This window comes from Anomalospiza imberbis, chromosome 1, assembly GCF_031753505.1.
Source record: "Anomalospiza imberbis isolate Cuckoo-Finch-1a 21T00152 chromosome 1, ASM3175350v1, whole genome shotgun sequence".
Classification (NCBI taxonomy): domain Eukaryota; kingdom Metazoa; phylum Chordata; class Aves; order Passeriformes; family Viduidae; genus Anomalospiza; species Anomalospiza imberbis.
Window position 1 is genome coordinate 68,331,378 of NC_089681.1, and position 72,089 is coordinate 68,403,466.

General features: G+C 35.9%; 1 protein-coding gene across 4 annotated transcripts; it reads right to left on the reverse strand.

Moving 5' to 3' along the window:
* Positions 1-31,984: 31,984 nt before the first annotated feature.
* On the reverse strand, positions 31,985-58,338 carry VSTM2A (V-set and transmembrane domain containing 2A). 4 transcript variants are annotated; one of them, XM_068195809.1, is made up of 5 exons: positions 57,835-58,337; positions 55,355-55,521; positions 54,333-54,383; positions 50,683-51,019; positions 31,985-34,798 (listed from the first exon to the last, which is right to left on the reverse strand). In XM_068195809.1, exons 1-5 carry the CDS (start codon positions 57,911-57,913, stop codon positions 34,710-34,712), a joined length of 723 nt encoding a protein of 240 aa, XP_068051910.1. In that variant the 5' UTR covers positions 57,914-58,337; the 3' UTR covers positions 31,985-34,709. The 4 variants fall into 4 exon arrangements, with proteins under 4 accessions (XP_068051910.1, XP_068051920.1, XP_068051928.1 ...); XM_068195819.1 differs by having other exon boundaries at positions 31,985-34,920; positions 57,835-58,336; XM_068195827.1 differs by lacking the exon at positions 31,985-34,798 and adding an exon at positions 34,921-35,058 and having other exon boundaries at positions 57,835-58,338.
* Between the last annotated feature and the right edge of the window lie 13,751 nt (positions 58,339-72,089).

Here is a 72,089-nt window from a genome sequence, read left to right on the forward strand (position 1 = left end):
ACATATGGCCTATTCTTAGCAATACTGTGTTTAGTGGGCTATGGGATTATGCTGCCCTCTATGTAGTGCACCTGGATGGGAAGAATGAAATTTCTGAATTCCAGTAAAGGATTCAGAGGCTGCTCTTTTTATATTCCGAAAAGACAGAACTCTTTTATACATTTTTTAAATCTGTGGGTTATTTTTGTTTGTCTGTCTTTCTGAGGTTTTCCTGAATTCCTCATGTTGAGATGATATAAATTTAGCACCAAGAAGGTTTCGTTTCTTTAGCAGTGGCATTCATACTCCTTACTTGCCTTCTGATTAAGATGCCTCTTGAATTTGTTAAACTGCTATTTTTTTATATATGTTGCATGTAAAAAAAGTCTTCTGTGTAATATTTGATACACCATAAAAGCCACAAAAGTGGTGGCTTTTATATTTTCTTATTTAAAACATCTTAGAAAATAAATAAAGCAAAAAACATGAAGTTTTTCTTTTAAAGGATGGAATTGACCAATCTGTATTTACAAGCCTGTGTGTTTACAGTGTATGCACCAAATAATATTTCCAGTTCTCTTCAAGTAACATATATATAAGAAAAAAATGTGTTTATTTCACAATGATTCATACAGAACTCAAATTATTTGAAGTTGAAAAGATGCATTATAATTTTCTAACTCTCTCAATAATCAGTATTGAAATGCACACTCTATAATCAGTATTGAAAATTCACTATTTTACTTGAAATTCCACATATAAGATTAAGGGGTCTGGGTCATCTATCTCTTTAACAAGAGGGTTTAGCCAGAATAATTGCTGTAAGGAGAGATTTTTCTCAGCCCCAAATAGAAGAGCTGAACATTTAGATGGAAATAGCCTATTATTATACTTTCAGGTTTATCTCAAAACATATGCTGTAATTAGATATTTAAAGACAAGACTGTACTTTCGAACACCACAATCGGAACATGAGCTATTCTTGTTAGTAAGAGAGATATGTCTTAATCTTGAAAGCTCAACTAGATTGCAGTACAGTGGTGTGTAACCTGCTGATTCAGAGACCAGTTGTCTCTGTAACACACCTTCCATACCCACCTAGGTCCTTGAATTGGTTTAAGTCTCTGAACTAGGGGTTGAAGTGAAAGAAAGTAAACAAATTAATACACACACACACACGCACACACACAGATACTAAACCAGTGAGTATTTCCTTTCATTTTCCTGTCACCTAACAGTGGATGGATGATTTATATATTTTCCTCAAAACCCATATAAACATTCAGTTAAATGCTTAAGCAGCCTCAGTGAATGTGAGAAATAAATTCAGAGGTGGACAACTTATTTTATAAGCAACTAGATAATATTTCAGGATCACCAGCCCTTGTTCTTGTAGGCGACTTCAACCTGTCAGGCATCTGCTGGGAACTTAATACAGCAGATAAGAAGCAGTCCAGGAAATTTTTAGAATGTATAGATGACAATTTTTTGTTGCAACTGGTGGGTGAGCCTACCAGGGGAGGGACTGTGTTAGACTTGTTGTTTGCTAATAGAGAAGGGCTGGGAGATGTGGTGGTTGGAGACTGCTTGGGGCAGAGTGATCATTAAATAATAGAATTCTAAATATTTGGTGATTTCAGCAGGAGCATTAATAAGACTCTTGCATTGGACTTCCAGAGGGAAGACTTTGGCCTGTTTAGGAGACTTATTCAGAGAGTCCCATGGGAAGCAACCCTTAAAAACAAGGGAGTTCAGGAAGGGTGGGCATACTTTAAAATAGAGATCTTGAGGGCACAGGAACAGACTGTCCCTGTGTGCCGAAAGGTGAGTCGACGAGGTAAACGTCCAGCCTGGATGGGCAAGGAGGTATTGGAGGAACTTAGGAATAAAAAAAAGGATGTATCATCTCTGGAAGGATTGTCAGGTTTCTCAGGAAGTATTTAAGAGGGCTGCTAGAGCATGTAGGAAAATAATTAGGGAGTCTAAAGCTCAGATTGAATTTAAGATGGTGGCTTCCATAAAGGATAATAAAAAATGTTTTTACAAATATATAAATGGTAAAAGGAAGGGTAAGACCAACCTTTGTTCTTTATTGGATGAGGGGGGGAACTTAGTATCTGCAGATAAGGAGAAGGCAGAAGTACTTCTTTGCCTAAGACTTTAGCGGAAATATGGCTTGTCCTTAGGACAACTGTCCTCTTGGGTTGGTAAATAGCATCAGTGAACAGAATGGTCCCCCTGTTATCCAGGAGCAGGCAGTCAGAGATCTGCTGGGATGCTTGGATATTCATAAATCGATGGGACCAGATGGGATCCATCCCAAGGTGATGAGGGAGCTGGCAGATGAGCTTGTGAAACCACTCTCCATCATTTACCAACAGTCCTGGCTCACTGGTGAGATTCCAGATGATTGGAAACTGGCCAATGTGATGCCCATTTACAAAAAGGGTAGGAAGGAGGACCCTGGTAACTATAGGCCAGTTAGCCTGACCTCAGTACCTGGTAAGGTAATGGAACAGCTTGTACTGAGTATCATCACACAGAATTTACAGGATGGCCAGGGTATCAGACCCAGCCAGCATGGGTTTAGGAGGGGTAGGTCGTGTTTGACCAACCTGATCTCCTTCTGTGACCAGGTGACCCATCTGGTGGATGCAGGAAGGGCTGTGGATGTTGTCTATTTGGACTTCAGCAAGGCCTTTGACACTGTCTCCCACAGCAAACTCCTGGAAAAACTGGCAGCACTTGTCTTGGACAGGAGCACTCTCTTCTGGGTTAGGAACTGGCTGGATGGCTGGGCCTAGAGAGTGGTGGTGAACAGTGCTGCATCCATCTGGCGGCCAGTCACCAGTGGTGTCCCTCAGGGGTCTGTGCTGGGACCAATTCTGTTCAATATTTTTATTGATTACATGGATGAGGGAATTGAGTCTTTCATTAGTAAATTTGCAGATGACACTAAGCTGGGAGCTTGTGTTGATTTACTGGAAGGAAGAAGGGCTCTGCAGAGAGACCTGGATCGGTTGGACAGATAGGCAGAGTCCAGTGGGATGAAGTTTAATAAGTCCAAGTGCCGGGTACTGCATCTTGGCTACAATAATCCCCTGCAACATTATAGGCTGGGGACGGTGTGGCTGGACAATGCCCAGGCGGAAAGGGACCTGGGGGTACTGGTAGATAGTCGGCTGAACATGAGCCAGCAGTGTGCTCTGGTGGCCAAGAAGGCCGAGGGCATCCTGGCCTGTATCAAGAATAGCGTGGCCAGCAGAAGCAGGGAGGTCATTCTTCTGCTGTACTCTGCGCTGGTGAGACCGCACCTTGAGTACTGTGACCAGTTCTGGGCCCCTCAGTTTAAGAAGGATGTTAAGGTGCTTGAGCGCGTTCAGAGGAGGGCAACGAGGCTGGCGAAGGGCTTGGAACACAAGCCCTATGAGAAACAACTGAGGGAGCTGGGGTTGTTTAGCCTGGAGAAAAGGAGACTCAGAGGTGACCTTATTGCTCTCTACAGCTTCCTGAAGGGAGGTTGTAGACAGGTGGGGGTTGACCTCTTTCACCAGGCAGCAACTGACAGAACGAGAGGTCACAGTCTCAAGCTGCATCAAGGGAAATATAGGTTGGATATTAGGAAAAGGTTTTTTACAGAAAGGGTGATAAAGTATTGGAATGGACTGCCTGGGGAGGTGGTGGAATCACCATCCCTGGATGAGTTTAAAAAAAGACTGGATATGGCACTCGATGCCATGATCTTGTTGAGGTGTTAGGGCAGGGGTTGGACTTGATGATCTTGAAGGTCTCTTCCAACCCAGACATTCTGTGAATTCTGTGAATTCTGTGAATGTTTGCAACATTTCTGGGTGCAGCATGAGAACATACAGACCTTGGGGTTTGAAATCAAATCAGAAAAAACAACATATTGTCTTATTTAGAGCTACTGCCTCCCTTTGAAGGTAATAATTTTAAAGGATTAGAGGTTCATATGATGAAATAACTTGATAACTCTGTTTTTCTGTGACTATACCTTCTTAAAAGAAAGCTTGAAAATCAATGTTTAAAATACTCTAAATGGCATTTAATTGTGCACGTTTTACTGAATAATTTATTAGTTTTAAGCCCCCTCCCCTTAATAATTTCAAAGACAAAATAGCAAGGATTCATATTTAGGGGGTTTTTTAAGAACTAAAGGGTTCATCATCTCTCCTTCAGCTTCCCCTGGAAATCTGACTTTTTAGGTTGCAAACAATGTGGATGAAAATGTCAATAATTATTCAACAATATTTGAGATCTATAACTGTTTTGATAAAGCACATTCAATTTGCTGTTGTATACCAGCAACCACCTGTATGCAATAAAAATAATAAATAAGAAATAACTTTTTAAAAGAGCATATGATGAAGAACTGCTGTAACTACTTCTTCTGTTTGAGGAGATGTTGAGTAGATGGCTAGCATAGCTAATTCTGTTTGCCAGATTTACTGGGTGAGCTAAAGAAAAACATATATTAAAAACTGAGACTTTGTATGGTATAACCTTGTATAGCATTTTATCTTACATCAGAACTTCTTGTCTGAATGCCTAGATTTCTCCTTAATGCTGCTTTTATGAGTGAACTTAAATCAGTCTTTACTCTGCATGCAATGAATGCAATTTTGAACTGAATGCTTGTGGCCAACTCTTTTTTTTTTTCTGATTTTTGTTAACGTTCTGTAGATATTCACATTATTCACGTTTATCCTTTTCCTTGTTTTTTTCCCTCTTAAAAAAAAATTCCAATGATCGTGTTTTACAGAGTAGAAGAATGTAGGGGGGTTTTGGATGCTGGTGATTTGTTTTGATTTGTTTTTGTTGTGGAGTGCCAGAAAGGCAGTAGGTTGCAGACAGCCAGACTGTATTCTATTACACAATTACCCTGGGAGTCTTAAGTGCCCACTCGGGACCTAAGAGGACTCAGTGAAAGAATTGTGTGGGGTTGTGCTGTGGCAGCAAAAAGGAATAAAAGATGCTTTGGATGCTGTAAAGTTAAATTGATCCCCACAGTGACAAGTGCCAGCAATAGATAAGGTCACTGAAAATTCTACCCTTTTACTGAGCACTGAATCTTTGACCCAAGGTGAATCACCCTTCCTCTTTATGCAAACTATAGCAAATTTTGATCTGGATAATGGAGACACACACATCCATGGTGACAGAAGCTAGTCTTTTCACCTTTTTGCATGGGTACTTCTCAAGTAGTAATCACCTAAAATTGCAAATGCTTCTGAGAATAACTTTTTCAGTTATGTCCAAAGCATGCTAAAATTTCCTAGTTAACCGTCTGTGAACGTGTGTTAAAATCCATATTCATTTTAAATAAGGACGAAAGACTTTGTGGACTAGGCACTAGATTTTGTGAAAACTGTTGAGGGAAATTTTAAAAGTGCAAGTATTTCATCAATATATTTCTTACAAGGAATTCAATACTGCAGGTTGTAATTCATATTGTAGAAAACCCCAGCTAATGCTCTTCAGGAGCTAATATTTGATTTTTGTTTAGACTACAACTGATCTCTTTAACAATTTTGATTTTTTTCATAGGTCAATTTACAAGACATGAACCAAATATTAAAATCATAGTCTATTGAATGGCTGAACAGATTGCAAGGGAAGAAATAAAATTTAAAAGTCTGCACCATTAAAAATGTTGTGAAAGAAGTTTAATTAATTTTAAGCTAAAAGTACTTTTGAAAGATTAAAAACATTCTTGATTTTCACTTAATTCATCATTATGGGCTATACTTGGTAAAATATTTTACAGCTAAACTTTATGTATATCTTGAACTCCTTATTCAGCAAAGCACTCTGGCCTTGCCAAATTGAGACATGGTACCGTGTAGTCCCCAGTCCTAGAAGCTATTTAAATTCTTAATGCTTATTGATTTTATTGAAGGTTATTCTGTGGCTAGAGTGTGTTTTAGTGTGCTTACAGGAAAGCCATGTTGTTAAATTAAAATTGCAATCCTGTATATTTTTGTTTAGAAGTTGTGTACGCAATATTTTATGTACAGTTTAATAAGACCAGAGACAGTTTGTGAAGCTCACAGCTGTTCATCAGCAGTTGGGTTGTCTCACTTGAATTTTGGGGTAGAGATAAAATAAGAACGGGTGAAGAGGCACAGTTTTTTATTTTGACTCTTCATCTTCCTGTATAAATATGTATCCTACCTTGAGCAAGCGCATTTGTGTTTTATGCATTTGAGGAGTCTATCCTGCCTTATGTCAAAATGGCATGTGCTGAACAATTGTAATGTTGTGCAAGCTTCTAAAAAGTACCCCTAAAAATATATATTAATTAGTATTTTATAATTTGCATTATGATTTTCAAATCTGTATTTAAAATTAGGTCAGTGAACATTCATTTTATTGGAGTAGCAGACCATATGATATCATATAAATTGTACAAAGAATGGTTACAAAAATCTCTTTTATTCTTTAATATGCTCAACTTGCTTCTTCTGTCTATTTCACGGCGTTGTAAATTCTGTCATTTACCACAGTAGTTTCCACTAGGAAATTAGGTTAAAAAAGCTATATCTGATATAAAATGAAGAATTTATTTGCTAATATGAATATGCATTTTTCTGAAAGGCATCATCATTTAAGGGTACTGTTTTAATCATGTAAAAGTTCTTTATTGTTTTCATTGATGGAGGAGATCCAGAATTTACTTTCTTTAACTTTTTCTTGTCATCATTAGCAATTTAAAAGGTTCTATACTTTATTTTAATTTTGAATGCATGAGTAAATAATTAATAAGTTTAAATGCAAACATAAATTTTAGAACTTCACTGAAATGTTCAAAAATATTTTTAAATTACTTGTGATTTTTGCAATAGAATAATTTAATCACTGTTTCAAAAAATCACAATAGTCTGCAGGATTTATTGAAATTATGTAGAGAATGAAAGTGTTTGTCACAAATATATGTGCTACATATAAAATACTAACTATTGCTTCCTCTGTTTTATGCACATATATATCCTGCTTATGAAGATTTTTGTTTTTCTTGTTTGGTTGGTTGGTTTTATTTGTTGTATTTGGTTGTTGTTTTGTTTTGGGGAGCATTGTGACTATAGATCTGCTTAGCATTTTCTGACTAAGTAGATTGACTATATAGTAGAAAACCAAAATACTTTTATTTATGAGTTTACATTTTTCTGTTAAACACAGTTAATTAAAACAACACAACAGAAGATTTGGACAGTATTTTAAATTACAGAATTTGAGAAATAATATGAAAATACTTTCTTTACATAATATGGCACAAGTGTCAGGATCTAGACGTTTTAGAGAAGGCTAATGTGGAATGGATACTGAAATCAGGAAAATATTTTATTTCTTAGTATAAACCTTATGATCTAGTAGATGAAGGAAATGATGATTCCTTTTATGACAGGGGTGTTTGAATTTGTGCAAAATGCTTTTGAGACAGACATTTTATATTTTGTAATTTAAAAGTTATACTCTGTTTTGTATATGACAAATAATACGAAGATAAATAGATTAATTCAATGTTGGTGAACCTGTGTAGAAAATTTCCTAAATATATGAAGCTATTTAAGGAATATGATCATTTTCTATAATTCAAATAGGGGGAGAAATGTCTTATGAAAGTTAAGCAATTAATTTTTTAAAGAATATTATTAAATCATGTACTAAGACTAGCATGCAGCTGTAATGAGAATACTTGATAAATTATGTTTGGAGGTTTAAGACAGAAAAAATAGTCGAGACCACTAGCAGGAAGAGTTTACTTAAGCTTTAACCATATTTTTTCAGTTGCTTCCCAACCCTACGCTTCATTTATATGCTGACTTCTCTATGCTCTCTTTCCATCTTATCTTTGCATCTTCTGAATACCACAGCTTTGTTCATCTCAAGGTTCACCTGGTCTTTTATTCTGATTAACTTCTGTTTACAGTCATCAAAGAGAAATCCTTGCCAAGGATCCAAAGGCAAATCCTTGCCTTTTGCAGAAATTATCTGCAAAAGGAAATTTATCACATGGAAAGTGTTGTGCTCTTTTGTCCTCAATCTCTTCAAAACTGAAAATACAGAATCCCCTTCTTCTGATGAAAAATTGTTTCAAAAAATATCTTTGTATACATTAGAATATTTTGCTTGAGTAACAATATTAAATTACATGTTCATCAGGTATTTCTGATGACTGTTGAAGGCACTGGGTAATTGTCTCTTTTATCTCATTCTCTTTTATAGTTCTGGCTTTCTTTTGCCCCAACTAAATGGGTAGATTACACTGAACAAATTATCTTTTAGTGGGAATTATTCTGTAGAAAACCTCCCTCTAGAACCCTCTTTCAAATAATGGGTTTGGATGAAACAGCTTTTCCTTTGAGGGAGACATTCTGTGAATGCAATGTAACCACAGTATATGGAAATTCCTGTGGAGATTAAAAAAGAAAATAGATTCTCAAGTCTGGTTATGGCCCTTTGGCTCCATTGAGACTCTGTAAATTACTTTATCCAACCATAAATAACCAGAGGAACATTTTCCTGCAGGCGCATCTGTGCCACTGATGAGCCATTAGTTTTCCCCCTTTGGGTCCTGTGCTGGTAGGAGGCATGTTGAGAGTGATGTAGCTGACCTTCATCACTCCAGTTGAATCCTGTAGTGGCACTGGCTTCATTAAAGACCAGTGTCACTAGCATTACAGTGGCCATGGAGCAGATTGTCAGATGAAGAATATCTCCTCTCTAAAGACCGTCATCATTTGCACTGAGTGAAAACTGTGTAGTTGAGTCGTAGCTTAATTCTGAATCCTTCTATGTGCAAGAGATTGTGGCCCAGCCTGTAACTGTAGTTCATTCAGTACTTACTTGCTCAGGACATTCTCAGTAAGGAAATCTGCCACTTCAATATTACTCCATGAATTCTTGAACAAAACAAGTTACATTTATTAGGAAAGACTGCTGCCTAATGGGGAGAATCAGTTTTTTTTTACTGAAGAAATCTTCAGATGAAAATGGCGTTTATGCCTTTGGCTGCCTCATATGAGATTGATTCTGTCCACTTACATTTCTAAGAGCTTTCTGTCCTTCCAAAACTGTGGTGCAGAGCAACATATGCTGAAACACTATGCCAAGTGGCTCACAGCCGAATTTGCTGTTGTTCCTTTTTGCCCTGTCACAGTACTGAAATAGTCTTCTCCCAGACAAATGAAACCATCTATCAACATAACTGATTGTGAAGTTCCCCAAATAATAATTCTTTTGAAATGTCTTTACACTAACCGAGGAACCCTTTTAATGGAGTGCTAGGTTAATCTGAAGGAGTCTGCTGATAGATTTTGCTTAGCAGTCTTCATTTTCTAGCCTTCTTGAATTTTGTCAGCTATGGATTTTGCAATGATAATTCAGAAGTTGGGCACTTGAGCTATCTCCCCTCTGCTCAAAGTGAGTCATTGAGGAAGAAAACAACCAGTTAATAGTTTGTTTTGAAATCTGTGTTTTGTAATACTGTCTGATCTTTTTGTCATCTGACCACTGACTATCAAAAGAGTGTTACCTTCTACGCTGTCAAGACTTTCTCCAGTTAACTGAGTATTTTCTCAGCTAGGGTGTCTTTGAAGATTCTTGGTGAATCAGATTAGGTTAGGTCAGGTCAGGTTAGGTTAGAATATATAGAAACCCCTTCAGCAATAGGTTAGTAATAAACCTTATTTTCACCAACAGTTAAAAGGTCCTTCAAACTGTTGTCTCTGAGAGTAAATTACCTCAGAACTAAAGCTCTGCAGCTATAGCAACTTTGGCTGTTTTCTTAGGGGAAAAGATTAATCAGCCTTATAACACTGCAAATCCATTTTTGTTTGAAGAACAGAAAAATATAAAAGTCAGATGAGCCAAGAGAAGACCTGAAATAGTTTTGTACCAAAGCAAATGGTGTGTGCGAAAGAGCGAGATGATACAGGGTTCTTTTTGGATCTTGGCAAGAAAGATCTGACAACAAATGGTTTAATAAAATAACTGTTTTAACAAGATAGAAAAAAAGAGGAATGCAGACAGCATGTAAATCTTATATCCCTCCAGAGGCTGGGACCCCTCCTTTCATGCAGCATTGGATTGACCCCAAATATGTTTTTGCATTAGACTCTGTGCAGATCTTGTCTGTGGTTGCAAATCCTATTTTTGGTCATTCAAAAAATTATATAAATCACTAATATTTGACATACAATGGTTTTCCAGTCTGAATCAATAGAGAGATACTTTGTTAAGATCTAGTACTGTCAGGAACAAGCTAGAGGGAATCATATACCTCACTACAAACTGGTAGAATTAGTTTTTCTGAAATAGAGGTGTTCAAGACAAAAAGCTATAATATACAGGAAAATAGTGTTTTATAGAATATTGAAGATTTTATGCATGAGGAGAAAAGCAGTTTTGAATTCCCTATGGTCTAATATTTGAGAGGTTGTGAAAGTAGGGTGTGATTTTACTACTTTTAGAGACAATGACAAAACTCCCATGATTAATATGCGAAGTAAAATTTTTATAGCAAAGGCTGACAAGAATTCCAAAACTCCATATTTCTTTAAGTCCAAATTTAATTCTTAAGATTAAATGCTTCTAGAATTTCTCAATAAAATTTGTTACAGAGTGATTCTTTGCTAATGTCTGTTCAATTAGCTAATATGCAAATATGTCCTAGAAAGCAGGTAGACATAATTTCATACTGTGTTGTTGGTTTTTAATATTTATTGTAAATGATACAGAAAATTATCGACCACTAGTTGGGAACAGCTTGTGTTCATAGCAGGTCATGAGGCTTCAGCTTTCATGACCATAGCATATGCTGCACTTTGGGGAATTTGCCCAATGACCTTCCATTCCTTGGCACTCTAGTAATTGTGATTGCTGATCTAGACAGTATCCTACTTATCTTTTGGTACAATTTAAGTGAAGATGACTTTGAATGATGACACTGAAAACATGTAGGAGTCTTTTTTAATTTTTTTTTCAGGATCCTTGCTTGGGTGTGATAGCATATTTCAATAAAAATTACATTATACTCTAAAATCTTCATTTCTGAGCCAAAACCCTTAATTATTTATTTTCTATACCTTATTAGCTTCCCATGATTGTATTGTTTTCTTTTTTGATCCACAACTTGTTCTGCTGACTTTGAATAAACAGTTGTGAGAGCTGTGCTCCTTGTCAGTATCACTACAAGTATATTGTCACTACAGGCTACACTTGCTTGTTGACTGATGGCTGTGAGTTCACTTTCATGATTTACATGTGGACTCATCTGTGTTGTTTCCTTTCTATACATTCAGAGATACATCATCTCACGTATCTCATCTCAGTTTGTAATCTGCACACAAGCCTCCCTGTGTTAATTGACATGATAAATATGTGCCAGCTACAGAGGAATGACAGATTTTTTTTCTGTGCTGTGCCATACACAAAGCTGATTTTTTTTTTTTTGTGGTTGAAATGCACAGCAGCACATCTTCCTTTCACAGCCCCTAAAGCTGATGTTATTTTGCCATATGTAAGAAATATATAATGTATACCTTATATACACACTCTTGAAAACATGAAAACTAGTTTTTACTGATCATATATGTTAATTAGACCATGGAACCATTAGATAGGGGCAATAATTAGAGAGTCAGAGAAGCATTAGAGAACATTTTAGGTCTTTCTGCCCTGTGTAGAACTCTCAAGAAAAATGGAGTATATTAATTAAAATTTGGTTTGACGTAATACATGAGGCAGTTGTTACTTTACCAGTTTGAACATCAGCTACTGAAATTGCACAACTACTATAAATTTATGGGCTATTTCCAACTTGCATGTATGTAATGACTACTGGTTTGTACAGAATTTCTGAATGAGAAAACTCACCATCATGTGGGGTCCTGAGACATTGTAGTTGCTTTGTGATTTGTCCTGTATTTGTGCAGAAACAGTTCACTAATTATGATCTAAAACCTGGTTCTCCTAAACATTACACAGCCTTTTCCATTTAGTTAGTGTTTGTGGTTCATATTCAGGCAGCCGTTACCAGCAAATTATGTTGGTATTCTAAAAGGGAAGTCTGTAAGAGCGGTAATAAAAACCTGAAAAATTTATAATATGTTTTAGTAAAAATTTCAACGTGGAGTTTTTTCTCTAGAAAACAGGCAAAATTGTCAAACACAAAATACATTTTTCCTCTTTTTCTACATAATTAAGTGCACCAATTGAATATATTGATGATCACAAGGGAAGGGTAAGACCTAAGAAATAGATATTCATTTATCTACTTACCCATAACAGAATGCTAATGATAACCATGCATACCTTTAGTGGACTCTGGGTATGATGATGCTTCCTGCACACCAATATATCCATTCAGACTGGGGGTGTCTTCTATAAAAGAGTAGAAATTCTTCCAAGAGAAGAGAATTACCAGAATAATAATCAGAGTTTGGGCTACTTAACTCTTGAGGGGGAGATTCTTTGAGAGTTCATTCACCAATTCAAAGAGTTAATTTTTCTTCACAGTAAAACTGTAGAAATATGTAAAAGAACCTCATATGAATAGATCATCAGAAGACTGCCAGAGCTTCTTGTCTCTAGAATTAAGAATGTTGTCACATTGAATAGAATGTGTCAGAGATGTAATTCATAGTCAAATCATTTACAACAAAGAAAGAGGAAATGTTGTCTATGGATGCAACTGATTAGCAGAAGAGCAGTTTTAAGCAAATATATAAATTACATGCAAAACTTTTAGGAAAAAAAGTTATGAAAACACTTTGTGCTTCTGTGTCTAAACTTTGTCTGAAGTGTTTAAATATAATTTAAGATCATGAAGAACTACAGGAAGGAAAAAAGCAATCTAGCGAATTGTTCTATAGCCTATGTTTTGAATAAAGCTGGTTATATACTGGATATTCACTGTGAGTGTATTGGACATACTAGGTACTGGCATACTGCTCAAATAATAGGATAAATTGTTTTATATCCACTCATGTATTCTTTTTTATTTTTTAAAGGTTATCTGCTCAGCCTTGGGTCTCCTATAACCACTATTCAAGAGAGACCGCAATGGATTTACATGTGATGTCAACAGAAAATTCACCATATGTTAGTTGACCAAGAAAAATTCAATTTAATTTTCTGTCTTTCATATTTTTCATTGTGCTGCTAGAATGAGTAGAATAGATATATTAAAATTATAAAATAGTGCTGAATTTTTAAAGGTTGGGTGCAAACTGATGTGTTTTTCCATTTGCAAATTTGGATAATTTAATATGCAAATTCCATCCCAATATCAAATAACTAAATTATTTCTTTCAAGAAATTTAATCCTTTTTTCACCATCCAATATCCATAAGGGAAAATCTTTCACATAGATTCATATGAGATAGTCAGTAATTGCAACTAGATTGAATTTCTTTAGCTAAGTTTACATCCAGGTTTCTGTGACTGTAGGTCCAATAGCCTGGGTCTCACTCCCAAGCCCTCCTCCAAAATGACACTGGCAGGTGCCATAGCTCATGGAAAGTGCCTCTTTTTTTGACATATGATCTGGTCCAGCATTTCTGTGGAGGGTGATTTCCATATCAAAGTATATAAATCAATTGAATATTTTGCTTCCTCTATTGCAATAGAACAGAAACTCTTTTAAGTTAAATGTATCTATAGATCCCAAACTCTTTATTACTACTTAAAATAATAAATTTAAAGTTCAGCTAACAGCTAAGAAAATCTCTTACTTTTTCCATTTATGTTTCTCTTCAGGAAATATCACACTCACCTTCATAACCCACTCGCATTCAATTTCCATAGAAATTACAAGGCAATAAAAGAAGAAATTGTGATATCTTTCTACTATAGTATCTGTAGGAAGTTGCTTAAAATAAACAATTATTCTATATTACCTGTGGTTCCTGGTGCTTCCTTTTTTTCATAAAGCAGCACAGAAGAGGTCTTCACAGTTTCAGAAGAAAGGCAGAAAGCTTTTGTGAAAATGAGGTGGATTTTTTTTCCTAAGAGTCTGTTTGTTGAGTGAAACTCCTGGAATGCTAGCGCAGTATTTAAAGGCAGCAAGAGAAGCATACCAGCTAATTGTTGCAGTAAAATTAGTTGAAGTTCAAGAACACCAGGGAAAAAAATGAATATTGTTCCTGCTGTGTTTGATTGTAATTGTACAGATTTAGCAGCAATGTACCAATTCAGTTAATCAAGGTAAAATATGCAAACTCAAAGGAGTGAAAAACCACCAAAACTTTGAGCACTACTTAAATGAGAGATAAAAATCAGATATAGAAAGGAATGATTAGGGAAGATATGTTATAGATCTGGTGGCAGAATATGCAAGATATACACTTCCAAGATTTGGGATGCATAGCCTGTGATGAATAATATTACTTCAGGAACATAAAATCAAATAGCTGTATTTGTACTGTGACAAAAGAAATATATATTTCATTATCATAAAAAAAGGATCTGGTAGGTTATGTGGAAGGTTGTAAATGCCTGCAACTCAGCAGACCTTGCCCATGGTAACAGTTTCATAATGTACAGTCATAGATAGGCTTAAAAACTGGCTCAGCTAGTGCCAGCATATGCAATGTAATCAAAACCTTGAGTGTCTGCAAAATCCAAACTATAAAATCAAATTAGAAGAGGCTTTGCTTACAGTGGTGTTGCCAACTGAGCATCTAGGTGAAAAAAACCCAAAAAACAGAGATAATAGAAGCAAATCAGAGCTTGAAATCAACCTGGGCCTTTCAGGAGGCAGTCTCACTCTAAAGTCTAAATGATTAAGAGAGGATGACTCTTAATTACATCCCTAAGTTTGTAATTTGATACTGTTCAAATGGATTCAGAGTTGCCCCTGCATATAGCTGAGAACTAGACTTGGGGATCACAGACCAAAATATGAATGTAATTTAACAAGCTGCTTTTGTGTAAACCACAGGAAAAAAAAACCCCAAAAAGTAGTACAGACATATTATAGGATAAGATGTAGGATATTTATTTTATGAGTGGTAAATAATTCCACTCATTACTGTCACATATAGAAGCTACAAATCTGTTATAAGAAAATCTCTGTTCTTTGAACAAGCACTTTTGAAGTCTCTTTAACTACAAATGGAGACTTAGGTGAGCAAACTTTGCATATTGGTGGAAGTCTGAGTTCTTTAAATGGAATTATATTTTTAACATGAAACTTTCTTAATCATCAGAAGAACCATACTGGTCTACGAATGTCAGCCAAGGTAAAACAGACTGGTCTTCTCATTAATTAATCTTGTTATTCAATGAATAGCGCTGGTGGTGGAATTAGAGAGTTCACCCTAAAAAATCATAACACGGAAACAGTAAGTGAATGATGATCCTTCTATCCTTCTCTCTTTCTTGTCAGTATACTGCCTATGAAAGGCTAATATAATTTCAGTATAGAATTTATCAGTATTATTCAGTAAAGAATCAAGAGTGTTGGAAGTATACCTAAGATAGAAAAGAAAGATTTGAAGCAAACGGGGATTCTCCCCTAAATTCAAAACTATTTCTCCTGAGTAAAGTCATCTGAATATGATATAAATTCTCAAAAAGAATTCTCTGTATATTGTTTTTACCTGTTTCATTTCCTGCAAGGTGAGATACAATAGAAATACAGGAAAAGGTAGTGCTGGCTAATAAAATAAATATTCTACTAGTATTTCAGATGTTACTAGGATTGCTCATAGTCAGTAAAAGTCAGTAAATAACTCATTCAGAGGGTCAGAAATAATGCCATCCCTCTAAAAAATGTTTTTATTAAAGAGAATGCAAAAGCCCTGGAAATTTTTGCTGGCATATGCTTTCAGGAATTAACTTTATTTTATTTAACTGCTATCTTGGCAGAAGGAAGAAAATTTTTCAGTCTGTTGAGCCAAATGACCTATGTGCCTACTTCATGCTCCTTTCTTACCAACCTCTCTGAAGCTATTCCACTTTTCTCTAAAAGCATGCCCTAATTATTATAAATTGTTCCATTAGGTGTTGGAATTTATGGCCAACAGTATTCAAAGATGAGATGCAACAGATGCGCTGTGTGGACAGACAGGTTTTTCTGGGGCTCCTTGGCAGGATGTTACCAGGGTAAGGAGCAAGGGAGACCAGTCACACACAGAGGAATGTTCCTGGGCAAATAATATAAGTTCATTTTGCCTGGGGAAGGAGGAGGGGAAAACTGCACCTTTACTACATGAGGTTGTGTGAAGCAGACATCTGCAGAAGCTCTCCTTATTTGTGTGTTGAGTAGCAGAGCTCACACAGACTTCAAGAGTTCAGTTATTGGATTTGCATGGAATTCCCAAAGTCAGCCTTGCTACTTTACTTTCAGATCTTAAAGTGAATGATGTGGCACTTCAAATGTCATCAGGTTTTTAAACATGAGAAAAAAACTCCACAGAATTAGAAAGAATGCAAAAATAATCCCTTTATTTGCACATGGAAAAGTAGTGGTGTGTAATTGAGCAGTCCAGTAGAAGAAATTACAATTGGCCTTTGTAATTCAACAGCCTTTGTACTTCAGCATTCAATAATATGAAATAAATTCGAAGGGATTTTGAAAAGGACTAATGAGTAAGTGATTGATAAGGTGGAACTATATGAATACTACAGAGAAGATGAAATATACCCTATATACCTCTGGTGATTATAAGTTTCTTGGTTTTTTTTTTGTTTTGTTTTTCTATTTTTTTGCCTTTTTTTTTTTTTTAATAAAAGTCCAGGAGGCAAGCATACACTGAAATGAGGAAGTAATTTTGTGAAGTCTCTGTAAGAATCAGAAAGGTCATTGTTTTCTGTATTTCTGCCCTGACATTATGGAAAGGTTCACAGAAAATTAGGCATATTTTCAAGGACTTTGTGACCTTTCTTGAAACAATGCCAAATAAGTAGTAATAAAATATTTCTACTTCCCTTACTATTTTAAGATTCTATTTTTCTCCAAGTCCCTTTTGTTGCCACTGGTGGTGACAGCAAGAGATTCATAGCATTGGAATGAATATTACATAAAATCCTTGCCAAACAGATGCCTCTAGAAATTCTTTTCTATCCTCTCATTATCATGGAAAGGCGTCTTTCAATCATCTTTGAAACCCCTCCCAAAAATGTGCTCTAAGCTCATCTACTTATGTCTGTGAGTCACCTGCATGTACATCTGTACAGGAAATGCTGGTCATATTGGCCATCATTACCAATTGTTCTTACATTTTCCATTTCCAAGGACTTAATATTGCACTATTTTCTTTTTCTGTTTATATTTCATGCAAATATTTTGCTTGGTAATGCTAAAGTGAACAGTGAATACCATTCCATATGATTAGTGTTCCACAAGGTAGCTGGAATCTATTCAATTTAATGACCTTAACTGTTTTTTCAAGTGGGATTTTTTTTTTTAGTCAGGCTGCCTAATTAGATTTCTGGATTAACATTAGAAATGCCCTTCAGGGTGATAGCTGAGGAATTTTTAGTACTGCATTTTGTCTCTGACCTTGGCCACTACCAATGTGTTTGCATTTTAAACTACCATGCCTGAATATGGGTGGGTTAAGAGAAGATCCTGAGCAGCTTTAAGCAGTATTACACTATATTAAGTTACCCTATAGAATATGTACACTGTGTAATATAGTATTACACTATATTACACTATACAGTTTTGTCTCATATTGTTCCGTACCATGGCTAGATTTGACTTTGCCTGTAAATATTTAGGTAGCTTGTGGGTCTAAGTTTGATAGCTGTTAAGGTTCTCAGGATAGAAAGAGATGAAATGGGCTTCACTGACTCTATATTAAAGAGAAGGAATTGATGACATGGCTGTGAAAACACTGTTAGAGAGTTGTTATCAGCAAGACTTTTGATTACTTTGCAGCCTTCCATGTTTTGAATGACTTTTGTGGTATCCTAGCACTTTTTTTTCTGTTCTGTGTAAGGAATAGGTACTTAGGAGAAAAAATTCCAATTGCTACCTCAAGTATTTTACCTTTTACAGTGGATTCAGATCTTTCTTCATTTTGTCTCACAGCCCTTTGTGTATGGAGCAATAGAAAGGGAAAGCAAAATCAAACAATGCGCTAAAGGTTGAAATATCCTTGATAGGATTATAGAATGTGTTGCACATTGTGTCTGAACAAAACAGGATCACAGAAAAGAAGACAGGTCAACTTGTTGCTTGCTACAGAAAATTTAGAGGCAATGGAAAAATGTCTATGCTTGTAAGAGAAAGCAAGGGACTCAGATTAAGAAGCTGGCAGAATCAGCAGTGAAAGAAGCCAAGAAAAACAGATGCCAGATCTAAATACCAATTCTGTAAGGACTGAATCACTTATTCAGCAGCCATACATAGACTGCCTACAATAATTGACATGGGTACAATGCTGTTGTCTGCTTGGGAAAGAGTTTTTGCATAGTCAGATTGAAATTATTCAGAGAGGTCAAAAATGGCTGTGAAATCAAGTGTTTTTTGTTCATGCAGATACCATAATGATCCAGATGTCTGCCCTTCTACAAATCATTGAGAAACTCACTGGGCTATAAACATAGTGTTCAAAACATATTTCACAATTCAGATTACACATTGCTGTCTGATGCTTCTAATGTATGTGTGTGTTCAAATACTTTCAAATGTATTTGCAATATCTATTAAAATCATATTTTTGTCAACTTATGGTCTAATATTAAAAAATATTACAGACTGCAAAAACATAGATTAGAATGATCAATGTTGTGTTTCTTAATCCTGTATTGTTTGGAACTTATTAAAAAAGCTGTTGTTGATATGACAAGGCAATTTTTCATTCTCAAAAATGTCAAAGTCTTTTTTCACTCTTGAGTTTGTTGCTAAATTTTGTAAAAGCCTAACACTTAATATGTAGGTACCTTGAGAGCCACCAATTTCATTTTGCTGCTCCCATACAGGACAAATTTTACAACAAAATTTCTGATCACCATTTGTCTAATCTGTTTCTTAAAGCCTCTAATGAAAGAGACTCTCATGTCACATTCAATAAATCAGTGATATACAAAAGAACACTGTGGAAAATGGGCTTTGAACTATCCAAGTTCAGCAGGTAAATAATTACTTAGAGAAGCACTGCATAGTGCATACTCTTTTCATTGAACCATTTCTAGTCTTGCTATATATGTACATAGATACAGCATGGAAAAAATACTTTTAGAGCAGTCAATGGACACATGCTATTAAGCCACAGTATTGCACAAATCAGGGAGTATAAATAAATTGTGATTGTAATATTTCTAGATTATGGTTTTTGAAATAAGTTTTTTTTTTCTCTTAGAGTTTGACACACGGAATAATTTTAATAAATACTCCAATGTTTTAGGTTTATTTCATGGAAAATCTTGTCTGTTTTTTAAGATGGAAGTGCAAGTTGTTATAGTTAGTTTTCCATGTGGTGAACTTTATTGATTTTTATTATCTGTATGCTGTTATAACAACTTGATTTGGATTCTTCAGCATTTAGAAGTAAGCAAGGAAGCAGGCAACTCTGAGTTTCCATAATATATATGGTTGGTTGCTGTCAGTGAAGAGGATGTTGTTTCACAGTGTATAAAGCATGCACTGTATAAAGCAAAGCTATAGGTTATTTACTAATTTAATATTAGAGAAATATCCTCTCATTTTGATCTTAGAATTTGGCAGACACAAATGGAAACAAGTCTTGCCTGCCATTTCAATGCTTAATGTTGAAAGCTGGGTTTGTTTTGAAACTGGTGCAGTAGCACTGTTACTAGAATGAGTATTTTCAGAGTTAGTATAAGGCGGCATCTTAATGCCATCATAATTCTCTAACATGGAAGAAGAAATAAGTATGACATCTTATAAATGAGTGGTAAATGTTTGCTCTTAAAAAATGACTTGTTTACTGAATGTTAAGTGATAAAAGTAAAATGTCAAATAATATTAAGACTTATGCCTATTATAGATTAATAATATTTTCTTGGTGCTCTCCTTAAGTGTAAAGATAGTATACTGATCATTACACTAATTTAGCTACTTAATTTGTGTATATTTGAAAACTTCTCCTTGCATTTTCACCTTAATTTGTTGATCTCTTTCTGTGAAGGTGTTGCAGAATGTTTCTAGACAGTTATGCTTCAGCTGAGATGTGATTAAATTCAGTGTCAGATAAAGTGATTCTGATGTAGAATTTATAAAGTACATTAGGACTGCATAAGAGAAAGAACTGGCAAGACAGATTGATATGTATGCGCAACAAGAGATAAATGCTTAACCAAGGATATATTGTCTGAACAAGCCAGGTACAGCAGACTGCTTCCTGTTGGGAGATAAAACTATGGAAATAAAACTTTTGTTTTAAAAGTGAGAAGTTTGGTTTTAAAATTTTATCAGCAGAATTTTTCAGGGGCCATCAAATCTTTAAAATATTTCTCTAATATTTGTAGATATGGACAAGATTCTCCTTTTAGTTACCTATCTAAAATTTATTCTACATAATGCAGGGGACAGGATTAAAAAGAGAATTTGAATCCAAGAATAACTGTTCACAAATTAAAGCTGATACCTGACAAGAAAAGTGCTGCCAATTTTCAGCTTACAGGTAGAAGAAAAAAAACAGAACAGAGTGTTATTTCAGCTCAATTGTAAAACTCAATGCTCTTAGAAACTGGGAGAGGTAGGAATAATAGGAAGGGAAAACTTTGTCAGAAGAAACAGGGGGAGGAAATATGGTCACAATAGATGTTGTGGATAATACACACAAAATGCAATAAATAAATAAATATCCAGTAGGAATATAAGTAAAGCTTACAGATTATTAAAAGGGTTTTAAGAATTCATAGATCAGTTATTTAGGCTATATTACATTCATGGAGTCAAATAAATTTGAAGGCACATTTACAGTTTCACTTGGAGGCAACAATGAGCAGCAGCAGTTATAGAACAGTTATAGAACCTAACACACTTTAAACAGCTGTAGTGGCTCAAACCAAAGGCCAAATCGTGTTCTGTATCCTTCAACATCCGCAAGTGAATGGCTTGAAAAAGGAAGAGCAGGACAAGGTTATAAAATGACACTTCTGTGTAATGCTAATTTCATGCTCCAGCTATTTTCACATTGAAAATCTCCTGAGTCTCTGTGGTCCTATTAATTTACAACCCACCACAAATTTCTTTTCCATAAACATTTTCAGTCTCCCAATCAACCAACCTACATGAACTTCTTGGATCCACAGTAGTTTTACAAGGTCTTTTGCACCTACTTTTTTCTGTCCTGAAATGTATTCTACTGTCTCAATTTGACACCTCTTTCCTGCACTGGAAAAGAAAATGAACAATTCCTGTCCATCTTACTTTATGCCACTTGTAGTTTTATTATCCTGTATAATTTCTCCTTTCATTTTTTTTCTTTTCCATAAGGAAAAGTGACAAGTCACTTCATAGGTCAGTGTACAGAAATCACTGAGACATTTTTGAATGAAATAAAAACATATCTATAAAAAGTGCTGGAGTTTTCTAATGTGTGGGAAAACTTAAAGTATAATTAATTGTATGGTGTGATTACCAATTTAGCACTCACCAAATAGAATAATAGAGAGATGTGACATATTCACAGAGATTTAGCCACATCAATATATTTCTGTTGATTTTATTGGTTGTAATGGAGAGTTTTATGCGATGATTTCTGTTCCTTTATCATGCAGAATTGAGCAAGTGATGAAGAGTGCTTTCTCTTTATCTCTCTTTTCCTTTGGTGTTACATAGCTTAACCAATGCCACAGAACAGAGGCAGTTGATTGTTGAGCTATCCAAATTTCTTACCAGATAAACTGGAATATTTTGTGTTTAATATTTGTGCTCTTTTAAATCTTTTGTAATAGGTTTGTTGCTATCAGAACTTTCCCCATTTTCTTCTTTTTGTCTCTTCACTGCAGACCTGTCTTTTTTTCCCCTGTTTTACACAGTCTCAACTCCTTCTTTTCATACATTTTCACCCTTGTTGGTCTGAGGCTGTTTTAGTGATTTCCTTCTATGATATTTAAGACCATCATTGTCACTGTTCAGAATGACTCTGAAGAAAAGTTGAACCTCCTGTTAAAGCAGTATGGGAGGCAATTTACAAAACATGTCATTTATCACTACAAAATCAGCTTTAGAACAAATTATAAGAGAAGAATTTGACACTGAAAAACCTCCTACCAGCTAAAAATTTTTACCACTACTAAAGTCCCTTAGCTAGCTGAGGGAAAACTGTACCACAAGTAGTCATTCAAAGACAGGAGAATATGTGTTTCAAGACCAAATTCTAAATATATTCAGTTTCTTATTTCTTCTGAATACCCTTTCTTGACGAGTGATATTTTTGGGCTTTAGTAACTATTAATTTAAAGACCAGAAACATAATTCTTCTTTCTCATATCTTTCCTCTTCTTGTGAAATCTAATTCAGGTATTGATTTTTACTGACAAGGTGCCCTAATTGCTAAAAAGCTCCAGCCTCTATATGGTTTTGGAGGTCCCTGTTCACCAAATCTTAGTCCTTGAGAGGTTTCTTTGATCCTGCTACTCTCTTATTTTTAAAAGACAGTGTTCTAAAGAAAAATAGTCTTAATTTATCTCTCTGGCCTGGCACTGACTGTTTTCTAACCCCAGCTACCCATGCAAAGAGCCTTACTCATTTCTGTCTGGGGACAAATATTTCTAGTCAAGAGACACATCAAATCTTCTTCTTCCCTTTTCTTTGTTTTCCTTCCTACAAGAGACATAAAGAATTGCAATGAAAAATAAATGCATGAATAAATAAGCATTCAGAGGATCCAGCAACAAATCGCCCAGAAGGAAAGCAATGCAGAGAAGGAAGCTCAAAGGGTCATCATGTTTACCAGCAGGCAATGATCAGGGAAAAAAAAAAAACAAAAAACAAACTTGTTTGAGGTAATCACCCATGGCAAGTACACATCAAGGACATTTGGTTAGCCATTGTTAGTTTGCTTCTGTGATGATTCCTTAAAAAGGTTGAGTTTCACAGATGACCAGTTTGTTAACTAACCATCATTCTACACCTTCTGATATTTAATCTTGTACATTTTGACACCAACAACTCTCTTGAGAAATTACAGAGATTTTGTAACAGGATGAAAAGAAAGCTTCGCCCCCACAACCTGCTGTAACTGAATGTAAGGAAACAAGAACCCAGAACGTGAGACATTGTCTCTTTGTGTGGTCTAGAGCTGAGTGCTCTAAACCTCTGTCCCTGATGAAGGAGGAGGTTGCCTGTTTTGTTGCTGACACAATGAAAATTAGCTCAATCTGAGATTGCATTTGAATACAAATTCCAGAACTGCTTAAAAAATTCCTACATTTTCCTGGAATGAATCAGGCAGAGAGACATAGCTTATGAAGTGTCTTATGTATGCCTTTGAGTCACTTGCCACTGAGATCTAACAATCCACTCCAGAAGATTAGAAACAACCAGTAAGGATTTGTTGAAATTAAAGAAAAGTCAGACACATCATCTTATGCAGTCTGCAGCTAATAATATGTGAGGAGATTTTAATTTTTTTCTTTTCTTTTTCCACTCTTCCAGAAAAAGGAAAGGTATGATATATTGGTCCCAGCTGGTAGGCAATCTCACACTCAGCTACTCCCTCACTCCCCCTCCTCAGTTGGACAGGGGAAGACAAGAAAAAACAGGAATGAGAAACGTTTTGGATTAATATGGAGTCAAGAAGATCACTTACTAATTATCATTGTCAGCAAAACAGCCTTTATTTGAGATGAATAAATTTATTGTCAATGAAAATAAATATGGAATTATTTATTTGCATATTATATTACACTCATTTCCTACAGTGAGGCAATGCACCATGCAAGGCTGGGGGAGTGTGTGTGTGTGTGTGTGTGTGTTGTGTGTGTGTATGTGAGAATTACGTTCACTACATAGCAGTTTCCTCCAGCCACTCCTTACTTTTCATTTTCTCTGCTCCTGTTATGTTCTTTCTACCACTGCAGCAGAGAAAAGTACCTGAGTTTGGATTGAATTAGCTTGACTCATTCTTTTTTTTTTTTTTTTTTAAGTGAATATGTCTTACATTATATGAATATTTAAAATTCCAGCCTGGTACTTCTGCGATAAAAATCAACAGGATGTGGCTCATATAGGAACCAGCTATTTTTAGGTAAGATTCCTGAAGTGGGATATAATTTTAAGTCTTCTCTGCATTTTTATTTCTGAAGCTGCTTGCCAGGCTTGAATGATACATGATTAATAATTGAGCACATCATATTTATACATTTTTTTACAATAGATGCATGAGAAGAAACCAGAAAATTAAGGGGGTAGGGAAGGAAAGGGCAAAAATATGTTTCTGTGGTATATCCTACCAGAAAGACATGAGCCAGTAGTGATGGTAAATTTTATGCCAATCCACATGTGTTTAACTTTTATGTATTACTTTCTACACTGCTTCATTTTCATTCATGTCCCATTCACTCTTGCTCAAATGAATCAGTAGAAAGATTGTTGTAACTGAATTAGGATTAAGGCTAGACTATCCCAAAATGCACACTGTTTAATGGGAACGGAAGTCAGTTTAAAAATTAATACAAGGTATGTTTCTCCTAAATAGGATTCTATGTTTCTCCTAAATAGGATTCTATTCTATTTCTATGTAGTCAGCAGAATGACCCGATATCTTAGGCTAAGTTGATACTTTTTCTTGGCCTGTGACAATTATCTGCCTGTACCTCCAACCAGAGCAAAATAATATTGTCAATCAACTTCATTACAAAATCATATGAATTCTAAAATAAGAGTCTCAGTTACTCCGCCTTATAGAGGTAGTACTAATGCTCTACTTGTGATACATTGACGTAACTACCACATCTACCTCTCTTCACACTAAGAATTGCTGGCAGTAAACTGATCATAAAGCACTAGTGTCTTCCTTTTGAAGATTAAAAATTCTACAGAGAAGGATATGAAAAAGCATATTGTTTTCATAATTCTATTCAAAAGGAAATAGGAACTACAGTGTAAAACAAAATTGAAAATTTTGAAACAAGACTTCATTGGTAGTTTAAAAAGGCATGGTACAGCACTACAGTCTTAATAATTACCATGGTCCTTTCTCTGTTCCCTGTCAGAAAAATCTGAAATCTCTGCACTGTCCATTTTTGCAGAATGTAATGAGGTCCTTATTCAGTATCTAGTGGCAGCCATATTTATATGCTTCACAGAAATAAGCAGAGCTATTCTCCTGGAATAATTTGTAAATAGAAATATATGTCTAAGGGTTACTTATTTCATTCCTCACCAGCAGTAGGTGTTTGTTATATTTAGTTTTTAAACATGAAGATTTATATACACAGAGTCATAGAATAATTTAGTTTGGAAAGGATCTGTAAGACCATCGAGTCCAACCATTAACCTAATAAGTCAAATCTCCTACTAAATAATAACCTTAAAAGATAAATCTAAATGTCTTTTAAATACCTCTAGGAATGGTGACTTAACCACTTCTCTGTGCAGCTTGTTCCAGTGTTTGACAACCCTTTTGGTGAGATAATTTTTCCTAATATCCAAACTAAACCTCCTCCAGCACAAATTGAGGAGGAGGTTCCTCTTATCTTGTTGCTTGTTACTTAGTAGAAGAGGCTGGCCACCCCTTTACTGCAGCCTCCTTTCAGGATCTTGTAGAGAGAATCAGGTCCTTCCTAAGCCTCCTTTTCTCCAGGCTAAACAACCCCCACTCCTGCAGCTGCTCCTTATCAGACTTGTGCTCCAGACCCTACACCAGCTTCGTTGCCCTTCCCTGGACATGTGCCAGCACCTCAGTATCTTTTTTGTAATGAGGGGCCCAAAACTGAATAGAGAGATTTGAGGCGCAGCTTCACCAGTGCCAAGTACAGGGGGATTAAATGTTCCTCAGTCCTGCTTGCTACACAACCACATGAGCCTTTTATAAAACTCTTGTACTAGATCTGTAGGTTTTATTATTATGTTAAGTGTCCAGTTTCACTTAGAATTTTACTATTTGTCTTTAGTACTCATGTTATTAGTTCTTGGAATACAGTTGTTTCAGCCATCACAGCTTCATTTTGAGTAAGCTCTTTATTTAACTGCCACATTCTGGTATCAGTGTTGTCAGGAATAATAAGTTTAAACCTGCAGGTAGTTTTGTTCAGCAGCATACAACACAAACATATGCCATGTCATTTTATTACTTTCAGAGTTTATTATGTAGCTTGTTTCATATATGCCATAATATATTTTCTGCTTGTTTGCCCATTAACCACTACAATGGTGTTTTCATTGATTCTGACGCATTGAGCACAATCGGCTTTCTCTGGAATTTCTACAGTTAGTAAAAAACCAAATTATTCCAATGTTAGCATTTGTCAGGATTTGTTTGCTGATTCATTAGCAGATCGTATGTCATCTTCCTGAATTATGTTATTTTGAAATCCCCCCTGACAGCTATGATTGTTTTAAAACATTTCTGCCACTCCACTTGCTTGTTACCATTTTACAGCTGGGCAGTCAGAGCCTTCAAAGATGACCTGGTGGAACAGATTGTACAAATGTTTCTCATCCACTTCAGCAAGGTTGTACAACTTAATGTCCTAAATTGTTGAAACATAATATGTACTACAATAGAACTATTCACAAGAAAATGGGGAGAAATAGAATATTTTAGAATTTTGTAACAGGAATTTTTGCAAGTAGAACCTCATTTTTTTGACATATGTAAGGGCAAATCTTTTTGAACATGGTCTCAAATATTAATTTTATATAAAAATTCTTCTTACAGTACAATATAATGTCTTTCGTTTCCTAAGGAAAATCTGATTGTATTTGTCTGGTGAATATACTTGAAGGCCCACATACTTCTATACAACTGCCCTGTTTTTTTTTCCATGTTACATATTTCCAAAAACTACCAAAAGCCTAGTCTGATGAAAAAAAATGAGGCTAATATGAAAAAAACATCACTGCATACATGTTTCCAGAATAGAATTTGCATTATTACTGACAACTACAGATCAGTAGGAAAAGTGTGAAGAAAATACAGGTCTTCCATCTGCTTCATCCATCTGCTGAGAAAAGGAACTGTGTTACTATCAGCAGGTCTGTCTCTACAATTCAGTGTGTTCTATGTACATTTTCATGACAAATGTCTTAAACATCTATATTGTTTACCTCTATAGATAACTGTACTAAATAGCATTTAATTTTGCAAACAGCTCTAAGTTTGCTATTTTTTGAAACAAAATGCATAATAGAGCATGATTCACAGATTTCTCCTTAAATTTCCTGACTACAAACCAGTGATTCTTTAAAGTGTCTAGTAAGAGATTAATTTCATATTAGATATACTTCAGAAATCACATTTAATATTTTTGACTGAGCATTTTGGCACAATGTGTCATTCGGCTACTTTCTATTTGCCTATATTATATTACAGTGTTGACACACCTTTCAAAATTGAAAGAAATAAAGTTGGGATGTAAATTTCAGGTCAAATAGTATTCTCCAAGTCCACCTGTGGAGGTTATTGTTGAGGAGATCAGTTTTGCTGGACTTCGACATTAGAAGTGTCACTCACAAACAGAGAGAGTAAGGGAGACTCCTGAGGAATTCTGTTCAATATTCATTTTTTTTCAGTATTCTGTATTTTATTTGTCCTATGGGTTGGGAGCTTTAAAAAGGAAACAGATTTTTTAGTTACACAAATCCTGACCAGAGGTGGGAGTAGCCTGTATCTAGCAGCTCCAGGCATTAAGATTTCTAGAATCCCGACAATGCCAGATCCCGATTCTGCCCATGTGCCCAGTGCTCATGTGTAAACTCAGTAGGTCCTGTGTTTGACACAAGAATGACAGCAGCATTGCATTCATTATTTCTGCTGCTGCACGAGCATCTTAAGTTCTTTCAAAATTTACTCCCTTGCTAAGTCCAGGAAGTATACTGGAAAGGCTAAAGGTAAAGTGCAGGTCACTATCATCAGAATCACTCCAAGAGCTTTCTTCTGGTCACCTCCTTACCTCAGCATTTTCATTCCCGATTAGAAAGAACTCCAGATGAGAAGGGTTTTTGTTTGTGATTTTTGGTGGCTTTTTTTGGGGTTTTTTTTGGGTTTTTGTTGTTGTTGTTGTTGTTGCTGTTGTTTTTCCATTAATGCAAGCAGTTCTGACACATAAACAGCTTTAGAATACTACTGGGAGACTTTTTAAGCCTGTTCTGTTATCTTGAATGCTGGGAACTATTTAGAAATAAAACTCCAACAAACTATCTACAATGATAATGAATTATATAAACATTGCCTTACTTTTTAAAATAAAGTTAATTGACACAAAAAGATTTTTCTGTTAAAAATAGCAAAAGAAAAAAAAGGTTTAAGTATGGAACATTATTTTTCTGTAATATACATTCATCTTCTGAGTGCCCTCATGATTAATAGTCCTACATAGGACAGAGATGGTGAAAGGGAGACAGCTGAGTCTCTTTGGGGTTGCCGTTGTGCAGTTGAAAGAGGTGGACAAATACTTTCCCTGTTCAAAGCCCTAATTGCATGACCCTCTTTCATATCTGTGGGGAGAGTAATAGTTTTGGAAGAAAAAACTTTGCATTTTGCTAAAAAAATTGCATTCAATTTCATTGTTTTTCACCTTGTTGCAAAGTTGAACTACCACTGTTATTTTTTAAAGCAGTGATTTTTTTTGTTAGACCCTGTGAAGGTTCTTTGTTGGCTGTTGTAGGTAAACAGAGAGTCATACCTCTGCTTTCTCTCTTACACAGCATTTCAATTACTAGGTGGAACAAGTAGGAACCACTTTCCTCTGTCTTTTTTCAGTGCTTAGCCCCATTGAGCAGATTAAATATATGGACTAAATATATCTTGTGCCTGAATCACCAAAGAAAAAGACATTAAGGTGGTTTTGTAAACACGTTGACTTTTATTCTCAATAAAGTATGGATTACTTCTTTTCTATTATGATGAAGAAACAACATTTTTGAAACCTGAACCAGTGCTGGTTAATAGGCAGAAACTGAAGTGCATTGTAGATGATTAGAAAAATTGGAATCTTTTTTTTTTAATTATAGCTGCCAGTAATTTAAAGGGTCTTTTAAATCATTTGGTATTCAAGACAATCAGCAGTAAGGAACATAATCTTCTATCAGAAGTAGCAATAGAAAGTATTATCTCCTTCCTCCCCAATTTTATGTACAAGGATATTATATATATATATATACACACACATATATATATATATGTGTGTGTAGATATATATTCATTCTTAAAAATCTAAACCCCATATAGTTTAAAAGGTTATAGCTATGCAAATCATTTTAATAAGGAATTTGTTTCTTCAAAGATTTGAATGACATGGTTTATTTTAAGCAGCTACTTGTCAAATGCAATCTTCTCTCTTGTTTTTCAAGTTCATGGAATATAAAAACAAGAGAGGAATTAATAGTCTATTATGTATGTTTTGGCTTCCTTATGAGCTGTCACTCAGTAAATGGTCTCATATACACATAAGACCTCTTTCTGTGCTGTAATATCATTGTAAAGGAGCATTTCAATAATTGAAAAATTCATTTGCTCCCATCTGAAGGCCATCTCTATTATCAGCATGTTAGAGTTGGAAATCAAATTATATATATTTATATCTATATCTATATCTCTATCTACATCTACATCTATATCTATATCATCTATATCTATATCTATCTATATATATTTCTTTCTCTCTCTCTATATATATATATATAGTAATATATCTCAAGATATTTTGAGGTGATAGGACACTGTAAACAGTGAGAGTTTAAAAGGTTGTTAAATAAAAAATTGGTTTTTCCCCCTAGATTTTTCATAACAAAGGTGACATTATTTTGTCCTGTCATCTTGTAATGAGTAATAAGATATATAGTATTGTTTTAGATGTTGAAATGTTGGCAAAAAAAGAATTGCACAAAAAGGAGAATTTAAACAATGAATTGCAATTAAACTTGACTCTCAAGAAATCACACATTTGTTTCATTGCAAGTATCTTCACCAACTGATTGTAATTCATTGTTACAGACAAATTTAACTTTCTTTTTACATTTCTTTGGATGACTAACAGTAGAAAAATTCTGTAAAATCTTTCAGCTATGTCAATGTATGTGTAAACTTTATGACTTTGAAATAAAATAAATCAGTATTTAGGAAGCTCAGAACAAAAGACTGAAGGCATTTATAGTGAATTGCATTAATCAACTTACTGTGTGCTAAGCAGTGTTTAGCTGAGCTAATCATGGAAGATTAACCTTTAAAAATTTATATTACAAAGTATGATGATCTCAGTCTTGGTTCCTAATGCTTTTAGCTCTAAAAACAATGTTTGACATTTACCAATAGTAATGTCATGGAAAAATATTCCCGTACCCTGCAAATGACAAAGGTTTGAATTGTTTTTTATTTCATTTTTTTTTTTAAGGAAGGAATTTAATATTGCCAGCCATGCCAATTTTGTTTTTTTTGGAGGGAGAGGGATTTTGTTGTTTTCTTTAATAATGACTTAAATGATGACTTAAATTATGATATCACTTAACATCATTAGATGTTAAGACTATTAGAAATTAAAGATCATTAGAAGTTAAGTGTTTAACACTGAAAAATATCAGGCAAGTATACAGATTTTTTGCACTGGTCATGGTTTCCTCACTTTATTTGAATGAAGTAAAAGTACTTTAAAGAATGAATGTGAAAAAAAAAATGGTTTTAGGGTATGATCTGGTTTTGAATCACAGTAGCACTGAATTAGATGAAAAAGTATGAACTTCCAAAGAGTCCTAAAATTTTTGCCATGGTGTCTCATGTTTATACCTACTTCTGACCTTTGCCTTCAGGTACCGCTCTAATGTAAGTATTCAATATTGAGAATGAAAAAGAAATAACAATTACTTCTGATACATTCAGTGCTTACCATTCGAATTTTCTAGTACTTTTCTTAATAGACTTGTAAAGTCTACCAAATGCAATTAAGAAAGAGATATTCAAACATGTTATACAGCAACTTCTATGCATGAGGCTCCAGAGCTTAAAGGAATACTTATAACCATTGAAAAGGAGAATTTTTGAGATAGGCTCTGTTGCAGTACTAATCCCTGGTAGCAGTACCAAAATGCCATGGATCTTTTTTCCATGTATTACAAAGGGTGTCATTGACACCTTACGGGGCTGGAACATGCTTCTTTTAGCCTGATGATACATCAGATCTCAAGGTGTGTTAGTGTAGATGGCATATACCTTGAAATAAAAAAGTGTTTCATACTTACCCATGTCTATTCTTCTCTGAAAGACAAAACCTATTGGAAAGACCTGAAGAAAGTGACCATATGCAATGAGGCTTTCGGGACAGAATTTGAGAAGCATGAGTCATGTAAAAGACCACTTCAAAAATGGACTAATTTTGTAAAATGGATAAGGACATTGAGTTGAGAGATATTACGACTGCTAGATGCAAATTGCCCTTCTAGATACCCTACTCAACAGGGAGCTTTTCAAGTTTTAATTAAGCCACTTTTTAAAAATGTATTTGTATTAAATACAAACTAGAATTGAACCTGGCAGAAAATAGTAGTAGTTTCATTCCTATGCCAAATATTATTCATAAAAGAATTCTTAGAAACAAGGGTGTCTACTGCACCTTAACTTCCATTTTGAGAAATTCTAGGAGCTCCAGGAAGATTCTCAATTTGAAGAATAGCTGTTAAGACACAGTTTAAAAATTAGAAATGTAATACCCGCTCCTGTTGCTGCTGCATCCACACAGATTGGCAGAAACTAAAGCTGTGCTCTAGATCTGCAACTAGAAGGACTGGATCAGCCTTATCTGAAGACTTTGGATGTGTGGTTTTGAGAGGGGAAGGAGGACAATTTCTATGTCCTCTTAGTATCTCATGGAAAATTTAAAGGCTTTTCAAAAGTCCTACAGATTTCTTTTGTCCTTTTTTTTTTTTTTTTTTTTTTTTGCTGACACAGTTGTACAATAGCAGATCATAACATGTGAATGTCTTCTGGCTTGCATCACACTAATCCAAGTGGTCTAGAATTCTGCTTTTAATTTCAGCTCGTTCTTTAATCTGAATTCCTAGTACATGGTGATTTATATCCAAGCAGCTAACAGCATAAAGCAAAACACAGTATCAGTTTAACACAGTAACAACTTAAGCAATGTGAGGCTAGACTGTGCTGTCAAATGCCCTATGATGGGCAGTCTCTATGTGCATACATGGAATATTAATACAATATATGGATACAGTAAACAAATAAAATACATGTGCCATTAAGTATTTGGTTCCAGTTAAGACCAACAGAAACTGAAGTTTCCAAGCTCCAAGCAGGAGATTCTCACATTGTCCAGTCATAGATAGCTGTTTCGGAAAGAAAAGGGAGATTTTTCTCCAGACCTCTCAAAGTTTGGTTCCACAGGTGTTTTCAGAAAGCGAGAATTCAAAAAAGCTCTGACCCTTGACTTTTTCTTTCCTCTTTCTATCCTCTCTGATCCACAATATTGGCTTTGATTCAGAACATTTTAATGGGGACAGTTTTTAATTTCTTTGTCAGTAGCCTGATAAACTGTTATAACTATGGAGAAAAACTTTCTCAATATACAATATTCTAAATGGGTCATAAATTTTATGTTGAAATAAAAGAAATTTTATTTCTCCTGATGGTTACACCTGATCTGATTGTATTATGCTGAACTTCTGCTCTCTTTATTACTGCTAAGACTTGTCTAAAACTGAAGAAAGACTGACTATTCCCAATCAAGCTTACACAACAGAATTTATGGGAAATTAGATCTGCACAAATATATTATCCTGTTCCAAAGCATTAGGTTAACAAAAGGTTAATTCTATGCCTTTATTTGTTCTTTATCCTTTGAAAGTAATGGGGGAAGACATCGGACTTATGCATATTTTGAAATAAAATGCTAGGCCTGTAGACCACAGACTGATGAGATAATAAACATACTTTTAAAATTTCTTCTGCAGTACTTACAATGTGAGGAGAAATCACACAGCTGACCACACTGCAGCTACTTAATGCTGCTATAAATAGATCATAATAAGCATGTGGTGTATGTGATTGTCTGTGCTGATAAATGAAAGGGTGTGAATTTTTCAGCATCAATGGAAAGACAGGAAAAAGAAAAAAACCTTCCTGATTGCAGCTGCAAATGGTAGCAATTTTTGCTTCCTGCATTAATGAATGTAATTCATGTAACACATATTACATCATTCAACAGCAAAATTCTCACATTCAGTTCACAGACAAAAAGTATTTTAATTAAGAATATCAATGAGTAATGACAATCCACTTTCAGAAAAAGCAAAGTAAGACACTTCTTTGGCCATGTAGAAGGAGCTGTGATGCAAATATATTTTATCAGTGTAATAAATTCACTTTCCTAAAATTCTTTACCAAAAGAACATCCTTAAAGACATGTTCTGGTTTATTTTTCTGTTTTCTGTTTCTAACCTTCCTTTACGTGCAGTATTTGACTGCAAATCTGCATTTTACAGTCTTTAGTGATTGAATCACTTCATCTTCTATAAACATCACAAATTCAAAGAGATTTCAGCATCTGAACTCCAACACAACATACAAACTAAAATAATTCATTGTCTAGAGACCATAACAAATTTTAATGTGCATTTACAGAGCAAACAGAGGGCTGAAGGGTGTCAAACCAGACAAAGTGAAGATATGCATTACAAAATCCACACATTACTGAATTAAAAAGTGGTGTTTTGTCAAAAAAGGAAATAAAGATGTTTCTTAGTGGCACAACATACAGATAATATTAAAAACTGGCTTGCATGAGGACCAAAGTATGTCTACTCTGAAGTTATATCACACAGACTGTAAGCAATTTACAGAATTTAAGTTAGTTTTGCATATACAGGAGTTGCAAAATTAGAGAAAACACACTGAAATATAGAAAGCACACACACACAAAAAAAAAAAAGGATGTATATATATAAACCTCCACATAGTCATCAGGGGTTGGCCTAAGTTGGTACTTGCCATCATTGAACAAGAAACAAACAGAAAGACAAGGAAAAAAACCTTAAAGGGTGAAAAGAATAATATATTGGAAAACAAAAAGAAAAAAATCTCAAAAGAAAAATATCCTCATATGTTTTTCAGAAACAACATCCCATAGTCTGGTGAGCTGCTTAGTAGAATATTCCTATTCCTCATGCAAAAAAAAAAAAAAGAAAATAAAAAAAAAGACTTTTTGATAAAGTTTGTGTGTATTCTATTTATGTTAAATCACTATAGTTTGTTTCATTATTTGGCCTCTTTTTGCTTCCAGGCTGGAATGGTTCTTTCAGCGTAGGAAACCAAATGTCATCCATGGTTAATTCTGTAATACTAAGGACTCGCAGGCCAACCCCTGAGAAGTCAAGGATGAGGCTTCTCCTTGCCGAAAGAAAAGGAAACTAGGTCTTGCTGTTACAAAATGTTTGATTACATCACACCAGTTCTCTTCAAATAAAATATCAGTGATACGCCGAAGAAAATAAGAGATATCAAGAAAACATGTGGTATCCTCTTCTTTTTTATAATATTTTATTTTATTTTATTTTATTTTATTTATTTAGTAATTTTGTTTGTACTTCCTGAAGAAGGTGCTCCTTGTGTAGAGGTTTAGAGTACATTGGGTGCAGAGTGATGGTTGGAGGTTAGGGTCAACTTTGCTGTCCGCTCCGTGGATTTTACAGGCGATTTGCTCTTTGCTTTAAGAAGAGAAAGTGATATTGGAAAAAGTCAGCACTTTTAGATTAAAGCAAAGCACCCTTCACAAAGCCACAAACAAGAAGCAGGACAGAAAGTCCATGGCTTGTAGCTATCCTCGCACCTGCGGAAGAAGTTATAAGATATTCGCTCATCTTGCAGATTTCCAATGCTCCTTATAAGGCTGTTTTAAACATATACATTTATTTATTTAATTAGCTCGCCAGGTTGGCTCTGGTGCCCATGAATGTCTTGGCATGCACTGCAAACAACAACACATACAAAGTATTTCAGTCCCAGGGAGGGTTTTTTTTTGTTTTGATTTGCTTTTTTTTTTTTTTTCTTGTCTGTCTTTTTAAACAATATTAACCAATGAAACCATAAACCAAGAGGAACAAAACCAAACACCTTCCACCTCAGAGTGTTCTTTACAAAATCATTTCCAGCATCACATTATTGACTGCTAACAAAAACGTCATCCAGTGGCTAAAGACCATTTTCTTATAAACCAGAGGAGATGCAGGCAAATGACTGTGCTATTTACAAGGGGGACACAGACTGCCAAAAGGTTTGGACTATTTATTTTTGAGAATTATATTATCCCAGACTTTGTTTTCTTTTTAAAAAGCTATGAAAACAATGGTCCATATAATTATTTCTAAACCTATGACATTGTATTTAGTATGTTAGCAGAATAAAAACATTCGGAGCTAGACTGATTAAACTGAAATGTTCACACACCAAGGGCATGAGTATTTAGTTGTTTTACATGCCAAGTATCAGTGCTTGATAACTCCCCATATCATCTGGAATTACATTCAAAATTTGAAACTAATTACTTGAGGTTAAAGCTATAAATCTAATTTGGTAGCACTGTAAGTACAAGTTCAGATTAAAACAGGTTGAATAATGATTAATAGATTTTATATCTGTGTTGTATATTTGAAAAGGATAAATATTATTGATGGGTAGAGGCATTAGTCCTATATCAGGGTAACAATGGTTTATAAGTAATCCATGAGAATGATGGGACTTGTAATAAATTGTTGATTTTTTTCAATCTATTAATCATGTATGTTTTTGTAAAGAACTTAATATTAAAATAAATTATGGATTTCATTGCAGCCCCCAAAAGCACATTTATCATAAGGAATATACACAATGAAAGCAAAAAGAAATCCAGGCAAGTGCTTAGTTTTTTAAAGTTTTCAAATGTAACACTGTTCTATGTATCTGATAACTATAGTGAAGCAAGAAGTATTTCTGTTCCTGTCTTTAGTAATTTTTCATTCTTGAAAAGGGGATTAAACTAAATCACAGATTTTAGATAAACACTGCTTGCTTTGGTAAATATATGTGTGAGATGTTACATACATAGCAGTTTCCATAAAACACCCCTAGTCCTCTGTCACATACACAAGAACTTCTAAGCAATAGTAATATTTCAATTATAAAGTGTGAACTGATTTGCTAAATAAATAATAGTTTTTAAATGAAAACTTGAATGAAAGACATTAATAACATTTTTCCAAGAGAAGTCCAAAGGAACTTTGTGCTTAGTTTGTACTGAAAGAAGACATGAGTGGGAAGCCCTACCATTCTCTTGCCTGACTGATAACGTTACTTGTAGTACACTGCTGTAGTTTACTCTGCTTCTCAGGACACTTGTTCTGTATTACAAACAAGCAAATGCACAAGCAAATTTGCTGCAACTTTTTCCTTTGTGTTGTTCTCACACAGGTAGTATTTATGATCTTGAACCCAAGAGTTCGATTTCTGGTTTTGATTTTACCGCAGCATGAGTTTGTTCTCTCTCTCTGCAAAAACTGTTAGTTGACAGATTTTTATGAAGGCTTTTCTTTCCTTAACAAGGTTAGCAAAACTCAGTTAGAATCTTTGTGAGTGTTAGATAAATTCCTGATGTATTTAATTATTTTTACTTCTTTTATTCCATTTAATATTTTTTATTTTTGTATGAACTAAGGAAATATATCTCAATACAACTCTAAACAGATCCTTAGAGATACATTTTGTCTGCACAAAATACATATAATGGAACTTGGAAGAATCTCATGAATGTATTTTAAAATAGTTTTTATAACAATTAATTATATTACAATTTGAGAATTTTAAAACTGTGCAGAAGACAAAAAGTATGATATCAAGGTTTAACTTAAAATATGCTACAGTGGGAAAAGCAGCACCATATTTGCAGACCAAATATTCTCTGATTTTTCCTTTCATTTTTCTTTTTTCAATAAGACAATGTGTAGATCCCCAAATTAGAGGGTAATTTATAATGCATGGACATAACCTTTTTATTTATAATGTTCAGTTTCTCCATAAATCATGACATCCCTCCAATTAATTTCACATGGTCTACATCTGTGTTTCTCTCTAAACAGCAAGTTTGTTTATTTTGCAGGGGATTTAGACTAGAGTACATGCAGTAAGTACAAACTAAATTCCAATTCTAAACATATTGGAAAAAATTAAGGGAAATAACAACTAAAACCATTTCAGTTTCTATGTGGGAAAAGGGGCTATTAAGATTATTGGAAAAAAGCTGTAATAGACAGCATCCTCTGAAAGGTTTTGGGAAGTGGTTGTTAGATATTAATCTGATTTAATAGTTTCCAAAATGCTGTTTAATCCATACAGAGAAATTTTTAGTCCTATGTCAGCCCACACAAAATTGACTTGAAATATACAGTGACATATATGGCTATTAGGTGTGCTCTCACCTTTTCAGTGATGCTTTATGAAATAAAATTGAAGTTTAAGTATACTCAGATTTTTGTTTTCCAGAGAAGAAGAATTGTATTTTTTCTTTCATGAACCTAAGTATTTGTTTTGATTTTGCAAGAGTCAAACCTGAAAAGGTAGAACAAGAACATAGCAAAACTGAAAGCAGCTTTTTCATATTTTCCCCTTTTTCTGTTCTGTCTTTTTTGCTCATATTTTATTGTTTTGTTTTTAATCTTGAAAAAAAAAGTGGAAAAAAGTATTCACAAATTTTCATTTTGTCTTGGAATCTGGAAGTCATAGGGTGCTTAAATCAGAGGCTCAATTCCACTATATCCAAATTCAGACTTCCATGCAGGTGTGCTTTTAGTCTACCATTCTGTCTAGGACTTGAAGAGTATCACCTGAACAGACAGCATGTTAATGTTAAGTTAAAAGCTGTCTATCTGGCTGTGGATTTGATACACTGATTACTCATTATCCCACCATTTCAAGCATTACTTTATAATTAACATAATAAGAGCTAAAAGAAATTTTATTGCAGGTCAACAACACTGGGTAAAGCTGGACAGCAATTATGTAATCGTCAAAGACCATCACTCAGAAGAAGAGCTGTCATGTAATGTATGTGTGCATTATTTCTACATTATTAGTTAAACTCCACTTGATGTCTGGGTCAGACATTCTCACCACTCTCACAGTTTCACCTGTCAGCCATGGGGCTCCAGTTAAATTTCTCTTGTGATATGCAAATTCCCATTAGTTGTCTTTTATTTCCTGCTCCAACAGATATCCAAAAGGGCAAATATCCCTGAAATACTTAGCTTTTTCCTGTAAACAAATGCTACATTGCCAAAGGCATGTGATGATGAGTCTTTGTGCAACAGCATGAAAGATTAGTTCATGACATTAAAGTGTTTGAAACCATGTTTTATTTGAATTTATGATTTACTTAAATGTTAAGAACACAAAGAAAAAAATAGTGAAAAAAAATTGTGACCCTAGTTTTTAAAATAAAAAAAAAAAGTCTCTGTCACAAGTGCTTGTATTTCAAGGCTCATGGTGTATGAACCCCACTAAACTAAACATCAACACAGCTAAACATCAATTTTTCTGTGTTAATGAAATTTGTTTTAGAGCATCTAATTATAAAATAAAGCCACTAGAAGGTGTAGATTCTTGGTAAAATGCAACTGGTCAAAAAGGTAGTTACTCATTCCCTGCCTGAATGCAAATAGGCATGATCTCTTGCCTTCACTAAGATATTGATCAGACAAAATTTGTGTATGATACATGGGATTTGGGGATGCAAGCAGGGATGGTTGAATAATTTTGCCCATTTATTTTCACAACTGGATGAAACACTGAATTGTGAACAAAGCAGCTGCCTCAGGAACTAAAATTTTAGCATCTTCTATTTGTAAGAGTACCTTACATGGTAAACCACCCTGGGTCTCAAACAGTTTGCATCTGCCATTATTGAAGTTTAGCGAGTTTGGCATTCCCTGTACTTTCTAAGGTTTAGGATTTCTCTGGGATGTAATAGCATCCAGCATTCTGAGCCTCAATAGCTGTCAGAGCCTCTGAAAATTGTCTCCTTACAGTTGTGTGTACAGTGCACAGAGTATTCTCATACAAATAACAGAAGAAATCTGAAAATTCAACAGCATTTCTTTAGTACTTTACTAAACATAAAGGTTTAGTTAGGGTATCCTTGAGTTTACTTTAAGTAGTAACTCACTGATCACAGGAAAGAGTAATGCCTTAGTAGAGCCCTGGCTTTGTGCTGACCACTACAGGAGAAATACAGCCAGTCACACAAAAGTTCATCCCAGATTCTCTGTACAGATTACATTAGGCCAAAATATCAACACGTGTATTGAGACATATATTTGGGCTGTGCTGGGTATGAGTTAATTTTGTTGTTCTACTGATTTCTGAAATCACAGAGCTGTTGAAAGCTTGGAAGCTTCATTTCTCAGGAATTTGTGCTGAGGTTTTCAGTCTTTAAATGCCTGGTTTTGCAACATTTAGCTTTGCTTTATACTGTTAGATTTGAAATACTCTTCTTGTCAGCCCCAGTTGAACCCAGACAAAATCATAATTTTACATTATTTCCAGGAAAAGTAAGTAAAAGTTCATGTGATATCTGCCTTAATTTTACTGGGGACATAAATAAACCATAAGATTACTTGGAGGATATCTGCAGTTTTATTTCCATAAAGACAGGTAAAACCAAGTATGACTGATTTTCTTTGAAGTTTTATTTGAATATGTCTCACACAGGATTTCAATAAATAGATTCTTCCCCCCTGGCCTACCAATTGCGATCATTCTTATTCCTCTGAATTTTATAAATTGCAATTGTGTATATCTCTTCTGTAGTGATAGGATAAATATACCCACACTCAGGAAGAAATTTTCTTGTCCAGAAATGTAAAATCCCCCTTTCCCTCTTTGGGGCAATGACTTGTTTTAGGGCTCAGTTGTCTGTGTTTAATTTTGGGGAACTGAATGACTGAATGAAGTTGAGCAGTAAGTATCATTCATATTCAATGGAGACCCTTTTTTTTAGGCTTTTACTCCATCTTTCTCAATTGGCTGTACAGTAATCAGCTTAAAATAATGTGATTTGTTCATCACATACTGCAGAGGGCAAATGAATTTGTCTCACACACCAGAAGAAATTTAGAACAGGCTATGTATTGAATTTCCCTGAAGTCTACTTAGGCTTTGCATTCAGCATGTAGCTCTGTTTATGTGATGTCTATTCATTTTCTTTTAGTGATGCCTAGAAGAGGAAATGAGAAAGAGAAATGGGATTCCAGATGGATGCTTAATCCTTAGCTTTTACTAGATAAGGCACCCAGAGTTGTTCAGTCTTGTAATGGGGAAAAAAAAGTTACAACTTTCCAACCCTAAACAGAAGAGAGAGTTCTTCCAGAAATCTGAGCTATAATAACTTCTGGAACCCTTTGTGGGCTAAGGCAGGTCACAGGCTTTACCTTGCTGTCAGCTACACCTCAGGTCATGTTCTAATGCAAACTTGAGATGGAAGCACTTGGAAGAGAAAAAAATAGAGGAGACTTCAAATATTGGTAGCATGTAGGAAAAATTATATTTGGCTTCAGGCAGTGGTCCAGAACAAGCCATAGCAAAACTATAAAAGGACAACAGATAGCAGTATGAAAGGAGAAGGAAAGAGGAGTGGGACTTTGGATAACTTCTTCATTTTCACAATGCCAAGATGGACAGAAGTAGAATTAAGGGTATACTGGTGCGAAATAAATTGGAATTTTCCATTGTACATCACTTCTACACACCACTACATTCATTCTACACCACTTTCTACATCATTCCTGACATTAACTCCTACCTAGAGAAAAATTTAGTTCTTGTCATTTTTGTCTTTCTACTAGAACATATCTGAGAGTCATCATTCCCTGTTTAAATCTTAAAAAAGTGCTCTTCTTCATATCTCATTTTTAAGCCTCATGAGTAGACCCAGGCTTCCTAATTGGGCCATCATGCACTATGAAGAAGCTAAGAGAATCTCTTATGTCCTTCTCAAAGATGAAAATAAGATCACCAAAATGATTCAACCCTGTCATCCTCTTGCCTTGAGCAGACAGGAGGTGTAAGATCATTAAACATATAATTAAAATGGGAAGTTCATCAATATTTATAGATGTCTGTACTCTTCTGATGAAAATGGCCAAAAGTGACTGTTGAGCTTGAACACAGCTTTTCAGAAAGATTTAATGGATAGTGCAGTTGACTTAGCCAATTTCTCCACCTTCCCTGACTTTCTCAGGAGAATGACATTCTGCCTACAGTCACAAATATCCAAACATCAGCCATTTGTAGCAGACATCCTATTTCTCTTCTTTCCTTTAGCTGGTGTTTGGACTTGCAAAAATATTTTCACATGTGTAAGTAAAGCATTGACTTCAGCTGTTTCTATTTCAGTGAGAGAGTACTTTATGGGAAAATGGCTGCTGAAAGAGGTGTTTCCATATCGTCTGTGAAATATCAGTGTTAGCTATTTAAATAAAACTTGTGTGAGAAGCAGTCCAGGAAACAATGCCTATTGCACTAGTTCAAAGCTGAGGGGGAGGGCTGAAAGCTTAACCAAATGCAATTGATAATTGTTATTGTTTCAGAACAACTGGCAGTAGGTTTTTTAACTGCTCTTATCAGCACTGGGCACTTCTCCCTCACATTCTTCTCTTTCATCCTATCTCTCAAAACCACAGATAAAAAAAATCTTCTACCTTTTTTTAAGTGTGAAAGAAAAAATATAAACCAGGGCATTTGTATTTATCTTATGAAATGGCTGATTCTAACGAAAATGCATTTATTTCTGATTGTTCTGTGGTAACTCATCCTCATAATTTTATATCAGCACTCTACTTTCATATCGTTATGCCCTCTACTGAATGAAGGTGGAATTTAGGCTGTTAACAAAAATGCTTGAATTGATTCTTTTTTTTAGTAGCCAGTTTGTGGTGTTGTAACTAAACATGCCTCCAACACAAACTGCTCACCATTTTTGTAATGTGCATATAAATTTGTGTATATTTGATATAAACCACATTTAATTAAACAGTGAATGGAGCCATTCTTGAAAGATACCATAAAGTTACAACAGGACTCTTATCTGAAGAAAAAGAGCATTGCACTTGTCATTTTGCCCTTTTGCTTTTTGTATCTTGTTAATTCATTCATCTATTGGAAAGCAAATTTGAGTGGGTGATACTTAATATTACACTATCATCTTCAACAGCACTGTCATGAAAAACATATGCAAAGAAGGTATTATAATACAGACAGAATAAAAAAAAATCTGATTTTTGTCAATATTTCAATATGTGACGTGCAGTTCCCCTTTTCTCATTTTTTACACCTGACACTCAGGCTTATGTTTGACATACAGTCAACCCGGTCTCCTGTTTATATCATTTATATAAGAACTGTTTTCATGAAATTCAGCTACATTTCCACTGGATGTGTGTGTTTTCTTCTGTCTGATTCCTAGATAGCAAGTGTTTTGGGGCAGGGACCATTCCTCTGATCCTTTGCCTGGTGAATAATGCAGTTGTTACAGAGATTAGAACAATGTCTCTGACAAACAGAAGGTGCCTCTGCCTAAGAGCTATGACTCACAAGTTTTTAATGGGTTTAGCTGGAGCAGTTTAAGATGATAGTGCCTCCATCTCTCTGCCTCCCCCTCTTATGGAAATTAAATCCCCAATAGTAAAAGTGATACAAGCAAACCTCATGCCATCTCTTAACCTATCTCAATTTAAGAGCCCTGTTTTAGATTATCAGCTGCCATTAATGTCTTTATGACAATATAGAAGCTTGACACAGTGAACTAGGAAAGCTGAGCAGTGGACAAATATCTCCTCCTGCCATCAAGATTTGGGACAATAACTTCTGATTGAAGAAAGACAAATACTTTGTCTGGCAACATTTTAAACTGCTAGAGCTAAATCAGTGTTCACAGTCCAAAGCCTTCCCCCTTGGTATTTCTGTTTTGCAAATAAAAAAAAAAAAAAAAAGCAAATAAAAAAAATCACTCCTACAACCACAGTACACTAATTTGAAAATGGTGGACTGTGAGAATGAAGCTCAAAATATTTGGCCAAATACATCTGAGATGTGGGATCAATCATAACCATGAAATATTAATCAATATTCAAAGACTCTTCAGGTAAAAGATGGTCACTAAATGGTAAATACTGAATGTGTGGTAATAATTCACAAAAGTACAAAATAGGAAATTGACCTGTTATTTTGTCAGCATTTCAGGCAGGCACAAACCTATGTAGTCATATTATCTAACATTATAATTCTACTAAAGGGCCTTGCACCCTCTGAATGTATAGCTCCCTGTGAGACCTACTGCTAGTTCTTGGCTTCATGACTGATTAATTGTTTCTCCTTGACAAAATATCTTGTCTTTTCAACTTTTTCTTTCAGTGGCACAGAATGGAGATAGATTCACTGTCTTCTGTAGCCTTGTTGAAGTCATTTTTATAATCCTTATAGCCCCGTGGCTGTGATTTGGTGGCCAAAATCCTCAGTCAGTGTCACAGGAAACAACAGCAGCTGAGGTAATAACAGCAGTAAAAACAGGAATGGCAGCAGAAGTAGCATCCAGATCTTTACTTTGCATTTTTGGTGGTTGATGAACACACAGATTGGATGTTTGAAGCACTGTAAATGGGGCTGTGCAACTAACTTTCACATTTTTATTCACAGAAAATTAGACAGGTTTTTCCAAGATAGTAGCATTCGTGAGTAGGTGGGGGATCAAACTTCAGTGAGATGGATCTGACTAGAACACCCACACACAGACAGGCTAACAATTTGCACTGCCAAAAAGTACAGTGGCAACTTCCCTATGACAGGGTAAAATGGAGTTTGGAGTAGTCTTCTCAAGGAATGCAGCAAGATCATTAGTTTCTCTTCAAATACCATCCATCTTTATCATCAACAAAGAAGAATTAATTATTACTCTAGCATAAATACAGTAACAGTTTCTGGAATATCTTTGAAGCTTTTAAATCATTTAATAAAATATGAAATCCCTCTCTAGGGAATAAGAAGATACTGATATTGTTGAGCTTTCTAGCTAGTCTAGGCTAAGATTTCAAAGAGAAACACTAGAAAAAAGATGATCAAAGGTGAAGAAAATGCACACAGAAAAAAATTGAAGCAACAAAACCCACCATCCAGAATGCCTTCTCCCCCTGAATCTGCAAGCTGAAAAGAGCAGTTTTCAGGTGTTTTCCTTCCCTTCATTCAGTTCCCAGAAACCTCCACTGTCCTAAACTTTATCAGGTGGTACAAGCAGAGCAAAGCTTCAATTCTTCTTGTAATTCACTCTCACATTATGAGTAGAGGAGAATTCATCTTCATCCTCATCCTTTAGCCAATTTTTTTGCTATTTTAGATGAATTACATCCTTTAGACTTCAGCAGAGTTGTATCCATTCCAGCCAGTAGATAATTGCACCCATTCTTTTCCGTTTTATGTGATGCAAAGGATTTTCATAATGAAGTAGGACGCCATAGAAGGGGAATTGCCTGCTTCTCATCTGAAAAAAGCGAAAATATCTTCTGCTTTGCTGTATATCAGTCATGTAACAAATGGATTGTGTTCTGAAGCAAGGAAATCCCATCAGTTATTTCAAGAGTAGGCCCTGTCACATACACTGCAATCTCTGATGACCCCGTGCAATCTGTCTGATTGTGAAGCAATGAAAATCAATTTGAGTGAGCTGACAAACAAATCATACACAGCTTCCCTCCCACCCTTTTTTTTTTCTCTTCTTCCTTTATTTTCTTCTCTTTGTTTACTGAATGTGTGCCCACCTACAATCGTTCTAGTAGTATTTACCAAAGAAAGTTGTATCAGGCATGTAGAACAGAACTGTGATTCTGCTACTCTGGGAGCTCTTGAGTGGTATCTTAGCAAAGCTTTGTATGTGAATTTTGTTCTAAACATGAGGTTAGTCTGAAGGGTTTATTTTTAAGCAGCTAAAAGCAAGGAAGAGATATGATTAAGTGCATATGTAGCAATGACAGTGAAACACACTGGTAATATTACTAAAAGAATAGGAAAGATCTCAGCACATGTGCATTATATAAACTACAATGTAGATGGGTAAAGGACAAAATTATTTTCTTGGACTTTGTACATTTAGTTACAACTGTGTCTGTTCTCACTGTTTCATGAACAGCTTCATGAGTAAAAAATAACAAATGCAGCATCCAAGTACCATCATTTTTACAGAAATATGAGTTACAGTGATGCTGTAATATATTTAACAACAAATCCCAAATATTGTCTCAAGAAATTTCAGAAAACCATTATTTTCTCTTGTGATTCATTATCAGTGTTTAAGCATGGGCATAACTGATGTTGAAAATAGTATCTCTGATTTCAGAAAGAATATGTTTGTAATGAAGCATACCCAAGTACCCAGTCTGGTATGGGCATGTGGGATTGCACAACTGTTCAAACTTGTAGAGCAAGAAAAAGGAACAAGTAGTGGCTGGTGATTGCTTTCTCTTCCTTATTCCCAAACCTGTCTTTTTATAAGAGGGATAGAAATGAAAAGAAATTGACAGTGGCATAGTATCAGTGGTTGGCAAAGGCAAAGAAGGATGGCTACAAAAAGCAGTTAACCTTCTTGTGACAGGAGTTAGAACTGCAGATACACCAGGAAGAGTTTGTGTCTGGGTCTAGGTGAACTAAGCACTAGGAACAGGATTTTAAGTATTTGTATGCATTTTGTTCTATCAATAAGTACACATATAAGAAATTAAGAAGTGTGGTTTTTAAAAGAAACATAAGGCATTATTGAGTGGATTTTACATTGGAAATCCTTGCCTTAAAAAAAAAAAAAACAAAGGGTGGAGGGTTAGCTCCTGTAAAGGTGTTGCTTTGTCGAATAATTTATTCAGAGCACATTAGCACTTCTCAAAAGATGTTTACAGTTTCAAGGTCAAGAGCTAACTAGCTATATGGTCTACATCAACTAACATGGTTTGAATTGATTCTATTATTTTGAGAAAATAAAAGAAGCAGAGCAGCATCTTTTCATGAAGAGGGAATTACAGTGTATATTTCAAGTAAAAACAGAGGTTGCAGTGTATACAGGTGTAAACTGGAATACTGTTTTTGCAAGCATTCTGGGAACAGCTGAACAAGGTTCAGAACAAGAAGAACAAAACTGTAATTTGGCTTTTGCTTTCATCAAGTCCAAAGGAAACAGAGACATGACTTTTTACTATGCCACAATCACACTAATGGTTGGTGCCTCCCAGACTCATGGGTACTCAGTTTCCAAAATAGTAACTATGCAAGCCAAAGATCCTTTTAGGGAAGAAAGCAGTAATGGTGGCTGTCACCTTGGCAGAGGCTAGAGCAGACATTTTGTTCCTTTGCTTTGAAAGAAGACGGAACATAAATTAAAAAAAAAACAACATGGAAACTGGTTTATAACCTAAAAGATTCCAAACCAGAAATAAAATTAGTGCTTAAAATAGGTTGATGACAAAAGTTTCCTAGATTGTCTAGATAAAAATGGAGACAGGAAGTAATGTTTATCAGTATGAACAGACTGAAGAAAAAAATTTTATCCTCTTTTTTTGCATTCATGCCTGATGATGAGCTTCTCATTGTGATTTAAGATGCCAAGAATCTAGGTCATTCTGCCTAGGTAAGTACCATCTTCTCCTTTGAGTTACTTTCCAAGTCATTTGTTGGAACTCTGCCATCATCACAGGAAGTTTTGGCATGTAGATAGCTTAATAGATGAATTTGTTACTTCATGAAAGAACAAAAGAGTTGCTAGAAATGTGCAGAGTCTGTATATAAGCAGGCAGAAAATTGACCTAATTGTCACTTCTTCATTTGTAATTCTCTGAGACTGATCTTCTTGAGTCTGAAAAGCAACTAATGGCTTTGAGTGCTTTAACAGAGCATTGGCAGAACAGGAAGAGCTTGGGGGAATATACTCATTCTCAGCACAACAAATTCTTCAGCTGGTTTTGTTGCTATAAATGTTGAGTGATTTGAATGCAGACAGCAGAGTTAGTTTAGATTTGTATCCATGAAACAATGACATTTGCTGCAGCTTGGAGAATATTTAGCTTCCTTTCACCTGAATTCATTTTAGCTCTTGGACCCCATTTAATTCCTTAGAATTGCAAAGCTTTGTCATAACTCTGTACTTTTACCTTTGGACTAAGATTGTTATGAATAATTCAGGAAAAAATATGTCTGTCGCTCCACCTGCATAGGACATTTTTTGGATGTATGCAGATTACTCTGTCAAATTACTCAGATTCCTATTAAGCTGTGATGGGTTACTTCATTTGCTGCAGTCCATAATTATGAAATGAAAGGGTCAAGCTGTGTTGGCTTTGACTTCTGCTTTCCTGACTTTTTTGACTTTGAGTGCTTCTTAGTATATTATATAAAGACTCTGTGGGAGATATTCTCATTAGCTATTTCTTCCTGTATTGAATCGCCATTATTCTTACAGTAATAAATATATTTTTTTACACTCACATAATATTTTTCAGAGCAGTGCCAAATACTGAATGGGCCTTGTAGCACTTTAATTTTTCAGCTGTGGCTATATAGTTCCCTGACAGTTATCAAAGACATTCTTACTTTTGAACAGAGCAAGAGAATAGCAGAAATATCTGTTCAGTTGGGAAGTGCTGATGTTTTAAAGTGGTAGTGACTGTTAAATGTTTTTACAGAGCTACATAGTAAATATCCATTGTTAAGAAATAAACAAAATTCTGCAGTGTACTTCAGGATACAAGTAGAGTGCTATCTACCTTTAAAAAATAAGTTTTAGGGACAAAATAGTCATATAATCTGAGTCAATTTTTCATCTATTAGTAGCCGAGCTCTTCAGCAGTAGCTGAATACAGAATTTCTAATAATTCCACAGTGTCATGTTTCCCATTGTTGTAAATGTATTTCACAATAATCTGTGAGCATGGAAGTAAAATTTATTGTTTGCCAATAACTACATACCAGCTCTTTATACTGGAGAATATTTGATACAATTACCTATGGTTAGTAGTACTTTTCTGTTCAAGCAGTAGTGCTGAAGTCAATGTTTTACTCAACATGAACAAACATCACAACCTGTACATCTTTCAAGTACAAATATGTACTTGTGATATATTTGTATTCAAACATGTTTCACAGTTCTAGGCTGGATGAATACATTGCTTACATATAATGTAATCACAGAGCAGTCTTGTGCATGCATAAATATGGTTCGCATGATGTTAAAGAGAAGACTCTCATTTGATAAAGTGAGGAGGTTGGGTTGATTCTGTACCATAAAAAGATAGACTATTAACATCTATGAAACCTCATTTCTGCTTTATTTGAGGTCCCACAACTGACATATCCCCTCCCTCAGCTGAAGTTGCTCCTCTAAGTTAGATAAAGCTAAAACTCCCCACTTTCTTGTGCTCCTGTGGATATTTCTATTACTGTAGAACAACAATGGAATGAAAATCCAAATCTCACCACAGCTGGAAAAGCCAGGCCAAGATTCTCGAGTAAAGGAAAGCAATCTCGGTTCTCAACAGTTCAATTGATGTTTAAAATCTGATGTCAAAAATATCATAAATCATTTGTGGAGCAAGTGACCATTAAATTGAAATTTAGCATATGTGTGATTCCTGGTACACTTTTAGTTCTTCAATAGATAAGCTACATGTCTGATGAATGTAGCATTTGTCTGTGCTTGGTCATAAAAAATGAACTAATAAACTAAATTATATTTTATCTGTTCAATTTTTAAAATATTTCTGATTGTCAGTACTTGATCTGCATTAATCTTTGCTCAAGTAAAAAATTATTTTTTTTTTCTAATGGGGACCTTTCCATTAATACCTACAAGTTCTGAAATAAGAAATGTCCAGTAATCAGTCAAGACATTTCTTGGACTAAGGACATAAACAATACTATAGAGTAAATTATATATCCAAAATGATTTAGTGGATTAGCTGTTTTGTGCACACTTTGGCCACAATGCAGTATAGTCTGTTGCTACATATTTCATAAACCTCTGACTATTTTAATTAATTTCACATAAGATGGAATAGAAAGCAGAGTTCTCCCTTTATGGAAAAGTCTGCTCCTTTGAAGTGTATGAGTCCAATGGAAAATAAGAAGTGTATATGCTTATCTGAAAGGAAATCCATGGTAGAATGGTAGTTTTAAATCAAGTGAAATATTTATTTTCTTCTAAGAGCTTAGATATTTTTTGAAGAGTTTAAAAATGAAAGTGGCTCCATTTCAGGAAAGAAAAGTGAATGCAACTTACATAAATTTTAAAAAGTGTATACAGAGGTAAAATATTGATAGTATATGCATCACCTTTTTAACAGCAATAAGAATTTTTATATGAATAATCATATTGTTCCAATCTGTAAGGAATTGCATTTTCCTCATAAAAAAGTCTTTCTAACTTTTCTTGCCTGTAACTTTGAAGTGATTTCACAACAGGTGTGCTGTGAAATTTGTTGTATTCACAGTTTTTGATTCAACAGCATACTAGCAGATAAATGGTGCATCAGAGTTAATTAGCTTCCATTACATATTTTAAGGTATGCTGTGATTTTGTGCATTACATTGGCCCTCAGTTTAAATAGAAGTAGCTTAGAAACCCTTAAACTTGCACAGTTTGTTTTCCATAGGATATTTAATCATTTACAACATCTCAGTTTTTTATCTTGTCCATTTCTCTATTGCCATCATATAGAACTGCACCTCCTGTATATTCGTGTACTTTTGTATAACTGTGAATTTTATGGTGTCAATGTTGAAAGTGAAGACTGATATTGATTATAAGTTATGTATGCAATGGTGAAAAAAATCCCCCTGACAAAATGTATAAAACATTAATTTCTACATGACAGACAATGGAGGCACTGCCATTTTAACCCCTGATACAAAGCCAATGATCAAGCACTTGAAGATGACAAACACACACTCTCTGAGACATCCAGGTCTTCTAAACTCTCTGAGGCATCTAGGTCCTTCTAAAGCCTACACAACAGAGAAACTATCTGGTTTCTCTAAGGTCTCCTAAGATTTAGAAGTCAAGTTCCTTAAGAAAATAGTATTGTCAGTGAAAGTGGATTAATTTTAAGAAATGTTGAAGATAGAAGTTAGGTGACTGATGTAAAATAACTTAGGAAGAAACACATCTGGAGGAGTGTTTTATTTAATTTATCATGCACAGACATCTTAAAATTATATGAGTCATCCACTGGCATGCCCCTGTGTCTCCACACACACTACAGGGAAAACTAAGCTTTGATTTGAGAGCTAGCCTTAGGTGGGTAAAACTGGTAGAGATAAAATCCACGTATAGAAGTTTAATGTTTTTTTCTTCTTCAGCTCAGAAACTTATTCTTCAGATTTTAGGAAGTAAAGAGATAGCAGGAAGAATAGAACCAGAGAGAAGGAGGAACAAATGAACACCACACTCTTCCTAGTCACAATTCCTGGTTACCTTGTTGATTTAGCCTCCTTTTACATGCTGGTAAGCAATCAAATGAAAGCTCAAAATGCTTTACCATACCTGATTGTGGACTTTGTTTGGGGATTTTGGCTGCTGCTTCGGGGCTGGAGGTGGCACGTACACGCTGATTGGCAGAATTGTGGATGCTACTTGGGACAGCTGCTGAGATGTTTTTACGAGGTTTCATGTCTTGCAACCACATCGGGGATGCCTCAAAGGCTTGCATTCGCCGGGAGTGGCTGTTAGCATTGACTTTGAGAAATGCCTGGGCCTTGTATTCCTGAAGGTCTCCATAGTTGGCATCGGTCACCCTGCACTCATACAAGCCTTCATCCTTTTTCCTCACTTTTGAAATCTGCAGCTTGTGGGAGATATCATTCCCTTGTACTTTCACAGTCTGCAAATTTTCCAGGAAAAAAGAAAAAAACAGAGAAAAAAAACACTGTCATGAATTCTTCTTTCTTAGGAAAAACTCTATGGGCATAGCACAAATTCACTTGATGGTGTGATTGTGCTTACTGCAGGGAAGTAACATCAAGGATGAGTATGGCTAATTGTATGTATGAGGATGCCTGAAATCTTCTTTCCAAATCTGCTTAGATAGTTTGCTCTGAAATCTAATTAGCCTCAGAAAAAAAACCCAAAGTACCATGTTCATTCCAATTAATTGTTTAAGATCATGAACATTCTTAATGAGCTTTCTTATGTAAACCTAGTATCCATGTACTTTATTGGTTAAACCTTTCCAGTTAGTTGGCTTTATTGAATAATTCAGTTTCTGAACTATTGCATTAACAATTTTGTTGGAGATGAAGATTTAAACTATGTAAATAACTATTTATTAGATAAGCTTATACTCTTCACTATATTGAAGCTATATTTTACATTCAGTTTGTCCCCTTCAAGTGTGTATAAACATTTGGGGATTTTTTCTGTTAATGATAACAAGACATATTGTGTCAGGTTGTTTCTTTTGTCTTTTTTACCTATATACTTATTAGAAGCACATGTTCAGAAATGTTTTAAAAGTTGTCAGCTAAAAAAAGACTCCTGATTTATTTTTAATTAGTTCTAATATCTGAGGGAAACATAACATATTTTTATTTCTGATAATTAAAACACACACAAGTAAATTATACATCCAGAAATGTGTGATAGGTATTAAGATGCATTGGGAAAAGTTAACACAGATTCCTTTCTGTATGTTCATCACTTCAGAGAATTTATATTTAATTAATTTTCTATTACTCTCTATCTGAATTAATATCTGTTGCCCCACAGGAAGCCACTTAAAAGATTTTCCATGGAGTATAAATCTTCAGCTTTGAAGAACTACTGAACCTGGTTTACTTACACCATTACATAAACATGGACGCAAAGGTTGCCTTGTGTCATATCAGTGACAGCCAATAAGGAGACATCAAGATGATGAATACATGGTAGATCACAAAAATAGAGAAACACTACATTGAAGCTAGACATGTTATCGGGGATTGTACAATATATTGCTTCTGACAACTTGGCCTACTGTAGTAACCAGTGTTGGCAAGACACCTATTATGCCTTCTTGATAAATTGAAGAGCAATACTCGTGAATATGTCATTGCTTTAAGGTACTGAACGGACTTTATAGCCTGTTGTGTTGTACCCAGCTCTGAATTTATACTTGGCAAACTGAGTTGAAAGTATAGATTACATACTTATAGGCATAATGTATGCAATATTAATTACACAGAAAGTGCTGGATAGTTATTTAAATCATATTCAATAATAATACATCTCTACTGAACAATTCATGTTCAGCAAAAGGATTAAAGAAGATTCATAGGAATTGAAAGAAGATGGTAGGGTATATTGTGACTGTGCAAGAGCCACAAAATTAACAGCGCTGCATAGCCCTGGTGAAAAACAGAATTGTTTTTGATTTTGCATTTGAAATTTAGAAATTCTTGTAGGCAACACATATGCATGTTTTCAATTTGTGCTGCTTTATCATTTAGAACAGACAGAAATGGTGTATTTCAGCCTACATCTAGCATTTAAAAATATTTATTAAATGTACTTTAGTTTTCTCTTCATTGTGATAATTTACATTACTACTAATGGAGCTGTGTATGCCTTTAAAAGAAAAGGATAGATTTGTAAGTAGATTAAAAGTAGATTTAGACATCAACATAATGTTGACTATTACAAATATAAAATAAATGCTTTATTCAAGCTTATAGGAGCACTGTAAATACCTTCTCATTAATTATTATTATACATAATGAAAGAGATTTGTAACTTCAAAGATGAGACAAGTTTTACAGTCTATATTGTTTCTCAGTACTTATGGACTACTTCAGGGATTTCAAATGAGCCAGTATTGATAAAGAATGAATTATCTGCTAGCCCTATGTCTAGTAGAATAGTAGCCAAGGACCACATGTGAGCCTCATTTGTAAGGTAGTTTACAAATGCAACTGAAGATATGGTCCATGACACAAAGCATTTCTAGTTGATGGTGAGAAGTATCACAGAAAATGCAAGCATGACTACCATATGTATTGTATTGAACACAGTATACCTGAGTCCTCATTTATAAATGCCCTTCAGCTATACTTAGGTGTACTTTGACCTGATGTAATTATCTAGTTTGTTATTTGTAGGCATCAAAAACAGCAGAGTAAAAGACTTGTGAGAAAATATTCCCCTTTATTTTTGCTGTTTTAAGCTTTACTGGTACTTAAAGCCTTGTCTGCAGGTCAAAAACACTTCAAAAGCGATTATGCCAGAGAAAGGGAAAACCCCTCTGGGCTGAAAGGGAATTTTCATGATGCAGTATCTGCTAAGTATCTATGTCTTTCCACTGCAGTGAGCACCACACCATCATCCCACCACCATACATTTCTTGGGATGCTGAGGGAGAAGGATCTAAACTATTCTGAGGTCAGAAGCAGCCTTCTGGCTGTGCCTGACTCAGGACATGACACAGCTGTGGAAGGCATCCTCTCCCTGCGGGGAACAGGGGTAATAGAGCAACGCTGCTTTATAATTCTGTTGAGATAAGATTCTGGTTTAATCTCCAAGCAGCAGATTGGTAACTTTCATAAAACTGAGTCTCTGTTGTCAAAAGTTGAGGTTGCTCCGAATGGGGAGGTTTTGTCCAAAGCCTTTCCCAGCTTTCTTTCTGCCAGTGGGTATGGACCTGAAAAAACACCCATTTAAGTAGTTGCACACCCCGCTAAAGGCAAGTGCAGCTTCATAGACACATTTCAGCCTTAAAACCAACTTTGGAGTGCTAAGGCAGACTCAGCAGTTGCCCAGGGTAAATGAGAACAAGAAATGCAAGGATGGGTGCAGGCTGAATTTTTCACAGGTTACAAACAGGGTCTGCCTATGGGCTTTGCCTCGACCATGCTGGTCGATGCCTCCATGTCCAAGGGTGCGGGGGGGCCTGCACGGGGAAAGGCTGTCCTGGCATCCTCTGCCAGGGCCGTCAAGAAAGCAGTTACAGAATTATAGAATCAATTATTTAGGTTGGAAAAGACCTCTAAGATCATCGAGTCCAACCGCTGAGCTGCGGGTTGCCAGCTACCCGCAATCTGCGTTTCGGATGGGGAGGAGATGCGGGGCAGGAGCAGACTCGGCGCTCGGAGGCGAGGTGGACCCTCACTGGGGAAGGGACCCCCGGCCGGCGGGGACTGCCCGCGCTCTGCGGCGACACTTACGCTGATCTTTGTGCCGTCGCTGTCCAGGTCCCGCTCGGGCAGGAGCTCCACCTGCAAGGAAAGGAGCGCTGCCGTGGGTCTCCGGCCCTCGCCCCGCTGCGCGCCCCGCTCCCGCTCCCGCTCCGCTCCGCTCCCGCTCCCGCTCCCGCTCCCGCTCCCGCTCCCGCTCCCGCTCCCGCCGCGGATCCCGTGGAGCGGCGCGCCGCGTCTGCCACCTGCGGGCCGCGCCGGGGACAGCCAGGGAACAGCGGGGGACAGCCGGGGAACAGCCGGGTACAGCCGGGCACAGCCGGCATGGGCGGCCGAGGAACGCGGACCTGCGGACCCTCCGCCCTCCCTCCTCGCATGGGCGTCTTTTGCCGCGCCCGGTGAGGAGATAGCAGCGGCTATAGGGTCGAGCATCCCCGAATGGCAGTGGGAGTGGACATGGCCCTTCCTGTCCCTCTCAGAAGGATGAAATCACGCAGTTGACTGATTTGGGGTTTTTACTTCTTTAGGGGCATTGGTTCCCCCCTGCCTCTTCCGCCCCCTCCTGCGTGTGCCCTCCTGTGGCAACTGCTTATGGAGTTAGGGCTGCCACCTCAACTGCGATAGCTGGAAACTGGAAGGCACGTGTAGGATCTTGCCACATGGGAAATGTAAAATTCCCACGAGGAGCAATCTTTGAACAGCTGCTTTCCAAGGGAGAATGAAATAGGGAAAAGAAACAATTTTTAAAAATTAACAAGGCAGGAAGGAGGTGTGGGGAAATAGACTTTGGAAAACCTGTGTAGTTTTGTGAGCAGCCCTAACTTCATCGTGGAAGTGACAGGCACCAAAGGCACCTACCCCTGAGGTGGGCATTTTTCTCTGCAGTTTGCTGCTCTGGTATTTCATAGTCAAAATTAAGTCCCTAAGGAGATGCAGAACCTCTTTCAACTCCTTCCTTCTGTTCTTCCCTACTTTCCTTCTCCCCTTTCCTCCCCATCCTTTCTGTATCATTCTCCAGATGGTTTTATGACACCATGGCAGAGGATCAGTACCTGAGTGCCTGTCACCTCAGCACCAGCCTCTTGGTCCTCAGCTGCCCGCAGAAACCACCACTGGATTTCAAGGTACACCGAAGTAGAGCCACTTTGGAAAGCACAAGACATCTCCACATTCTGCCCTTCAGTGGCCGTGACATTTCGGGGAAACTCTGTGAATTTTGCTGTAAAACAAATGCATAACATATTGCTACCTTCTAATCATTTATGCTCTGCTTCTTGTGTTGTTGTTTTTTTTTTTTTTTGTTTTGTTTTGTTTTGTTTTTTTTTATTTATTGTTTCCTCCCCCGCCCCCCTTTTAAATTCTCTGTTTTCTTTTCTTATTCCCACTCTTTTCATTTTTTTTCCTCCTGAGTGTCCCACACATTATGTCCTCTGGTTTTCCTCACACCCAGGTATGTTTTTCCTCCCTTATGCACAAATCCACCCTCTTTACACTCTAAATTCTGCTCATGGGAAATGCTATAGATCCCTCTGCTTACTCCCATGAGCTGGTGAAGTTTCGCATAATTAGCTCCAAATACCCTTGGGCAGAATGCAGTATTTCACCAGACTCACTGAGGGATTTTGTACAAGACCACTTTAGGAGAGGAAAAAAATCAGACTGATTTATTGTATTTTGTAGGGCTGAGCTGTAGACCTCTAAATTGTTACATGTTCCACAGCCAGCTGAAGCAGCTGTTGGCACAGGCACCTCTGGGTACTCTTCTGAGTGAGTGTTACAATCACTCATCAAATGTCCTTTTCAAAGGCTTTACCTGACTTAGTTGCTCAGATTCTGAGAACCTCTGCTTGCATAATCAGACCAAAAATCAATTCACCTTCTGTTTCTCAGTCCCAGCAGACACTTTCTAGAACTAACCTTCATATTTATATCTCAGTCCTTCAACAGCCCATTTCAGTTTACCACTGCTAGGTATAAAAGCTAATGCTGATAGACATTGTCCAAGACATCAGTAATTCTTTAAGTCTCAGTCTTTACTTCCTTCTCATCCTTCCTATCACTCACTTTAAAATTGTGCAACATAATGAATCATGATAGTCAAGTGAGGGGAACTGCAGAAAAACAATCTAATAAATAAATGCTGTGTTTCAAGAAGAGGAAAAATTGGAAAGACTCTGCAATGTCGCTTTCTGTTATGAATTGCTACAGATTGACTAGAGCATATTATGATCTGAAGGAAATGTGATGCAAAACAAATACTGCTCATTGTCTCCTCCCCTCTTCCCCTCTTTTTATACAGTCTTCCTAGCCAACCTGGAATTGGTGGGATAATTTGGTAACCAGTGTTACTTCTCTTTACCCTTACATCTGTGCCTGGCAACAAATACTTTCAAAGCTGCTAGCTTTGTATTCCACGATGCCCCTTTTTCAGACCCCCACCCCCACCAGCCAGCCATTGCTAGTCACCGACTTAAACTGCCAAAAGGACCGTGCATTTTACGTGTTCGGTGCTAGTAAGTTTGTTTTGGGGTTTCTTTTCGATTTGCTCCTTCTCTCCCCTCCTAGTCAGTACGCGTGAGCGGCGTGGGGACACGGAGAGGAATACTGCCGGCATCCCCCTCTGTGGCACCGCCAAGCGCGAAGCCGCGGGGAGCTGCGGGCTGGAAGGGCGAGCAGGGGCAGCGGGCGGTGGGCAGGGGGCGGTGGGAGGGGGCAGCAGGCGCAGGAAGGACCAGGCGGGGGCGGCGGGCAGCGGGCGCGATCTGTCCGTGGTGCTGACGGCGGCGCCGCAGCCCCGGGGTCCCGAACAGCCGGCTCCTGCAGCGCCGGGGCTGCTTGAAATGCAAGGCGCGCCTTTCGGCGGAGAGGGAGGGAGGAAGGCGACGAGGGTGGGGGAGGTATTCAAAGAAGTCGATTTTGTCTTTTTCTCCTTTTTTTTTTTTTTTTTTTTTTTTTTTTTTTTTTTTTTTGATGGAGGAAGTGGTAGAAATGCACAAATGCACATAGTCACAGAATAGGAATGAAGGTCTGACTCTGAGGATTGCAGGATAATAAGAGAGGAAAGGGAAAGCAGCACAGAAGGAGACTGCAATATTTTAAACGAAGCAGTAGGTTTAGCCAGCCGGTACTTGGTCTGAATGCAATAATTATGCATGCACGGGTAGGTGTTTATTGTCTGCAAACATGCCTCTATAACAACATGCACAACTCAAACACATGCATGTCCATTCCCCAGCACCCCTTCACTCTTCTGCAAGGTGCCTGCTATTTCCCTCTTTGCATTTGGGTAAAGGAAGCCTTTTATACTTCTACTTTGGGGAAACTTCTCACTTTTCCTATTTACAGACAATTTTGTCTGTACAAACTAAATGTAAACCTGATGCTTGGTGTCCTCACCTCTTACACATTTTCATTGTTTTCCTTCTTTTCTCCTTTCTTCCTTCCACCCCCCCCTCCCCACCCCAATTCTGTTCTCAGTCTGTTTTAGCATAGCAAACCAGACACACACATATTTGACAATAAGTGATCTTACCTTGGGTAGAAAGTCCTTGTTGAATATACATAACTGAAAAGAAAATGAATCCAATATAAGCTAGAAAGATCCCCATCATTCCAAGATGAAGAAGTCACATCAGGGAAAAAAAAAAGCCAAAGGTGTCCTCAGAAAAGAAAGAATTGATATATAAGTGTATGTAAGTATTTCAAATATCTGAACAGAAAGAAATTTGCAATGTTACAAAAAGCCTCTGTATTGTAGACCTGGCTGCGACACTGGCAGCATTCTGCTGCTCAGTGGAGTCTTTTTCTTTGAGAAGAGCAAGTATTGCAATACAGTGTGGTTCAGATGAGCTGTCTCAGGCGCTGTGTTGCTTGAAGTCCAGATACAGACTAAAAAAAACACAAACCGTTGAAAAGTGGGTATCAGCTGCCTTCTGTGCCTTTTTTCAGCTACCTGGCAGCTTCGCCCAACGTCAGCTCTTGCTGCTCAGGATGGCGTGATGACTGCCCTCCCTACACACTGATCCAGCTTGAGAAGAGAGGAGTAGGGGAAAGAAGGGGGGGGGGGGGGGGGAAAGAGAAGTCTACTGTGCTTGTATTGCTACAACTTTTCCTTCTAATGGCTGCGATAATGCCTTTAACCCTTCCCTCTCCCTCCTCATACTCTACACCTCTACCTGCTCTAACTTCTACTGCTTCTGATGCTGGGCTAAGTCTGCGGGGTTTTTTGGTGGGTTTGGTTTTTTGTTTGTTTCTTTGGGGTTTTGGGGTTTTTCTTTTTGAATAGTGTACTGCTTATGACAGAGGGAGCTTTTATTGTACTGATATAATCTTCGGTCTTTCATCCCAAAACACAGTGACTAAGAGGGAAATGCAGTGGTTTGATTTTTGGTGAGTTAAGCTGTTTCTGTTTTCTCCTTTTTCTTTCCCTCTTAAAGGCTCTGAGGGGAAAACAATTACTCAGTAATCCTGTCGCACTTGCTATTTCTTGCTCCAAATGACTATGCTTCCAGCATCTTACATTAAAATTACTTACTTTTGTCTTCAAAGACAAATAAAGAGGATGATATTTAGAGTGTGCTTAGGGTGCATTATACACATTTCTACAGAAAAAAAATTTAACTAAATAAAAATGGATTTTCATATCTTACAGATTACTCACATTAAAGTATATATTTATGTACACCAGAAAAGGTGTTTACAGTATATTAAAGAATGCTTCCTCCTGCAGTAAATCTTTTCATCCTTTTCCCCTGTTTTCTGCCTATGTATATTAATAATGTTCAGATAAGAGACTAACCTTGGCTGTGTTAAGGTATTCAAAACACCCTGAAACACATCTGCACTGAGAGAAGTTTTCTGGCTGAAATTGCCCTGCTGCTTGCAGTAAGAAGCCATCTAGAAAGTGCTTGTTGCACTAAACAATCACCAAATACCTTCTGAAGGCTGAGACAAAGATTAAATGGAAACTGAAAAGAGCACCTGATAATCACTCAGACTGCCAAATAGTTGAACTTAACTGCTAATCACAAACTAAAAAAAGCCACAAGATGGTACCAAATTAGTAGAATTTTATCTGCACATGAAGTATGTTTTTCTGGAACAGGACAGGTTCTGTCATTTCTGGCAATTGGAGTGCAGCAGTTGCAAAATGGAACAAAATGCAACTTTCACCTTACTCACTGCACTAGCCAAATTATTGCATGCATACAAAACATCTGACATAGCTGCAGAGATCTCTTTCACAGGACTAATGATATCTGATTGGAGAACAATCTTTTTGTCTAAATTTTAGCTTTTTCTTTTTTTCTTTTTCATAATTGTGTGAGTTCCCATTTTTTAATGAAAATAAGGGAGCCATTTCTCCATGGCAATAGCCTATTCCACTCATGTCATAACTTAAGCTTAGCAATAATTCTGAGTAAAAAATTAATACAATAAATCAAATATATTTTAAATTAATAAAATGATCCCCCAAATGAGGAAACAATTGTGTTACCTGAAAGATTTCCTATTAGCACAGAGATTTAATTACTTTAAAGGAGGTCATGATGGATATATTCAAAACCAAAGAAAGCCTGTTAAACAAAAGAGAAGCACCAGTCTTTAAAGGTGGTAGACCTAAATTATCTGAAATAGTCAGGGTTTGTCAGTTATTCAATGATTAAGTACACACTATAGAGATTTTTACAGGTTCAGATGGTGAATGTTTCAATCATTTCTATAAAAGAACTCTGCTCGTTTTCAGAAGGGTAGCCAAAATCCTAAGTCACTCATGAAAATGAAGGGTGATTATAGGATTCACTTCAAACCCATGTACATCATCAGTAATCAGTTGAAATTACAAATTAGAGACATATTATCAGCAGCCAAGTTAAATGTAAATTAGACAGGAGGAAAAAGAATCTAAGCAGTATCACCTGGTTTAGAAGGAAAGCAGAAAACAAAAACAGATCACTTTTTTCTCTTTTATTTGCTTTTTCCAATTCAAGACACGGGATAGGTAAATTTAATTTTATCAATTTTTAATTTAGAAGGGAGAATAATTCTCCCAAATAACTTGTAGTCAATGGAACTAATGAAATCTTAAATAAATGTCCCAGGGACATACAAAACAATATATATATGGTTATTAAAATAACAGAGGATATATCAGGAAATGGATTTAATGGAAAGAATCCTTTAACTTGGTTACATGTTTATTATTTTTATTTTATTGATGTGCTGCAACAAGCCACATGATTCGATGAAATACTTTAAACAGAAAGCAGAAATAATCCACCTCATGTTATCAATGTTAAAATTCATCCTGATGGGTGTGACTTCTCCACAATCAACCATGCTGTATGAATCTGGGCAGTGAATGTCTAATTACCTTGTGTGAAATCTCTGCCATTTGTGCTGTATAAAGACTTTTAATGTAGTCTAACTTAAGTGAGAAGTACTAGTTGTGCTTTATAACATGAATGATATGGTGCATGTGAGCTTCCTGATGCCTTTTCTCCTCCCTCTCAATTATTCTAAGAGATGAGACATCACAGGACATACTCCCAGGTCAGAAAAATGTGTCCATGACAGTGGAATTACTTTTCAAACATGCCAATGAAATGTAAAAATGGAAGACCCATTTATGATGCCTTGGAGCTGAATTATGTAGATCTCCTCTGTATCTTATTATGACTGCAATACATGTTCCAGATCAAATGCTCCTTCAAAATCATTAATGGCTCTGTATGTTTGTCACTCTGCTCAGCTTACAGATTCCAGGTCTGTGCATCTGTTCTAGCTCTTAAGGTAAAAAGTGATTATGGAGGTGGAGATTCCAAGATCAGTAAAGGTTAGAAATGAAAGTTATTGTTTGGCTAATCAGCAACAATGTTGGACTGCTTTGGTCCCCTAAAGACATGGACTGATATGGGCTGCTTTGCCCTGCAGGAAACTGATCAGCTGATGTTTGAGACCATGACTGTGTTGCTATCCAACAAGCTAAATTAAAAATGAAAACGAAAAAAGTTATTTTTTATATTATTTTTGTGTACGCTGTTTGATATTTTCAGCTGTTCCATCATTATTTCAATGATTTCTTTACAGTTTCAAGGCAAATTTTTTATTGTCTGATGAAATTTGTGACTTATAAAAGTTGAAATGGAGGCTGGTTTTCCTCACTGGGGATTGCTTTTTGGTTTTGTTAACCCAAGTGCTCATATGAGACTGTCCCAGCATGTCACTCTTGTCTCTTTTCAACGGTATGTAATTATGTATCGGAAGTAGCACCATAACTCAGTGGTAGTTATTTTGGTAATAATTTCGAAAAGAGCTTGTGAAGGGTTGACTATCAAACCTGAGAGTATCAGGGACCTTACACAATTGCATATTTATTCAGTTAAAGGAGAACTTTATGATCTTTAAAGAGAGAAATTTTTAAAGAGAGAAAATCGAAACAAATTTTTGTGTCTTAAGTTCTTTGGGGACAAGAATTTCTTACATTTGTATATGATGTCTCTGTGGGCTCCCTGAAATATAATACAATTGACTGCTATTTCATGGTGACCGAGACATCATAACCTTACTCAAGACCGAGAATAACTGCAGAATCCTTCAAAACTAGTAGCATTTGAGACAATTGCCTTTTTGAAGAACACTTGCCAAGTGATGCTTTTTGTTACTTCCGTTAGAATGCTTGTTTTGATTACTGTTCTGCATAAACACAAGCCATACTCACACTTTATACATCTGTACTTTGCGAAACTATACATTTGGGTTGTAATGTTTCTATGCTAGCCTTACCTTTCATGGTTTCAAGTGGAGGTTGTTACTTTTGGGTTTTCTCCACTTGTTCAAATGTATGTCAACTATCTGTGAAACCAGCAGTGGAAGAGAAGAGGATCATAAAAATATTAGAAATTAGTTCTATTTTACTTTAAAGATATTTTCTTTTAAATACTCTTACACTCTTCCTCCTCAAATCAGACACGTGATATTTTACAGAGGTATCATTTGTATTTGGACATTTCACTCCTGTGAAAATTCTTGCACATTTGGCCATTATCAAAAATATGAATAAAAATGGATTGCATATGCTCAATAGCAGCTCACATCCCTTAGAAGTCTGCATTCATTCATGGTGCCTAAATTCCTCAGAGCCCTGAATGCTGACTTAGTAATATGACATTTTCACAGAGTGAACAGACATGCAAAGGGACTAACTGCACAAACCTCCCTGCAATTAGTATCTGGAGAAACAGGAGAAAGGTAAGAGAAAAGAAAGATTCTACAACAAAATGAAGCATTAATGAAAGGGTTGAAAGTTAGAAAATATCATAATGAAGTTTGTCTATTATCTTAATCCATTCCTTTCATTCCAGGAAATTATGATCCACTTCAGCTGAACCACTCCTATTTTAACCTGGATTCATACTTCACTCATTAGACAAAGTTCTGCTAGTCTAAGAATAGATTATTTCTTAGGCCTGGAAAGTAAAGGATGCTGTATGTCATATGTGGTACTTTACATGCATTGGAAGAGAATGAATGCCTTCCTCTTGGGGCTGTTAAATTCTGCCTAGAAGCAGAGTCTGTCTCTGACCATCAGAGTTCCTGAGGGACTCTCCACAGTCCCTTACATCAGATGTTCAACATAAGGTCAATAACAGTGTGCTTCTCATTTCTGAATGCCCACCTCAGGACCCCGATCGCTCAGATGAAGAAGCATTGAGAAGTCACAGTTCCAATTAAAGTAAATGGATGCCGTGATTGAAGATGCACAATATTATAAAATGTGACAAAATCCCACATCTTGGGCCCTGGGTAGCTCAGCACCGTCTGTTGTCTACATGTCTCTGCTGCCTGTCTGTAAAGTGGAATATATTACCTTGTTACTTTGGAGAGGTTTTGTTAAGATAAATTAACCTTCAGGAAGCTCTCAGAGCTTAGCATGATGAGCACCATAGGGAAGCCCAGAAGGGAATGAATAATTCTGTCTTCAGCTCAGTGTTTGAGTGGTGTGCTTGGGTGAGGCCTAGGGACACACACTGAAAAATAAAAATAAGTCAAATGTTGAAGACCTGCTGATTAATTTAATTCCATTTTTCACATACCCATAATGAGGTGGGGGGAGGAACTAGAAAAAAATCTCTGTGTCATGGTATATTTAAAGACTACATTGCTTTTGGATTAAAGGGAGGGAGTTAATTCTTGGTTTGCTTGAGTACTCGATTTGAAACTTTAAAAATGGTCTTTCAGTACAGCTTTTTTCATATAGTAGAACATTTTATAGCTCTCTTTCTACCATTGTCTCTCTCTACCATTAGGCAGCTGGGAGAAAAGCTCACAGAACCTTAAAATGAGACTTTAGGCATCAATCCAAATGCTTTTTCCTGTTTTTTCTTAGCTTTTATAAGAGAAAAGCAAAAAAAAAAAAAAAAAAAAAAAAAAAAAAGCTGTTGTAAGCATAGTCTGTACCCTGAGTTTATAGAAAACATGTGAAACTAAGATTTATATACAGAAAACCTTGATGCTGTATTACTCTTTTTATGAACATCCTCCTTTTTTTCAACTTTTTTTTTTTTGCCAGGTTGGTTCATACCCAGAATAATGAAGAAGTGTCTTTGCAGTATGATGCATCCATTTTCACTTAAGAAAGTTTTTGAAACCTGGAGTTCCTAAGTTGTTTGGAATCATATGATCAGAAATTTTTAGCAAACCAAACAAAAAATAATTAGATGCAGAAATGTTAGGGTAGGATTTTATACTGCCTGAATTATGCATATTAACTGCAATTTTTCTGAATTCAACCCTCAATGAAATTTCAGTTTGATTTCTTCCTTTTTTAGCTCTTGGTATCCCTGAGGGTGTATCCCAAGCAAAATAGAATTTGGAGGTGTTTCTTGGAAAGAAGACACATTGTAGAGCAGGACAGTAACTAGGCTGTTTTGTCCATGTTATTTAGAGCACTGTTGATGAGGAGTGTGCTCACCATGTCCAAAAAAATGGGAAGGGCTGGAGACAACTGTCATGCTAGCCAGATAGAAAAATTCATTCCCTTGTTTCAAAAAAGTGCTAAAGCAAACAACATTCCGTCCATGAAAGAATTATATTTTTTTTGTGTACAGAGTTGGCTCCAAAATTTGCTTGATTCCTTAAGGCCTGTGTCCTGGTTTAGAGCAAATTTGGGAGGAAATTTACAGATTTACAAATTTTTAAATTTCTACAAAAATTACAAATTTACAACCATCATAAAGTCACCCTAGGACAACCTGTTAGTTTGATGAAAGAAAAAGTGAGAAATAGGGCTCAAATAGCATATTTACTTTCCTTAAAGGAGTAACAAATGGATAAATCCTGGTGAATGTATATTTTTCACATTGTTAATTTCCCTTTTTTTTCCCTGTCTTCACTAGAATGGGCATGTTGGGTATAAGTGCACACTGAAAAAGCAGCAAAGAATGCAAAATAGATGTTACATTGGGGTTATTGGTTTTTTGGTGGCTTTGTTTTTGGGTTGTTTTTTTTTTTTTGTGGTTTTGTTTTAGCTTGGTTTGGTTTTTTGCTGTTTATTTTTTTGGTTGTTGTTGATGTTTTCTTCCAATTTTGAAGTTTTACAATAAATCATGAAGATAGAGAGTAACCTTAGGGAAAAATTGTTTTCTTGCAAGACAAGTTTCTTATTTAGCACTTGAAAATACTTCATGGTATCTGTTATGTTAACATATATCTATATGTTTCATGGTATCTGTTATCTGATTGTTTGGTTTTGGAACAAAATCTTAGTCAAATAAGTCTTTATGAACAATGCTGCTCTGTTGTCATTTTTGCTATGATGTAATTTTCAGTTGTCAGTTAAGCTTTATTATCATCCACAAGTTACACAAATTTAATCATATAACAGTCTTAGGAATTTCTGTCTACTGTAACTGTTGCATTTCAGAAAAATCCCAGTCCATATAAAGATTAAATTATAACATTGCTGTCTTCATGAAATTTTTAAGAAATTTTGTTTTGTGTTTTTATTCTATGCTATGCCTAGCCCTCTTGTGGACAGTTCTTTAAGGAAGGAGAAAGCTGAGGATAGGAATAGATTACTGCAACTTTTCCCAGCAACTGGAAACTGGAAACTGAGACAGTTAGTGCAACTCCTAAACAAGACAGTCTGTGAACAATACCATTTGATCATTATCTGTCTGTGATCAGCTAGGACAAGATTGCTACTCCTGATTATTTTTCAAGGAAAATATGTGGCATGCACAAATCTTTCAGCTAAAGAATTCAATTCCTTATAGTTATTCTCCAAATACCTTGATGCATTTTTTAAAATTCTAGAAACAACAAACATACAAAAGCATGCTTCATAAACCAATGTAGAGAAGAAACTTTAGCTTGAAAAGGGAGAGAGCTCTGATTTAATAAACTGTAATCTTTCATTATGCTGCTGATGTGAGCAAATATAAGAATTCCAAAATAAAATAAGCTGTTTGGTCAACAATGGATATTGCATATCCCTTTGAGGTAAGCCAATGACAATCCTAAATGCCTACTATAATGCCTTTTCACCATATTGGTAAACTTCAGAGAAGAGAGGATGAAAAACACTGGCAAAGCTTCAGATATTTGCATATAAAAATATTCAATTTTTATTGGTAAATAAATTCACTTTCATAATTTTAACTACAGGTATTTCCTTTAATTTAATTTTTATATCGATCAATGAAACAGCTACCATAGCAGTTTCAGCCTGTGAAAGAAATTTTCTGGAGAGGCAAAAAGCAAGTGTCAGCATTTGTCTTCAGGCATTATTTTACTGCATTTGTCTGCCTATGAGACAATAGTTTTCAAGTAAATTTGATAACTGGGAGGTCCTTCACAATGCAGGACTGAGAAGCCACAAGGGATCTGGAAATTCCAGAGATCATTGTAAAATGGGAAAGTTTTTCTTTCAATAGTAGCTGGTAAGCGGAAACCCATCCAAGACTAATTTTGTCTGAGCTTTAGCAGAAAGAAACTATCCAGTATTAGACATACTCACCCTAGAAACAACCTGGTTTTTATCTCTCTCCATCTCTCTCTCTCTCTCTTCATTATTCAGTGAATCAGTAAGAATTTGTTCCACTGTTTTTTTATGCATCTACATTCTGTAAAGAAAATTACATCCTTGATATGTAGTATCAGTACGGGTGACATAATTTGCCCCATAGTATCCACCCAGGTACAATAAATCCATTGTACTAAGTAAGATCCATAGAACAGTAGTCCACAGCCTAGAGAGAAGTGACTTTTTCAATAATCAGTAATTAGTTATTCATTTTCTTTAACATTCAAAATTATATTTAAAATGGAAAAAAAGGTATGAATGTTTTGAATGTTTGAACCTACTTGGGGGCATGGTTTAGTAGCCTTGGCAAGACTGGATTAATGGTTGGACTCAATGATCTTAAAGGCTTTTTCCAACCATAATCATTTTATAATTAAAAGATTCTACTTTAAAGACAAATATTCTTTAACAACTAAATGAACTTTTGATTGGCTAAGTACAAGTATTCATCATCTTCTGTACAGGAAAAACCTTAAGGACTATTCATGATTCTGCATTTTGACAACACAATTATTAATTAGAAGCTTAAAGACAGAAGTGGATCCATGTTGAAGTGTGAATATGCTTGTGATTAAATGTTAGGATTTGTTGATTGGAAATGATTGACAGGTTACTTTGTTTTTCAGGATGATTTATCTATAAAATTTCATTAGAGCTTTTGTTTTTTGGTTGGTTGGTTTTCTTTTTTTGTTTGTTTTTAGAGAGGTTATGTTTTAGAATTATGACTTGGAATATTGTGAAAGAAAATAAGCCACAAACTAAAGCAAAATTAACTTTATTTGGGCTAATCTATTAATAGCTTTCTGTCTTTGTGACATTCCTAATATCTTCTCATTTTCAGTTTGACAAAAAAGCTGATTTAACTAATGGAAGACATTTTTTTGACTTCAGTGGCATAGGGTTCACAGTTTCTCTGGGTGATATAGAAGAGTGTTGACTATATAAAAATTCTATTTGTCTCACTTACTTGGACATTGTCAATATGTTTCTTAAAATCAAACTCTTTAAAATTATTCTCAGAATAAAACACACTCTTATTTAAAAATACCATTTCTGGGTTGGTTGGTCAAACTGTCAATGTTTAACACTTGTGTGATCAGAAGGTTCTGTGGTTTTGGATTATAATGAAAAAACTTTGGGGATGTAAAAGTCTTGATTAGAACTCTCGTCCAACATGGATGGAGGTGTTTAAGGAAAGACTGAACATATCACTAACTACGATGGTTTAGTTGACTTCAGGGTGTTAGGTCTTAGATTAAACTCAACAATCATAGAATTCTTTTCCAACCTAATTGATTCTGTGATTCTATGATTCAATTTAACTGGATCAAGAACTTTGGTATCTTTTTAATCACTCCCTGGGATTTTTTTTAATTTATTCTTAAGTATTTCCCTTTTTTAAGGTAAACAAAATGTTACGTATCTAAGAAACACCATTTGCAGATCAGTAGTTTTTTGAATGCTTTATTTTTCACCTTGATTACTAGCTTGTCATTTTGAGAGGGCAAGACAAAAATTACCTGAAATAAAGCTTCTGAATCACTGTAGATTCTTTCTTTATTTTTTTAATTCTTCTCTTTTTTTTTTTTTTTTTTTAATTTCTAAAATTGTTTCTAAAAAACTGGGGAATATCTGGGATATGGGAAATACAAAAAAACACACAGAAACCCTAACATTTTAGAGCAAGTATGACTGTAAGTGCCCTTCTTTGAAACCTTGTAAAGGATGTAATTCCGAAGATGGGAGGGAGGATCTATGAAAGGAGACCAAATTCAGACACAGCATGCAGTGTAACCAAACAAAAGAATGTTGCCTTTCATTGTTTAATATTCCTAGTGGTAAGGTGGTACCACTTAGGACATTGAAAAGTAACACATGATGGGGCATATAATTAAGTGAAGCCTGAAGAATAATTATGCTAGTAAAGCTCAGCATAATGAGAAACCAGGGTTGGGGCTTTTAATATCATATTATGACATTAAGTGCAAAATAGAAATGTGAAGCTAATGCATCTGTTGAAAATGGAAGAAAACTGCAGATACAGGCATTTTAACAAAAAAGACCACTTTTACCTTCTGTAGAACACTACCATTCCATATTCCATTTAAGTAAAATAAAATTTTATTTATTAAGGGTTTGATAAATTTTCAGAAGAATAACCTGAGAACATTAATTGATCTAAATGGAAATTGGCTCCTTCCCTCTGTTAAAATATTTATATTTTTCTCTGTAGTCATACAAATAAAATGTCACAATACTCTGAAAACCAGTTAAAGCCAAGTATCTGAGCTATTAGAAGAAGCTACTGTAAACTGAATTTTTCAGCATGAGCCTGTTCATGAGGGACAGCTCTAGGGTTGCCACAACAGCAGCTTTTTGCTGCCCCTCCAGAAGATTACAAGAGAATTTAATTAATACAGCATTTGGAAGAGTGAAAAGATGTCTGTCCAAGATAATTCTCTAATTCTGGGACCTAGCTTGTGTCACAGCAGGCTTTCCTCTGACTACGTGAGATGGATTTTAAAAGGACAGCCAGAAGGTGTGTTGAGCTTCATCCTTGTTTCTGCCATTGCACTCTAGGTACAAAGGTTATGAAAGTAACAACTCTGAAGACATGTTTTACTGGCAGTTCTTCAGTCTTTAACACTTCTCTGAAACAGGAGAGCAATGCAGCTGCACATCCTAAAGGTGTCTACTGGTATTACTAGGTTTCCTAGACTATTCCAGGTATTGGCATAAGGTTGGCAGTTTCACAACAGAGCAGGTGATTCTAAATCTGTTTGAGAGTGCTAGACACAAATTAGGATATTCTAAGGTGCCATTTAGGCACAAGGCACATATGCTCAGGCAACCAATGCACTCATAAGATTTCCGTGGTTCTGTCCATTCTTCCATAAAATAAGTGCCCAAGAGAAAGACATTAACATTTATCTATACTAATATAATCACTTAAAGGGATGAAAAAAATATAAGACAGAATACAGATACAGAAATCTATGAAAAATGAAAAAAAAATTCTTATGGAAATAAAATTTTCTGAGAATGATGTTGGTTCTCTCCACAAATACATGATATTAAGCTTTGGTAACAGGGAAAAGTTTTGGGAAAATTATTCTTCTGTTACTGAGATCAAGTAATACTACCTGACATCTCAGATTAAAAAAATAATAATTCTTTTTCTCAGGAAGATTTTGGTAGGGTTTTGGATGAAAAAACTTATCTCTTTAAACTTTAAAAACTTTGCCTCCTGGTGCCAGGAGAGATGTCGTACCACTGGTGTTTCACCATGAATTCTAGGGGTGTCTTGCACTCCTAATAGCCAGATTCTATAATTTTAGAAGAAACTGAAGAAAAAAAATTCTATTTGGAGGAAAAAATCAACTTTGATTTCACACCTCTCTACAGGCTCCTCAGAAACTCCCATCCACTGAATTATTTTAATTGTTTTAATTGTTTTCAATTACATACACAAGCAGTAAATATATTTGATGGTGGCTGGTTTGTGTTATTACAAATGTAATGCTAAGAAAGTACAAATTATTGGCACAGTACCTGAAGCAGAAAAAAAAAAAAAATAAAATGTCTTTTGCATCTAGATACCCATCTGATTGAAGGTAATTTAAAATATAATTTAAAAGTTCATTTAAAATTTTACTTGGTAAACAAAAGCAGGGAAAAGGTGGCCAGAGCACAAAATCACTTAGATCTCTACAAGTAAAAATGTGTGTCACTTATTGTAGAAAAGAAGTTGGCTGACCCTGCTGTTCATGTCTGACAACCTGACCCATAAACATTGGGAAGAAGCTACCTGCCAAGAATGCTCAATTTACATTGCCTGCCACATCTTTACAGCTGGAACCTAAAAGCTGTATGCTTAAAAGCTTTTTTTTTTTTTTTCCTTTTTTCCTTAGTAGCAAGGCAAAAGTCTGCTTTCTCTTGAATCTGAAGTGGGACAGTGAGTCATTCTAGCTCTTTGTACTGTAAAGTTGGAGGCATTGCAGAGGGCACTGCTCTGTACTATAAAACCAAAGGGAGCGTTTCAGGTGTCATTCTCTCCAGTGCTGGTGTAAGTACTGCCACGGCAGTTACCGCATAATGCACAGCACTGCCACACAAGTTGACCCCTGGGGAGCATTTAGTAAATTGTATAGGACTGTGAAAGCACAAAATAAAGAAAGATGGACTTTTCTTCTGAGCACACTGGTCTCATTTCTGCAGGCACTGTGAAGAGCAATAAGGAAGTTAAAAGTTGCCCAGCAGCAGCAACTACCTTTGCTTTAAGAAAAAAATATGGCTCCATCCTTGTCCTGGAAAACCACAAAGTGATGCTTGCAGAGAAATGCCTTCCACCAGCAGCTCACAGGAAGGATGGAGGGCAGAGATCAGAGTGACTTTAACACTGTGACTAGTGAAAGCTTTTGTGAAATCATACAGATTTTTTGATCTATCACTGACCAACAAAGAAAATAAAGGGCCAGCCTCCACCCTAGTGTTATCCTTTCCTAAATTGATCTGAAATGTCCAGAAAGTATGAGGAAACACCAACCAAGAGTGTGAATTTCTTCCCCCCAGTGAGCTATCTACATGTCAAAATGAAGTTTTATAATGTTGTGACAAAACCCCACAGTCCAGCCAGCTGGTTAAATCCTGACAGGCATAAATTCAGAGGAGCTCAGCTCTGATCCTTGTTCTGGCATTGACTTTCCCTGCATTGGGAATGCTGCATAGAATTAGAAGTTCTTTATCCAGATAACTCTGTCCAAAGAACTCTGGAATTCACAGATGAAAGCTAATGTACTGGTCCTAAGTCTAACTTGTCAGTGGTCACTCACTAAAATGGCCTGCTTGCTGTAGCACTGTCATTACTTTTTGTGCCCAGTTCCTCTGAGAGTGATTTTGTTACGTCAGGGTCTAACTGAGGTTTTCTGGCATGGTACTGCCCTTCCTGGGAATGTCATATGTCAGAGGAACAACATGAAAAACCTTAAGTGATATCCTCAGACCTATCAGCTTCAGGGAGTTGCTTCAGTTTGTATCTTGTAGAGTCTTACTATTAAAAATGCACTGGGACAGAAAATTACCTGCAGGATTTGAAAAAATATCAGGGACTTTTTTCTTCAAAACTTTGGAAGGATAATGAACAGGAAAATGGATGCCAAAAAAAAAAAAAAAAAAAAAAAAAAAAAAAGCGAGCAGAACTGACAGAACTGACCTTTTCGGCTATTAACTATAATACTATAATTTAGTTTGGATTCTCTTTGAATCTGGGGTACAGGTGTGAATTTTTTCCTGCTGCTTCTCCATAGCTAGCTTTAAAAATCTGTCAAGGCCTTTCACAAAACAAATTCTTTGAAAATGTGGCCTTTTAAAACTTATTTTTATTTATTTGTTCTCAGAGCAACAGCCATGTAAGACCACTTTAAAGGCAAACAGTGAGAGCAAGTCCAGACAGCAAATGTAGCACACCAAGCCTTTTCTTATAAATTTTTCCACCCACCTCTCTCTGCCCCCCTCCCCACTGCAAATAAAGGACTGAAGAAAGGAAGAAAAAGCTTACACAGCATCATTTGTACCCCTGCCTTTAGCTAGTCACATTTTCCTAGCTTGAGGTGATATGCATTATTGAAGAATGTCCAGCATTCTCAAGTAAATATGTGCCACTCAAATAAATAACTACTCACTATACTCTTCTTTACTCTTGG

Coding starts and splice junctions, on each gene's coding strand:
- VSTM2A (XM_068195809.1), bottom strand. CDS start 57,913: ATGATGGGGATCTTTCTAGCTTATATTGGATTCATTTTCTTTTCAGTT. Junction 55,522..57,834: donor ACAAGGACTTTCTACCCAAG/GTAAGATCACTT, acceptor TTTGTTTTACAG/CAAAATTCACAGAGTTTCCC. Junction 51,020..54,332: donor GCGACGGCACAAAGATCAGC/GTAAGTGTCGCC, acceptor GAAAATTTGCAG/ACTGTGAAAGTACAAGGGAA.